General features: G+C 38.9%; 2 protein-coding genes and 1 pseudogene across 2 annotated transcripts; 2 read left to right on the top strand and 1 right to left on the bottom strand.

The window, feature by feature from the left end:
- The first annotated feature begins 26,309 nt into the window (after positions 1–26,309).
- On the top strand, positions 26,310–26,810 carry LOC137952608 (uncharacterized). The gene has a single exon (XM_068799682.1). It carries the CDS (start codon positions 26,310–26,312, stop codon positions 26,808–26,810), a length of 501 nt encoding a protein of 166 aa, XP_068655783.1.
- Positions 26,811–36,918: 10,108 nt separating this feature from the next.
- On the top strand, positions 36,919–37,935 carry LOC137952607 (glyoxylate/succinic semialdehyde reductase 1-like; annotated as a pseudogene).
- Positions 37,936–48,457: 10,522 nt separating this feature from the next.
- Positions 48,458–49,470, bottom strand: LOC137953340 (germin-like protein 8-2). The gene is made up of 2 exons (XM_068800704.1): positions 49,374–49,470; positions 48,458–48,993 (listed from the first exon to the last, which is right to left on the bottom strand). The coding sequence occupies exons 1-2, from the start codon at positions 49,468–49,470 to the stop codon at positions 48,458–48,460; spliced, it is 633 nt and encodes a 210-aa protein (XP_068656805.1).
- Between the last annotated feature and the right edge of the window lie 22,619 nt (positions 49,471–72,089).

Raw genomic sequence — 72,089 nt, 5'->3', positions numbered from 1 at the left:
AAAATAAATGATAACATGAGGTCACCTCTTCTTCAATAATAATGTCCCCAAAGAGACATAATACCTACAACTGAATATAACACGACCATCTTCCAACACATATAACATGAACCAAAATAATAAACCTTGTAGTAGGACCCATGAAATAATCATAATCCGATATAAATATTTTTTCTTAGACGCACAAGCTTCATCTTTTGTGCTCCCCCTTTCTTGAATATTTTGGTCACATAAACTTATACACAACATAAGGAATAAATACCTCTTTCTTGTACTTCTTGTACTTCTCCCCCTTAAGCTAGGAAGTAATGACAGTGATCCCAACTTGAACCAAATATCATAGATGTAGCCATAAGCCCAAATAAAAGATATATATAAATAAGCCCTCAAACATGGGAGAAGTGAGATATTTTCTAATATATCAACTCAAAAAGTGACGCAAAACAATGGGCATAAATTAGGAATTTTCAATATAACAGAATACCAGCATGACCTTTGATTCTTCCAATGCGAATATATCTTTAAATATAGATCAGATTGACATGAAATTTTCTTCATATAAAACTAAACTTAAATACCTTTCATCCACGTATAAAATCTCTTCATAAAATATAATTATCAGAAGATAAATAATTTGATAGGGTTTGGTCTTTGTCATATAGCTTAACTAAGTTTTGTTTCTCCTGTTTTTCCAGAACGACCATTGATTCTTCCAAGATCAATATCTCCTTATAGAAAAATCATACCAAGAATTGGTTGAATAGGTAAGAAAATATACTTACGTATATTTCTTTTGATATATAATTCTCCATATAAAGTCTAGTTCTTGATAGCAAAATATACCTCGGAATCGGAAGCTTTTTGCTGCTGCTCGAACCTTTTTTCCAATCTGACTTTTGCTGCTTCAAATATCGATTTATCTTTATAGATAACTCAGATAAAAAATTGGTTGAATAGGTAAAAGAATAGAATTACAGATATTTATTTTAATATATATTTATCCATATAAAGTCTAGTTCTTGATAGCAAAAAATACCTCAGAATCTGAAGATTGCTGCTGCTACTCGAACCTTTTTTTCAATCTGACCTTCGCTCATTCAAATGTCGATATCTCTCTGTAGATAACTCCGATTGGAACAAATCATTTTTATTTGGAAATTAGACTAAAATATATTTCCATAAATATATGTCTTGCAATATGAAAACTATGTATAGAGGTGAAAATCGCAAAGAAAACTACGGGTGTAGGGACTGAGAAAAAATAACTACGAACCTAGACATAGGGTTTAAGGTTTAGAGAAAATGATCACAGTACCTGGTCTGATACCATGTTGAATTTATGGAAAAGAGAAATACTTCATTGACATCAATAACTTGTTGTAATCAGAGTACATGAACCTCTATTTATAATAGAGGAAGGTAGTAGAGTCCAATTACAATAAAACTACCCTTGTCCCAATTACACCCAAACTCTAACACTTAAGGTAAGTCCTAACATAATTAGGTAACTCAATATTGATAAAAGACAAATATAACTTAAACTAAAACTCTTCTTGGTCTTGACCCTAAGATAAAGATACTTTTGTTAGTCCTTCTTGATCTTCCAACTGATGTGATAAGGATGCCAGCTCTTGGTAATCATTGTGGGTCCAACTTCTTATGGGCTTGGGCCCATCTTGTGGGCCTTCCTTGGTCATGTGGCCCATATTATAATAATCTTACATATGTGGGCCTTCCTTGGTCGTTTGGGCTTGATCTTATCTTCCAACAAGGGAAGAAGGGTTTGTGTCAAATAAGGAGGGTTGGACGAATTTGTGGAAGGAGAGGAGAGGGCTTCAATGCTCTACCTCTTAGCCAATGCCTTTATTTATAGTTTTACAATGACCTTAGGGCTACAACTTGATAAAACAAAAGTCATAAAAGGGACACATATTTACACCTCTATGACATCTTTATGGAAAGTAACATCTTTTACACATATGCCACTCCTTTGACGTGTGGGCTTCTTGTATTGAGCTTGTGGGCTTGTGCCTATCTTCCAACACTCCCCCTCAATCTGGTGGAGAAAAGACATCATAAATACCCAGCTTGCCACATATAAAAGATAGAATTTTAGATGTAACAGGTTTTGTGAAAATATCAGGCACTTGCTCTTGAGATAAAACATGTTTGAGGGAGATTATTCCTGCTTGAAACTTCTCCCGTATAAAGTGACATTCCACCTTAATATGTTTAGTTCTTTCATGGAAGATTGGATTTGAAGTAATATGAATGGCTGCTTGGTTCTCACAATGCAGACCCATGGAACCTCTTTTATAAAATCCTAATTCGGTAAGGAGGGTCCTAATTTATAAGAGTTCACTAACTGTATGGGCCATAGCTCTGTATTCTGCTTCAGCGCTAGATCTTGCAACCACATTTTGCTTCTTACTTTTCCATGTAACCAAGTTCCCTCCAACAAGAGTACAATATCTCGATGTAGATTTCCTATCATCAGGTGATCCAGCCCAATCTGCATCTGAGATGCCTTCTATGTTGAAGTGCCGATGTTTTTTATACAGCAATCCTCTTCCTAGAGCTCCTTTTAGGTATCGTAATAATCTCTCTAAGGCTTGCCAGTGGGTAATATGTGGTTTGTGCATGAATTGACTCACCACACTTACAACATATGATATGTTCGGCCTAGTTACCGTGAGATAGATCAGTTTTCCCACGAGTCTTTGATATTTACCAATATCAATATCTTCTCCATTCGTGGCACACAATTTTTCATTTGTATCTATAAGTGTGTCAACTAGTCGACAACCCTTCATTCCTATTTCTTCAAGGAGATCCAAGATATATTTCTACTGAGACAATATTATCCCATGCTTGGATTGAAGAACTTCTATGCCCAAAAAATATTTAAGCATACCCAGATCTTTAGTCTTGAGTTCATGACATATCATATTCTTCACTTCTTGTATGCTCTGAGCATCATCATCGGTTAAGATAATATCATCAACATATATAGGCAATAATATTTTCCCTTTGACATTATCTTTATAATATACTGAATGATCAACCGAGCATTGATGAAAATCAAACCGTTGAAGTGCTTGACAAAATTTATCAAACCAAGCCCGAGGGGACTGCTTAAGCCCATATAGAGATTTTTTTAACCGGCATATCGATTCCCCCTCAACCACATAACCAGGTGGTTGAACCATATAAATTTCCTCACGTATATCACCATTTAAAAAAATATTTTTGACATCCAATTGATATACGGGCCATGATGAGTTAGCAAAAATAGATAAGATGATACGTACCGAATTCAATATGGCAACAGGAGAGAAGGTCTCCTCATTATTATTCCATAGCACTGGGTATAACCTTTAGCAACGAGTCAAGCTTTAAGACGAGCAACCGATCCATCCGGGTTATGTTTCACCGAACACACCATCTACAACCAACTGGTCTTTTACCTTTCAGGAGTGATGCTAAGGACCAGCTTTGATTTTCATATAAGGCGTGCATTTCTTCATCTATAGCAGCCTTCCATCTTGGATGCTTTAGAGCCTCCTGATACTACTGTGGAATGGAAGTAGAAGAAAGAGAAGCAAGGAACTGAAAACACTCAGAAGACAAGCGATTGTGTGACATAAAATTTGAGATAGGATGTGAAGTAGTACATGAACGACGTTCCTTTCTTAAAGCAATAGGCCTAGCATCAAATTCAGGCCCAAACATAGGAGGAAAAGGACTTACCTCTGGTGGATCCGACAACTCCACAGGTGAAGGTACGGCCGGTGCGTCAAGGGGTGGATTAATATCAACATTGAAAGGCACAAGCGGACACAAAGTGGTAGAAGTAAATGCCCATCCTGGAGGAGTAGAAGGAGGTGTTCTCAAAGAAAGTCACATCCCAAGAAACAAGCATCCTCCAAAGGATAGGATTTTAACAGACATAACCTTTCTGGGTGCGAGAGTACCCCCCAAAAAATGCACCTCATAGACCGAGGATCAAGTTTATTTTTTTGTGGGGAAGTAACATGAACAAAACATGTACATCCAAACACTCTAAGAGGAAGAGAAAATGGATCTTCACCATGAAATAAAATAGAGTAAGGAGTTTTATTATGAAGAACCGATGAAGGTAACCTATTAATAAGAAAGCATGCTATAAGCATAGCATGAGGCCAATAAAAATAGGGTACCTTCATGGAGTAGAGGAGGCCCCGAGCAACTTCAAGAAGGTGACGATTCTTCCTTTCAACAAAACCATTTTGTTGAGGGGTATAGGCACATGATGTTTGATGGATATGCCCATTACCCTCACAAAATGATTTGAATTCATTAGACAAATATTCCTTAGCATTATAAGACCTAAGGATTTGAATTTTCTTCCCAAATTGTATCAATACCATAACATGAAAATTTTTAAACAAAGGAAGAATTTCTAAATGCTCTTTAAATAAATACAGCCAAGTCACTCGAGTAAAATCATCAACAAAAATGACAAAATATTTGGGAAATATTTGAGACACATAAAGGTCCCCATACATTCGAATGTATAAACTCAAAAGGAGCAGCACTTGTAGTTGTACGACGAAGAGAATATGTACTCCTAATGTGTTTACATAATTGACAAACCTCACAACTAAAATTAGAAAGTACTTTTAAAGATGGAAGCAAAGAACAAAGTGAAGAGGTAGATGGATCTTTGGAAAGTGAAGAGGTAGATGGATGGCCAAGCCGGTTGTGCGAAAGTTGGGCCTCGGATGTAGTGGATGATAAGGCAGCTAATGGTTGAAGAGTGAAGTAGTACAAGCCCCCCTTTTCATGGCCACCACCAATCACCTGCTTCGTAGTGAGATCCTGAAATATACAAGAAGATGGTGAGAAGGTGATAGAGCAATTCAACTATTTTTTTAATTGACTAACATAAATAAAATTTAAAGGAAATTGAGGGACAAACAAAACATCTTGAAGAGGAATAGATGAGGAAAAAGAGGAGGAACCTTTGCCAAGGACCTTGGTTTGGGTACCATTAGAAATAGTAATGAATTTTTGAGGAAGACAAGGAGATAATAACTGAAACATGTGTTTGTTACCTGACAGATGTTCGGAGGCCCCGGAGTCGATGATCCAAGAGGAAGAGGATGAAGAGGAAGAAAACATATCTGAGGCAATAGTAGTAGCGGTAGTAGATAATGGAGGAATGGTGGATTCCATTAAGGACTTCATCCTCTTAAATGCAACATATTCTTCAGCAGTGAGAGTCACATTTTTGGAGTGGGAGTCAGCCTTTTCTTCTCGTTTCTCAACATTAACAGAGACTGGGTTAGCCGTGGCCCAATCAGGCTTGCCATGAAGTTTCCAGTATGATTCCACAAGGTGGTTCTGACCACCACAGTAAGTGCAAAGTCAAGGCTCAGTATGGGAATTATTTGGACCCGTTCGACCACCTCTATTATTTGCCCTCTTCATCGTTCTACCCCCTCTCATATTTCTTCCCTGTCCTCGATTTGAGGATGATGTACCTCGATTGCCGGAGAACATAGCCGATGGAACATCAATAGGAGAAGGAGGGGATGGATCAGGTATCCGTAGTAAGGTAGCACTGATGTCATTGAAGGATGGAAGAGCGGAGGAACTTAGAAGCTGGGTCTTTGCAACCTGAAGGTAAGACTTAATATTTGACAAGCAAATAGTTTCTTCCAAGGCTTCTCATTATCATTCTTGAACAACAATGTCTGTGGAGTATAGCTGAGCTATTTTCCATTCTAGGAGAAGGCCCCGAAACTGGGCCAAAAATTCATGAATGTTATCTCTGTGTTTAGTATGCAACATACTTTGTAAGACATCATATACTCTTTGTAATGAGGCAGTACTTGAGTAAAGCTTAGCACAAGTGTCCCAAATATCCTTGGCTGTTTCCAAGTGGACCATATTGTTACCCACATGCTCTTCCATGCTATTGATGAGCTAATTGATAACCATGTTATCATTTTTAACCCACTTGTGGAAGGCTTCATCTTCTTCATCAATCGGAGGAGGGATTTTGATGACACGACTTAGAAGGTCACGAGTAATTGATATGGTTATGGGTTAAGTACCTATGTCTTCTGCTCCTGACAGGCCTGTCTTTTGGGTAGTATTGGCTATGTGCTTAACATTTGGTATCAGAGCTAACGCTACGTCATGGGTTCGATTCCCGTGTTTTGCAAGCGGCATGTAGAGTTGTGTAGCCCTGGGTGGAGGGGGTGACCTAGTGGAAGGGGTGACTTGAGTGTGTTCCCCCACCTTAGGGCCGTCGCTACAGTCGGCCATCGTCAGAAGTGGGCCATCTCCAATGTAGGCCTCCGTGGGTGTCGTCCTCGTGATGGTGGGTGTGATGTTATAGTCCTGGGTTAAGTACCTATGTCTTCCGCTCCTGACCGGCTGGTCTTTTGGGTAGTTTTGGCTAGGTGCTTAACAGTAATGATAACCCTCCGTACCAATTGTGTCTAGCTAAGGTAATTGGAGAGACCTCTTAGTGGAATCGTAGTAATGCGGAGTATGTCACTCTTATTACTGGTGTGTCCACTCTCCATGATGAGGCAAGGCAAATGTGGGAGGTCAAGGGCAGGGGCCTTCTTCAAATAACAATTACTCAATGTAATTTGAAGAACCCGAGGACAAAATTAGTCACCAACAATAGAGGGAAAAGGAGAACAAAATTTCTTCACGAGAGTAAGCACCAAATTATCCACAAATTTGTGATTTTGTCAAGTGAGAATAAGATCCAGCCATCACTCAATTCCTCTTATATTCTTAAAGGAAAAAAACAAAGAGGAGAAGGTAGATACAACCGCTTCGGCCTTAATCCAAACTCCAACAGAAACCGAGAGAAAAAAAAAATTTAGAGACACTCGGAAGGAAATTTATCTTCAACTCATGGGAATACTTCAACGTAAAAAAAAATGCAATTGTTGAATTTCAAGAGAAAAAAAAAGAAAAGGGATAAGTGAGTGCTGGAATTTCGTCAAACATATAATGGGCATCCAACAACATAACACCAATCCCATGAGCAACATCAAGTGGGAGAAGTTACAGCAACATGTGCTAGTTTTCTACCTCAAATAAATTTGATCCAAGATACATAAAGGTAACTGAATCTCAAACATTAATCTTGATAAGACAGAAGTAGCAACTGATCTTGATGAAGCTTGTAATTGATCAACAAGAAGATCAATATTATAACATCATTTTAGTCATAAAAATAAATCTCCACAACATATGAAGATTATCTTGTCTTGATGTGATTCAAAGTTCAAGAAGAAGAAAAAAAACGTAAAGGAGTATGTAAATAAGAACAAAAACAAATGTAAAGAAGAAGAGAATTAACTTACCTCTTCATGGCTGAACTCCTTTTACAAACTTCTTGGACAGATTTCATACCTACTTCATCAAGTGGGATCCTAAACTCCTTGCTCTGATACCATGTAGAATTTAGGATCCCATGAGAAGGACTTTAGATCAACGAGGAAGAAGAAGAAGAAGAGAGAAAGGAGAGGAGAAGAAGAAGAACGTGGAGGTAGAGAGTTTGGATTAAAGGAAGAAGGGTTTATGTCAAATAAGGAGGGTTGGACGAATTTGTGGAAGGAGAGGAGAGGGATTCAATGCTCTACCTCTTAGGCAATGCCTTTATTTATAGTTTTACAATGCCCTTAGGGCTACAACTTGATAAAACAAAAGACATAAAAGGAACACATATTTACACCTCTATGCCATCTTTATGGACAGTTCCATATTTTACATATATGCCACTCCTTTGACGCGTGGACTTCTTGTCTTGAGCTTGTGGGCTTGAGCCCATCTTCCAACAATAAGCTTGGGTTCTCCTCCCATCTACCCAAGCTAGTCTTGGCTGCACTTGAATCTCCAAGCTGCTTACTTAGTCTACTTCAAATTTTAGTACATTATTAGCCTCTTTTGGCTGAAGAATACATGGGTAGCAAGAATGATATTCTCAAGATTACTACCATACCCTTACGAGGGATATCAAATTTCTTGAGCTGGTCCACATCAGTTCGACGGTTCCTTATAACAAGGGACCTACTTGATCACCTCACCAAACTTGGGCCACCCATTGATGAAGAAGATGTTGCTAATGCTAAGTGGTTAAAAAATGTCACTTCGGTAATTAGTTGGCTCATCAATAGCATGGAAGAACCTGTCTCCAACAATGTTGTTCATCTCAACACCGCCAAGCAAATTTGGGAGACATGTGCTAAGTTGTACTCTAGCTCCAACAACTTAAACATGCCATATGATATTCTCCAAATAATGTTCAACACTAAACAAGGAGAAAATATCCATGAATATTTGGCTTATTTTAGAGACCTTCTTCCAGAATGAAAAGCTAGCTCAACCTACCTCCATCGATGTCTCTATCCAAGACAAGCAGATGGAAACCTTAGCCACTGCCATTTACCTTGTAAATATTAAGCCATATCTCGAGGTCGGTAAATCCATAGTGCCTTTGCTATTCCCACCTTTGAGGATGTATGTGCTACATTACTCTGCATTCCAAACTCTTCTTCCCCTTCTCCTACTGAAGTGTCATCCACTATGTACTATAGGCATAGGTGAACATCAACCGACCGCAGCTGAGGTTGTGGAAGAAATTATAGAGGACGACGAAGAGGTGGAAGGAATGGTTTCTTCATAACAGAAAGCAAGGACTGCAGCCATTGTGGGAAATATGGCCACACTATAGATCAGTGTTGGAAAATCCATGGCATGCTAGAATGTGTTTTTGCTAATCAAGCCTCGGTAAGTATTACAATAGAGGACCATTCTACCCCACCAATAGAAAATAAACCTTACCGATGATGAGTATGACTTATTCCATAAAAAGAAAACTTTGATGGTCTCTCCTCTAAGTTCCTCCTCAACTGCTGTTGCCACCAACGGTTCAGGTATGCTCTCTGCCACTTTCTCCTATTCATCCTAGATAATTTACTCAAGGGCCTCCAAGCATCTCATAGGTAACATAAATCTACTCCACTCAGTTTCTCCTTGTCTCTCAAATAAATTTGTTATCATAGCTTATGGCTCCCAAACTAAAGTTCTCTGTAAAGGATCCACCTCTGTTACACCATCAATTCCACTCATAGATATTCTTTTTTTTTCCTACCTTTCCCTTGAATTTTTATTTGTTAGTCAGCTAACACAATACTTCAATTGCTCAATTACCTTCTCACCCACTTCCTGTGTGTTTCAGGGTCTCACAATGAAGCAGGTGATTGGTGGAGGCCGTGAACAAGGGGGGCTCTACTACCTGGATGTGCCTCAAATAAATTCCATCTCAACCAAGGACATTGAGACAAGTCTATGGCACAATCGGTTGGGACATCCATCCACACAATCTCTTCATATTCTTTTTCCTACCTTTATGGATAGGTAAAGTTTAAATTGTGAAGTGTGTCAACCGAGCAAACACAAGAGGACCACATACTCACCTCATTCATAACTTAAAAGTGTTGCTCCTTTTTTGTTGATTCACACAGATGTAAGGGAGCCCTTGAGCATTTCAAGCATTTCCTGAGTCAAGTACTTTATTACCTTTATTGATGAATCAATCGAAAACCCTAGAGCTCGTTGAGGAGAGCTCCAAGCCTGTTTAACCTAAATTTAACCTAAAATCAATGCTTGTCTTTTTCATTACTCTTACCCCTTAAATAGGGTTCACCCTGTTAGGGATTAAGATAAAATATTAAAAAAATACCCCTATAAATAATATTCCAAAAATACCCCTATAATTAAAATATTCCAAAAATACCCATGTGGCCTAAATTGAAATAAAATAATTTAAATTAAAAAAAATAAATATTAATGTTATTGCGTGCATAACATTACGCCCCCTTGGAAGAACAAGCTTGTCCTCAAGCTCGTAAGTAGGGTCTGTATGCCGACGTCTCCTCCTGGGCCCAAGTAGCATCCACGATCGCTATGTCCGCCCTCTGGACGCCCAAAACTAGAGCACTCCCTCTAGTAACTTTTTTTTTACGCTTGACTATAGGGATGCGTGCCAAATGTCGCTACATCTCTCCAAGCAGCATCTCTGCCCTCCCTCAGTCCTGGACTGGTGTGAAACAGCCCCTCACGGCGGCCCCCCATTGGCCAGGTTGCACTGTCTACACTTTGCCAGCCTGGCAGCAACAACATAAAGATCAGCCCCCTGGGATGGAGAAGAATCAGCATCACTAACCCCCTCCATTTGTTGCACTTTGAAACACTCAGAGGCCAGAAACAATCACTGATAACAGGTTCAGCAGAAGCAGTAGATTCAGCATCACCAGAATGATACAGCCTGTGTCCAACACTCAGGGTTAGTGCCTTGATTGCATGCCAATAGCCCTCTGCATCCACAAGAAGCACCTCGGATGGGCTGGCTAGCTGCAGTGTATGCTGGACTGTCACAACAGCCTTGTTGGCTTGGCTGGCTGTTAGAAGAGTATGCTGGATTGCCACAACACTCCACCGGGTTAAGAGAGCCTTCATTGGGTGTAAAGAACTCCATAGAGTGGAACTTCCTCTCTGCCCATAAACACTGCCATACTGCTTGCCTAAATATGGACCGATTAGGTGTGTTGTTTCCCATTGGTGTTCACCGAACTGGACAACATTAATCACTGCAGTATATGTCCCTGAATCACATCAGCTATAGATGCACTCTATGAGTCATTTCCATTTTGGTCTACATATTCCAGGTGTTGCTCATCTGCATCACTTCGACCCGGTGTTATTTTTTTCTGCTGACCCCATTGCTGCAGTGCCACCACAGTAGCAATTTGTAGGCCACTGTCCAAGTCAGGTGTGCATGAAGCTATGTCCCATTCATGGTTCTGTCTTTGTATACAATATGGAACTGCATTATATTTTCCAGGTTGTCATTGCTGCTGGGGTGCCCTTATCTGCACTACAATAACAACAACAACATGAGATAGCCTCTTCGGCTCCAACTCAAAGCTAGAGGTGAAGTCTACATAACTAGACTCCATTGTCACCAGATCAACGGTCTTGAGAACTGATGTGCCTGTTACAATATCACTAATGTCAACCACATCAACAATAGGAAGCTGGGTAGCATCTTCCAGAACTTCCATCCCAAAGATAGACATGTCAAATCCATAGACATTTTCCCATAATGGAACGCTAGGTCCACCTCTCCCAACTCCAGCGGAAAACATAGTTGCCATATCAGGGAGAATGGTCCCTACTTTAGCAGCAAATAAAATCAGTATTCCAGTACCACAACCAACATCCAGAACTGTTGCATGGCTCATGAGAGAAGGATTATTCAGAATAGCTGCCCTGTAAGAATCTGTCACCATCTCGCTGATCATCTCTCTGTGACTTCCAAAAGAACTGTACGCCCCAAAATAATTTTCGCTTACATTCTTGATCTCTGGCAGCAACATTTGCAAAAGAACCCTTCAAACTTTTATCCTTCCTTTCCCATGCAGGAAATCTTCCAAGCTCACCCCCGGGCATGCCATTTCCAGCAATAACATTTTGGGCCTTGTAAGCAGCAATTGGAAATTCATGAACATCTTCATTTACCTTCTTAAATGATCCATGAACATAATCAAGTTCATATCAAACAGCATCAAGAACATTCTCATCCGCCAAGCAAATTCCAGCAAAATCTTTGACGTTGTCCACCTCCCTCAAGAATTCCTCTCTGTCAACTGTTGGGGTACATTCATCTCGGTCATCTTCATCCCCGCCAAAACTATGCAAAAATGCATCCTCCGACATGAATGGTTTCAGATCTAATGTCTTCCCTTCAGGGACAGAGGCACAATCAGTGCCAACAGTGACAGTATGGAAGGACACTTCTGCTGAATTGCCTCCAGATTCTCCAAATTCAAATATTGGGGCTGTGAAGAAAATTACCTCATAGTCTTTCTTGGTGAGCCTCTCAAGGAATGGAGATTTTTCCAACTGTTCCATATACTCCAGTTCATTTTTTTCTTTGTCGTCCAACGTAAGCTGGGCAATGTGGAAGTGCTGTTGGAAGCATCTTCTGCATCATTAAACATATAACTGAATAACTCCATGCAGCCCCTCAAGCCAGGTAGTAAGTTCCTAGCTATAAGGCAACTATTTCTTCCAAAATTCTCAATGCCTTTCATGTATAACTCCTCAATAGGAGACCAACTGTTTTCAGCAACATCTGCTTCTAATTCTCCCTTGCCTGAATAGAAACTTTGCATTGTAATAGGAACTTCAATCCCAATGTTTGGGTGGACTCCTGGTGTAATTTCAGCCATTTTTCCCTCCACAAGATCAGAAGCTGCCTCTGGGCCGTCCACTGTTTTCTGTTTGTTAGTTATTGAAGTAAGAGATGCTTCATTAGTGACCAACACGCTATATTTTATGGCGTTAGGCTTCCCCATATTTTCAGGACTTGTTATATCTTCAATATTTGTAGTTACATCCTTTTCTATGGAAGCCATATTGCCTATTACATCAACCAGAAGTGTTTGGCCAAGGGCCTCAGCTACATAACGGCAAGTCTCCTCCAAAACAACTTCAATTTGAACCCCACATCCAAAAATTTGAAGACTCATAGCCGCACAGATACTGTGCTCATCCACAGAAAAACAAATCCCCTCAAAAATAATTTTCAGCATTCCCCATAAAATTATTTATATGAATCCCGGCAGCCCCAGAAAAATTACATGTCGAAATTCATTCACCCAAAATTTCTCTGCTTCTCGGAATAGAAACTCACCAGGCCAAAATTTTGAATTGGAAGTTCATGGCTGAACAACATACATGGGATCTTGAAAATTAAACAGAAAACCCCTCTGTTTCGCAACAGCAAAATTTTCACGGAACAATTTTGATGCCATTGGGGAGGAATTATGTAAAACATAGATGGATTTGAGAAAAGAGAAGACGAAATTTGGGAAAATTCGTCGCAGGAGTTTACCCCAGATTTTGTGGAAGTTTATTTGCCACTGTGCTACCGAGACCGAGTTTGAACGGAAACTTTGTTGACGGACCCAACGTAGTCTCCTGGTTCTCCGGTGGCGAATCGCAGCCCGTTGGGGCTTCGCCGTTTGGGAGTTTTCCCTGTTGACGGTGAAGAACTAACCTTCTGTCGGCCGTGATAATGGATATTGGGAGGTCGAACCCAAATCAACTTTTATCGATGAGATTGTGTCCGCAAACCCCTAAAATTTCAGATTTCCAGGGTCCTTCTTGGAGATTTTTGAGGTCCCTGTATTCGGATTTTGGGTCGCACCAGTATCCTCCACGACCGATGATGTCTTGGCAGAAACCCTGTCGAATGCCCCAAATCATGGTCCCCGCTGTGCGGCTTTGGCCCTCCCTGAGCTGAAATTTTGAAGGTTTTCGAGACATGGCATTTCTATCCGTCCGGATTTGAGGTTTCCCCCAAATCTTCCGCAGAGCCTTTGGCAGGTAAACGGAACAAAATTTTTGATTTTTTCGGGCAGTGGCTTGTTGCTCCGTACGAAACAACTTCTGTTGCTTTCCCTTCTTGTACATCCTGCTTGAGGATTTCAAGTCGTATGACTTTTTCGGTGGCAATGCGAGCAGAAAATACTTCTCTTGTTGTACGCAATTCTTCGTCAATTGCTCTATATCGTGCACGTCTTTCTTCCCATTGATCACGCAGGGCAATCCCTTTTTCTTGGAACATAGACGGGCTCATTGTGTTCCGCTCTGATACCAATTGTTATGGTCCCGGATCAGACACAAGGATTCATTGTTAAGGTTCCGGTTCGGCCATGGGGAATTGTAGAATAACATGGCAGAATTGTAGGGAGACATGGAGAGGAAGATGAAAATCAATCGAAAACCCTAGAGCTCATTGAGGAGAGCTCCAAGCTTTTTTAACCTAAATTTAACCTAAAATCAATGCTTGTCTTTCTCTCTTACCCCTTAAATAGGGTTCACCCTGTTAGGGTTTAAGATAAAATATTCCAAAAATACCCCTATAATTAAAATATTCCAAAAATACCCATGTGGCCTAAACTGAAATAAAATAATGTAAATTAAATAAAACTAATTAAATATTAATGTTATTATGTGCATAACAACATGGTGGTCCTTTTTCGCTTCCCTTGAAAGTCTTCGGTTGTACATGCTTTATTCATATTAGCTCCCCACAACATAGTAAACTTGATCTAAAATCTGTTAAGTGTATCTTCTTAAGATACTTTCGCATACAGAAGGGTTATATTTGCTACATTCCCACTCTCTAACGGTTACTTGTGTCCAGAGATATAACTTTTTTTTAAGACTCTGCATACTACTTTGACAATACCCCTCTAGGTCTCTCTTTTGTACAAGCCTCTCCTCGACCAGTGGCGCCCCATATTACGGAAGTTGTTCAACCCCCTGAAGAATTGGCTAACACCATACCTGCAGAGTTTCTGGATCCCATCGAGGTAAGTCCATCTTCTCCTATTCCTTTTGGACCGTATTATGATACTTGACCCATCGCCTTAAGAAAAGAACCCAGAACTTACAGTAGGCCCTCTACTTCTCACCTCATATGCAATTTTGTGTCTCCCTCTTCACGTTGTTAATTTCATGCAACTATCTTCTCCATATCTATCCCACAGTTCTATTAGGAGGCTCTGAAACATTTCGAGTGGAAGGGGGCAATGAATGAAGAAATGCAGGCACTCTATGAGAATCAAACATGGGCTCTAGTTCCTCAGCTGTAAGTGGGTCTATACAATTAAACACATTCTAGATGGGTAATTTGCTCGCCTTAAGGCCCACCTAGTTACCAAATGCTATACTCAGTGTTATGGGATCGATTATGAGGAAACATTCTCTATAATGGACAAATGAACTCGATACGTATTTTATTATCTCTTGCTACTAATTATTCCTAGTTTGTCTATCAGCTTGATGTGAAAAATGCTTTCCTCAGTGGGAATATAAAGGAAGAAATTTACATGCAACAACCACCTAGATTTGTGCTTGAGGGGGAGTTGGTATGTCGATTGAAGAAATCCCTTTATGGTCTGAAACAGTCTCCTTGTGCATGGTTTGATAAATTTAGCCAAGCACTTATACGGGTCAGATTTCACAGATATTTCGTAGATCACTTTGTGTTTCTTAAAGACACACCTAAAGGGAAAGTGATTTTGGCCATATATGTTGATGATATTGTCTTAACTGGCACTGATCTAGAGGGCATTCAGAAAACCAAAGAAAAGATATGTGAAGAATTCAAGACAAACGATCTTGGACTACTTAAATACTTTTTGAGTACTGAAGTAATACAGTACAAACATGAGATTATACTATCTCAAAGGAAGTATGTCTTTAATCTATTGGAGGAGACAAGAATGATGGGGTGTAGACCAATAGAAACCCCTATGGATTCAAACACAAAATTATCTATAGGGGTGTAAACCAGTAGAAACCGCTATGGTTTCAAATAAAAAATTATCTGCAGGCACTGGAGAATATGTGGATATAAAAAAATATCAAAGACATGGACAAACCACAATTATCTCTGTGTAACAAGGCTGGATATATCATATGCATTAAGTGTGGTGAGTCAATACATGCACAAACCACAATTTACTCATTGGCAAGCATTAGAAAGAATATTGCGATATTTCAAAGGAGCTCCAGGAAGAGGGCTTCTCTATGAGAACCATGGTCACTTCAACATAGAAGGGTTCTCAGATGCAGATTGAGTCGGATCCCTGGATATTGTAAAATGGAGAAGCAAAAAGCAAAATGTAGTTGCAAGGTCCAGTGCAGAAGCAAAATACAGGGCCATGGCCCACACAGTTAGTGAGCTTCTATGGATCAGACCCCTTCTCACTAAACTGGGATTCTATAAAGAAGCTCCTATGGATCTACATTACGATAATCAGGCGGCGATACATATCACCTCAAATCCGGTCTTCCATGAGAGAACAAAGCACATTGAGGTAGACTGCCATTTTATACAAGAGAAATTTCAAGTCGACATATTATCTCTCAAACAAATCTCCTCACAAGGGCAAGTTGCAGACATTTTCACCAAACCAGTCACTCATAAGATCTTTTCCACCATCTGCCGCAAGCTAGGTATTTATAATGTTTTCTCTCCTCCAAATTGAAGGGGAGTGTTACAAGGAGGGACCAAACCCACCATGACCACACGAGCTGGCATGTGTTGAATTTAGGATTCCATGTAGAGGACTTAGATCAACCAAGAAGAAGAAGAGGAACGAGAAGAGAGGAAGAAGGGATCAACTACAAAAGGGAGATAACTTGGACTAGGAGGAAGGGGAGGTGCACCGATCAAGGGAAGGAGGGAGGCTGGATGAATTTTGGAGAAAGGAGGAGAGAGCGTCAATGCTCTACCTCTTAGCCAATTCCTTTATTTATAACTTTTAAAATTCCCTTAGGGCTACAACTTCATAAAAGAAGAGACATAAAAAGGACAAGTATTTGCACCTTCATGCCATCTTTATGAGAAGCATCCTATATTACATATATTCCATCACTTAGACATGTGGACTTCCTTGCCTTGGACTTGTGGGCTTGAACCTGTCTTCTAACAGCATGATGAGTCATCACACAAGTTTGAATCCTCATCACATGAGTTGGAAGATTTGGCAATCTCCCTTGATTATTGTAATTGATTTATCTTCCCTTGATTGATGTGATTTAGTTAATCATGATTGATGCAATTAGGGATATTAGGGATCCTAATTGATTAAGGATTTTCCCTAAATAAGTAATGAAAATAGTATAAATAGGGGTCTTGGTTGAAGGATTCAAGAAAGCTCTCCTCTTCTCAACTCGTGGAAGAATCTCTTTCTAGCCTAAAGTCTCTTTTCTCTTCTCTCCTCTCTACCAAAGATCTCTCTCTCTCTCTCTCTCTCTCTCTTTCTCTCTCTTTTTGCTTTTTTCTCCTCTCTCCATTCTTTTCTCCCTTTCTCATCTTGCTCAAGGTTTCATGCACGGGATCCTAAATTCAATAGTAGCTTATTTTTTTCTTGATTATCTCTAGCTAGTTCTCGATTGTTTATTGATTGGTTCTACCAAACAACTTCCCGTTGTCAAAATCTTCTAACTATTTTTTTTGTTCGACATCCAAATATTGCGTCAAAGTTGACGACTTCTCATGGTGAGGAAGTCAGAGAGTGTTCCTTCCCTGATTGCCATCCGAAGATGCTCCGTTTATTTTCAGAAGGTCATGCATTGCTCTGGAAAGTTGTTGATGCTTTCTCGAGCTGTGTTGTTGTTCCATGTTGTTCAAAAGTGGGGGAAGAGGACTATGTTGTCGAGGGGAGGGAGACAATGAACAATTAAAATGCCTAAGTTAGGTAAGTGATTTTAGTCCACCGAGTGACCCGAACCGCGTCTGTTTTGTTCCATCGAGTTAACCCAGCTGGGAGGCACCATATTCATTCTATTCGACTCAGGTTAATCCAGTGGGTCGGGCCAACTCGGATTGTGTCAACTCAGTCGGGGTCAACTCGGTCTAGTCAACTTGACTCGGCCCACTTTTTTTTTCCTCGGTTATATGTGTCCAGGCCCCGAGTTGTATACCTATTTAGTCTACCACTAGGCTTTATTGGTTTGATATTTGACTCAGCTCGACTCGGTCCATTTTTCTTTGACTGGATTATTATCTTGGATTATTACTTAGTTCCAACATATTATATGGTGCAACTTCCTTATTTAGTGATGGACTATCTGAAGATTATTTTATGGGTCCTTTTTGAAGTTGTTACTATTGTATCTCTTTGGTTGAGACATTATTATTGAAGGACTTCTTAGTTGTTGACTGTTTTCAGCATTGGTTATTCTGATGAAGAAAAATGCACATGGTGGCCCAAGAATAATATCTTCTGGATGATTACCCATTGCCCCCGTTAATTGGCATTTATTACTCCTACCATTTGAGAGTCGGTGCCCGGTGGAGGGACACCATGATGGAGGATTTTTATTATACTTCTGAGCAATGCTTATAGACTGACTACCTATAGAAGATAGTAGTGTGCCCAACATATAACATGAGTTATTTGACTAGAGTATTGCTATAATGTGGGACCCACCATGGTTCATGAGCTGGTGGGACCCACCATGAGGAAATGGGATGCCAAAAAGAGTCCTCACCGAAGCTAGCACAAGTTAAGAGATAAGAGGCACAAGTTGGAATATATTAGTAGACTTGAAGATCATGGTGGGTCTCACAAAGATACCACGAGCTGGTAATCTTAGCTGGAAGATCATGTGAAACCCACAAAGATAAGACCACGAGCCAGCCTCCTCTCTTATGTCCACGTGATTGAAGAAGAGTTGAGTTCAAGTTATATTAGACCTCTAATAGATTGTGTTATTTTTTCATGATAGACTTATCTTAGAGAGCTAGAGTTGGAATGTAATTAGGAGACTTAAAGGTTAATTATATAAGGACTCTATCAGTTCCTCTACTCTAAATAGAGGTGTTGTAATTCGGAACTAATCAAGTTCTACAATTCTTTCTTTGGTAAATCTCTCTCTTTGCTTGACACACACCTTTCGTCTCTTCTTCTCTTCTCTCTACCCAAGAGCTTTCTTCCCCTTTTCTTCTTCTTCTTTCTCTCTTCTCTTGCTCGGAAAATTGGAAAAAGGGATCCTAAATTAAACATGGTATCAAAGTATTAAATTTAGGATCCCCATGTCAAAAGGAATGCTCTAAGAAGATATGATCAACACCACTCATAGAAGGCTCTTTGTGAAGAAAGATCACAAACCATGAGATAAGTTCTTAATTTTTTCATTACTTCATGTTACTGGTTTTCGAATTTAGAAGATGATTTAAAGATGAGTATGTGAATGTTTTTCATCATATGAGATTGTGGATATGAATGCTTCTCGATCTAGAAGAAGCTATAAAAATAATTTTGTCGGTTTGAAATTTCTGTTAACTAAGACCAGTCCATGATCATGTAGAAGATTGATATTGAGTCTCTTATGAGTGGTATTTATTAAGAAAAATATCAGAATAATGATTTAGCATCAATGCTAAGGTTCTCCATGCACCAAGTTGTTTGAAGAATACTACTTGATATTTTTATTAGAATTTTTTTGGAGAATTATTTTCGTTGAAGAGCCTATTATGGCTAAAAATAATATGAGTAGCAAAGGTGGTATACTCAGAATTACCACAATACCCTTATGAAGGGTATCAAATTTTATGAATTGGTCCACATCGGTTCGGAGGTTTCTTATAACAAAGGACCTACTTGGTCATCTCACCAACCGTGGACGACCTATAGATGAAGAAGACATTTTTTATAACAAATGGTTAAAAAATTATACCATTGTGTTTAGTTGGCTAATAAAAAACATGGAAATTTTGTGGAAAGCACTCATTGTGGGAGATATGGCCACACTATCGATACATGCTATTACAAGGAAGGAAGTTACTGTGGAAAAAATGGTCACTATGGAGAGATATGTTATAATGCCAACGACAACTTAGACTTGACAAAGGCTAATCAAGCCTTAGTAGTTGATACAAAAGAGGATCAGCCCACAAAATCAACTAAAAAGAAAATTTTACTGAAGAAGAATATGAGTTGTTTCAGAAAAATGATGGGTTCTTCTCCAAGTTCCTCATTAAATACCGCTGCCACCACTGCTTCAGGTATGTTATCTGCCTCATCTTCATCTTGGATAATTGACTCAGGAGCCTCCGACCATCTTACAGGTAATAGACATTTATTACATTATGTCTCTTCGTGTCTTTCACATAAGTTTGTTACCATAGCTGATGGTTCTCAAACCATGGTTCAAGGGAAAGGATTAACTTCCATTACACCATCACTTTCGCTCACTGATATTCTATTTGTTCTAAACTTTTCCTTTGAATTTGTTATCTGTTAGTCAGCTAACAAAGTATTTTAATTTATCTATCACCTTCTCATCCACTTCGTGTGTCTTTCAGGATCTTATAACGAAGCAGGTGATTGGTGGAGGCCTTGAACAAGGGGAGGTATACTACCTGGATGTGCCAAAAATAAATACTGTTTCCACCAGTGAAATTGAGACAAGGCTATGGCACAACCGGTTGGGACATCCATCTATAAATTCTCTTCATTATATGTTTCCTACTCTTAAAGTCAAGTTAGAGTTTAATTATAAAGTTTGTCAACTGAGTAAACATCAAAGGAGTACATACTCACCTCGTCTAGAAGTCAAAAGTATTACTCATTTTCATTAACTCATACTGATGTTTGGGGACCCTTGAGCATCTCAAATATTTCTCAAGTCAGGTATTTTACAAAATTTATTGATGACTTCACTCGTACCACTTGGTTATTTCTATTTAAGGAGCGTTCTGAGATACCATTGATTTTTAAGTTTTTTCATGCTATTGTAATCACTCAGTTTGGTCAGAAAATAAAAATACTTCGATTTAAAAATGCCAAAGAATATTTTTCCAAAGACCTTAACTCTTTTTGTCAAGAAAATGGCATTATCCATCAAAAATCATGTGCCTACACTCAACAAAATGGTGTTGCTGAACGGAAAAATCATCATATTCTTGAGGTAGCTAGAGGTTTATTATATGCCGAGAAAGTTCCATACTTTTATTGGCCTCACGCAATCCTTACCACATGCTTTCTTATAAATCATTTACCATCTTCCAATCTTTGTAATAAATCTTCTTACTCTATATTGTTAACAAATGATGATCCGTTTTGATTGCCCCTGAAAGTCATGGTGTCAATGTTTTGTCCATATTTCCTCCCCAAAACACAGTAAACTTGATCCTAAATCTATCAAGTGTATCTTTCTAGGATACTCTCGTACACAAAGGGTTATGTTTGCTATAATCCCACTCTTCAGCGTTACCTTGTATCCAAGGATGTCACATTTTTTTAAGACTCTCCATACTATTTTGACAATTCTCCTCCAGGTTTATCTTCAATACCAGGTTCTCCTCAACTGGTTGTGCCCTGTGCTACAAAAACTTCTTAGCCCCCAGAAACACTGGCTGACACCACACCTGCTGAGTTTACGGATCCCACTGAGGTAAGTCCGTCTTCTCAAGTTGTTTTTGGCCCACAATATGATACTCATCCTATTTACAAAGAAATGAACCCAGATCATGCACCATACCCTCTCCATCTCATCCCATATCAAATTTTGTGTCCCATCATCGTCTATCCCTTGCATGTTGTCAATTTCTCTCTGCTATTTCTTCCATATTTATACCACAATCCTATCAGGAGGCTATCAAACATCCAGGGTCGAAGACAGCAATGGAAGAAAAAATGCAGGCACTTTATGAAAATCAGACATGGGCTCTAGTCGCACTTCCATTAGATAAGAAACCCGTCGGTTGCAAATGGGTGTTTACTGTGAAACACAATCCGGATGGGTCGGTTGAAGACTCGCCTCATGGCTAAAGGCTATACACAATGTTATGGAATTGATTATGAGGAAACCTTCTCTCCAGTGGCAAAAATAAACTCGATACGTGTGTTATTATCTTTGGCAACTAACTATTCCTGGCAGGTATATCAACTTTAAGTGAAAATGCCTTTATGAATGGGGACATCAAAGAAGAAATTTATATGCAACAACCACCTGGGTATGTGGTTGAGGGGGAGTCAGTATGTTGACTAAAAAAATCTCTGTATGGTCTAAAACAGTCCCCTAGTGCATGGTTTGAGAAATTTAGTCAAGCCCTCATACGGGCAAGATTTTATAGATGCTCTGGAGATCATTCAATTTTTATTAAAAATACACCTAGAGGCAAGGTAATTCTGGCAGTATATGTTGATGATATCATTTTAACTGGTAGTGCTTTCGAGGATATCTAGGAAACAAAAGAAAAAATACGTGCTGATTTAAAGAAAAAGGATCTTGGACTACTCAAATATTTTCTAGGCATTGAAGTATTACAATCCAGACATGGGATTGTGTTATCCCAAAGAAAGTATGCCCTTGATCTACTGGAGGAGACAAAAATATTGGGATGCAAACCAACAGACAATCCTATGGACTTAAATACAAAATTATGTACAGGCAGGTACTAGAGAAGATGTAGATATCAGGAACTATCAGAGACTAGTGGGAAGACTTATTTACCTATGGGTAAAAAGGCCAGATATATCATATGCAGTAAGTGTGGTGAGTCAATACATGCACAAACCACAACCTAGTCATTGGTAAGCACTTGATAGGATATTACGATATCTAAAAGGAGCTCATGGAAGATGGCTCCTCTATAAAAATCATGGTCACTTCAACATCAAAGGATTCTCAGATGTAGACTGGGCAGGATCACCAGATGACAGGAAATCTACTTTGGGATTTTGTACAATAGTTGGAGGGAATTTGGTTACATGGAGAAGCAAAAAGAAAAATGTAGTAGCACAGTCTAGTACAAAAGCAGAATACAGAGCCCTGGCACACAATGTTAGTGAACTCCTATGGATAAGATCTTTTCTCATTGAATTGGGATTCTATAAAGAAGCTCTGATGGATCTATATTGTGATAATCACACAGCAATACACATTACATCGAATCCAGTCTTCCATGAAAGAACAAAGCATATTGAAGTGGACTGCCATTTTATAAGAGAAAAGTTCCAAGCAGGTCTTTTATCTCTAAAGCATATATTATCACAAAGTCAAGATGCAGATATTCTCACCAAGCCGGTGACTCACAAGATTATGTCTACCATCTGCAGCAAGCTGGGCATCTACGATGTTTTCTCACCCCCAACTTAAGGGGGAGTGTTACAATGTTGAGCCCACCATGGTTTATGAGTTGTTGGGACCCACCATGAGGAAGTGGGATGCCAAGAAGAGTCCTCACCCAAGCTAGCATGAGTTAAGAGATAAGAGGCACAAGCTAGAATAAGTTAGTAGACTTGAAGATCAAGTGGGACCCACAAAGATACCACGAGCTGGTAATCTTATCAATACGAGTTGGAAGATCATGTGGAACCCATAAAGATAAGACAACAAGCCAACCTCCTCTCTTATGTCCACATGATTGAAGAAGAGTTAGAGTTCAAGTTATATTAGACCTCTAGTAGATTGTGTTATCTTTTCATGATAGACTTATCTTAGAGGGTTAGAGTTGGAATGTAATTAGGAGACTTAAAGGTTAATTGTATAAGGACTCTATCACTTCCTGTATTATAAATAGAGGTGTTGTAATTCAGAATTAATTAAGTTCTACAATTCTTTCTTGAGTAAATCTCTCTCTCTTTGCTTGGCACACACCTTTCTTCTCTTCTTCTCTTCTCTCTACTTGAGAGCTTTCTTCCCCTTTTCTTTTTTCTTCTTTCTTTATTCTCTTGCTCAGAATATTGGAAAAGGGATCCTAAATTCAACAAGTATGGAGCGATGTCTTATAGCTAGGAGTGATTTTACTCTCACTTATATTGTGCTAGATGGGCCTCTTGGAAGAGACCACTAGCTTGAAGGGGAGTGTTGGAAGATATGGTGGACTGCCATTTTATAGGGAAGATCCTATACACTATTTGCAGCATGCTGGGCGTTTACGATGTTCTCTCATTGTTACGGTCCCGGATCTGACACAAGGATTCTTTGGGAGGATCTGAGATCTGCCACGGATTACCGTATGGATAGTAGGGATTGTAGGGAGACATGGAGAACGAAAATGAAAGATCAAGCCAAAGGATAGCTTGAAAACCCTAGATCTCGTTCTGGAGAACTCTAAGCCTCTTTATGTTAGATTTAACCTAATTCTCCCCTGTGGCCTAAAACTGAAATAAATAAAGTAAATTAAAGAAAACACTAAAATAATAATGTTATTGCGTGCATAACATTACACCCCCCTTGGAAGACGAGTTTGTCCTCAAGCTCGGAAGTAGTGTCTGTATGCTGACGTCTCCACCGGTGCCGAAGTAGCATCCGCGATAGCTATGACTCCCCCTCTAGACGCCAATTTTTTTTTTTTTGAGCCGGTCCGAGTTAACCTGGGTTGACTTGGTTCAGGAACCCCGGTCCGGCGTGTGACTTAGCGGACTGCGCCGATTAAATTTTCCTAAGTTAGGAAAATTTAATCGGACCCCTTCTTCCTCCTGCAGCAAATCCCAAATAGGGCGGGAGCAGGTAATTGCAGAAGCGTCGCCGATTGGTCGTCTCCTGGAATGTCGTCCACTGGTCTTCTGCTGGAATGTTGCCGACGGGTCTTCTGCTGAAATGTTGCCGATGGGTCTTCTCCCCTGGAATGTCGTTGACGGTCTTCTGCAGAAATTTCGTCGAAGGTCTTTTGCTGGAATGTCACCGATGGTTCTTCTGTTGGAATGTCGCCGATGGGTCTTCTGCTGAATTACCGCCGATGGTCTTCAACGAAAATGTCGTCGATAGAATCTCCTGCTTCTCCGATGGTGAAGAGCAGCCCGTTGGGGCTTCGCTTCGCCGCTGGGAGAGTTACCGAGACAGAGGGCTCTCGGAATGTCGTCGACGGTTCTGCTGGAATGTCGCCGACGAGTCTTCTACTTAATTGTCGCCGACGGTCTTCTGAGGAAATGTCACCGACGATCTTCTGCTGGAATGTCGCCGATGGTTCTTCTATTGGAATGTCGCCGAACAAGGCGGAATTGTCTCCGACGGAGACTCCTGCTGCTCTGTTAGGATCCTCACGAGCCATGGATCTTCCTCTCTTCTCTTCCTTCCATTGCTTGCTTGGCGTTACGGTATATTGATGGAGTGCTGAAGAAGAATTTCGGAAAAGGAATTGGGGGAAAAACGGGAGAGAGTTTGAAGGAGCTCTCGACCTGTTTAGCTAATTTACTCGAGGTTAAAGTAGACTCAATTGCTAACTTTCATTAACCTAGTTGTCCCCTTAAATAGGGTTGAGGATGCTAAATACAATTCAGACCCTTGGGTCAATGGTTCAAGCCAAATAAATTCTAAACCAAACCAAACCTCGGTTCCCAACTTTAAACGAATGCGGTGATCACAATGACGCACTGGTGGTAGACCCGTAGGGTCATTAAATAAATCCGCAAATGCTGTAAGTAAAGGAGCTAACTGAAAATCACCAGGTTCGAGCTAAATTCATAGCCCATGTCAAATCTGAGGAGGCAAGTAGCTCTAATTCCAGCCGTAGTGCCTCATTCAACCCGGCGGTGAATAAGCTAACATGTTGATCCACTCTTACGATTTTGCTAGCACGGGCTAGCCTCTCCTAAAATAGTTTTTGGTATTCAGCCACACTTTCGGTCTGTCGTAAGAGAACTTAATCTTCAAGAGGAATGTTGTGGGTGGGTGGGCCAAAACGAATGGTGCACAATTCTTTAAAATCCTCCCAATGGATACCTGGATGTTCCATTTCCAGTTGGTGGCCCCACAGTTGCGCTTCATCGAGCATGTGGAAGGCGGCCAACCCAACTCTATTTACAGCATCAGTTCGTTGATGGGAATTTTTTTTTTTGCATTGGTACAACCAAATTAAAGGGTCTTCCGACCCATTAAAGACTGGAAAATCCATTTTAGTGTACCTTGGAATGGTGTCGATGCTCGGCCCCGTGTGCACTGGACGACCCCTATTGGGACTGAATTGTCCCCCTTGGCCATGGTGCTCTGGGCGTCCCCATTTGGAGTGGGTGTCCTTTGAACCAAGTTTGTGATCTCTTCAATTTGTTGAGAGATCGCCTGAGAGACTGACTGAGAGATCCTACTATCCAGCATGGTTGCCAAGCAAACCTCTACTTCGTCCTGCCTGGCTTGCATCTCTTCCCTGAACTTTTCCAACCTCTCTTCCTGGCTTGACGTCTCCCCCATAATTACCTGCTCTGATAGCAATGTGTTATGGTCTCTGACCAAGGACTGAGTAATCCAACGGAAGGAGAGATCTGCGTCCAGCTCAGGTTCAGCACCAGGGTGCTGTTGACGTCTTGGCCTGCCTATGTTTCTGAGTTCTGGGTGAATGACGAGAGAAGAGGAGATAGAAGAGTGCTTGGAAATGGAGTGAAGAGGGGTAAGGGATAACCCGGCTCTGAGGGAGACCGGAACCTACGACTTTGAGGGAGTCCGTAACCTAGGTTTGTCAGAGGAGAACCTTAACCCTGTTCTGTTTCAAATTAGACTTGCCTCATTTTCATTTATGTTCTCCTCTTAAGCTGCTCGCTGAGGACCAATTATTGTTTTACAGAATTGCCATTATGGCTTACATGCTCTAGGAGCTGAAATAAATCAAAACATAAGTTCTAAGTAATTGAGTGCTCTTCTCTGTGTCGCCCCTCAACCGCATCACCTTTGGATGACTCGTTCGGCTATTGAGTCCATAACACATGACCTGGATACTTGGATCCATTAAGCCACATCTAGTCCTTAATCTGAGGCCCTACAAAACTGCAGCAGATATGTGGAACTACCTCCACAAGGCTTATCACCAAACCAGCACGGCATGTCAATTTCAAGTCGAATATGAAATGGCGAATTTCACACAAGGAGGCCATTCCATTGAAGAATATTTCTCGGGCTTCCAAAATCTGTGGGCAAATTACACTGATATTGTTTATGAGAATGTCTCGGTTGCTGCTCTCTCTACAGTACAAGCGATACATAAAACCAGTAAACGGGACCAATTCTTGATGAAGCTACGTCCAGAATTTGAGATTGCTCGATCACATCTGATGAATCGTCATCCAATGCCATCACTGGATGCCTGTTTGAGTGAATTTTTGAGGGAAGAGCAACACCTTGCTACTCAGGCCAGGATGGAACATCGAGTCCAGACTGATATCTCGGCTCAAGTGGCTTATGTAGCACAAGGGAAAAATAAAGGTTAGGACATGAGTTCTGTTTAGTGCTTCCACTGTAAGGCATATGGTCACTGTGCTCGGGAATGCCGAAGAAGACCTGTAACTACTACAAGAAGCCGAGTCATCTCATTGCAGCTTGCCCTACTTACCCTGAAAAACAGAAGAATATAGCTTGTCATGCCTCCATTGGTACTTCTAGTTCTGTAGCATTGTCGACTGTCGTCCCCGTCACTGCACTTCCGGTTTCTCCAGCATCTACAAGTTCGACCACTCTCACTCCTGAAATGGTACAACAGATGATCATATCTGCTTTTTCTACTTTTGGTATCTCAGGTAAGCAGAAAATCTCTACTCAGCCATGGAATTTTGATTATGCTGCCTCTAATCACATGACCAACAATGTAGTGTCTCTTTCTAATGTCAGAAAGTATGATGGCAACCTGCACATCAACACTACTGATGGCAACCTGCATGTCAACACTGCTGATGGTAGTACTCTGCCTATTAGTGTTGTTGGTGGTCTCTCTCCTTCTTTAGCTGATGTCTATGTGTCCCCTGACCTATCGACAAACCTTTTGTCTGTTGGTCAACTGGTTGATAAAAATTGTAATGTTCAGTTTTCTTGCTCTGGGTGTGTTGTATAGGATCAAGCATCGGGGTAGGTGATCACCAAGGGGCCTAAAGTGGGCAGGCTATTTCCACTTAAAGTCTTTCTATCCACATTTATTCCCCGTTCTCATGTACTTTCTTTTGCCAGCAACATTGTTGGCTCTGACACTGAGATATGGCATAGACATCTAGGCCACCCAAACTCAGATGTCCTTTATACATTGTTTAAATGAGTTTATTAGGCAATCAAGACTGCACTTCTCTTGATACTTAATTTGACTATTCATCATGAAAACTTGGCAAAAGTAAAATTCTACCATTTTCTCATCATGCCTCCCACTGCTTTGACCTTATTCATAGTGATGTCTGGCAAATTTCTCTTGTTGTCTCGCATGCACAAAATAAGTACTTTTTCACCTTTATTGATGATTTTAGTCAGTTTACCTGCTACTTCTTACAAGCTAAGTCTGAAGTTTTTGTCATTTTTAAGAGGTTTCTTGCACTCATTGAAACATAGTTCTTTGCTCACATTAAAGTACTACGCTCTGACTCTGGAGGCGAGTACATGCCAGCTGAATTCCAAGAATTTATTCAAAGCAAAGGCATTATCTCTCAACGTTCTTGTCCCTCAACACCACAAAAACAATTTCCGCACCCTTCTCATTGAATCATCCGCTCCTCCTCAGTTTTGGTGTGAAGCTCTCTCTTCCCCCGTTCATTTAATCAACCGCTTGCCCTCACCTACCTTGCATCATGTCTCTCCATTTGTTAAATTATTTGGTTATTCTCCGTCCTACACTGATCTTAGGACGTTCGGTTATGTTTGTTTTGTGCATCTACCTGATCATGAATGACATAAACTTACAGCCCAATCAGTTATGTGAGCATTTCTTGGGTATGTGGTGTCTCAAAAGGGCTATGATCCCTAGGCGTGTCGAGTCCGTGTTTCTTGGAATGTGGTCTTTCTTGAAAATCAATATTTTTTCCCTCTCATGTTACACTGCCTTCTGCATCTCTGTCTAGCCTACCGATCTTTGATGAACCTCACCCTACTACATTGCTGCCCCCTCCCCATCCTGACTTGGCGCTAGCTCCTAATCCTCCCTCTGCTCCTATTCCCATCTCTCTTCGCAGATCCACGCATCATTCTTACCCTCTTGCCATGTATGGTATGCCCTCCTCTGTATCACTTGCAGCTACTTTGTCTTCTATTTAAATTCCTTCTAGCAATAAACAGGCTATGGCACATGAATGTTGGCAAAAGGCAATGCAAACAGAACTACAAGCACTCGAAGAAAATCACACTTGGGACATTGTGACTTGCCCTCCTACTATTTGGCCCCTTGGGAGTAAATGGGTATTCTTTGTCAAGTTGTATTCAGATGGATCGTTGGATAGGTACAAAGCCCGTCTTCTGGTCTTGGGGAACAGGCAGCAATATGGGAATTATTATGAGGAAACATTTGCGCCGGGTACCAAGATGACCATGGTCCATACTATATTAGCCATTGCAGCCTCTCAGTCCTGGCCGCTGCATCAGATGGATGTGAAGAATGCCTTTCTCCATGGTGACCTCCAAGAAGATGTATACATGAAGCTCCCCTCGGGTATGACTACCTCCTCTCCTGATCAGGTTTGCAAGCTTCGTCATTCTCTGTATGGGCTTAAGCAAGCCCCCCGGGTTTGGTTTGAGAAATTTTGTGGCACACTTATTCTCCACGGGTGTACATAGAGTCAGTATCATTCATCTTTACTCTATCATAAGTCTGTCGTGGGTATGGTCATTCTCCTGGTTTATGTGGATGACATCATTATTACTAGCACTGACTCTGGACTGATTACCAACCTGCAACAGGTGTTACATGCCAAATTTCATATGAAGGATCTTGGGCAACTCACTTATTTCTTAGGGCTGGAGGTACATCACAAACCCACTGGTATTTTCTTAAACCAGCATAAGTATATTCAAGATCTTATTACACTCACTGGGTTGGAGGACACATCTTCGGTGGCTACCCTTATGGAGGTCAATGTCAAATATAGAAAAGATGAAGGGACTATCCTTGAAGATCCGACTCTCTATCGCCGTCTGGTAGGGAGTCTTATATATTTAACCACTACTCGTCAGGACATCTCCTATGTACTTCATCAGGTCAGTCAGTTTATATCATCTCCTTAGCACCTTCATCTTGCGGCAGTTCGGCGTATCATCCGCTATCTGAGCGGGTCCTCTGCTCGTGGATTATTCTTTCCTTCAGGCTCCGAGCTTCGACTGGTTGCATACAATAATGCTGATTAGGCAGGGTGCCCCGATACCCGTCACTCTACTACAGGTTGGTGTATGTTTTTAGGGGATGCACTAATTTCTTGGAAATGTAAGAAACAAGACCGGGTGTCCAAGTCATCTACCGAAGCCAAAGTATTGCGCCATGTCTACTGCGTGCTCTGAAGTTATTTGGCTCCACGATGTTCTTGCTAAGCTCCAATTTCCTCAGACCTTCCCTACACCCCTTCATGCGGATAATACGAGTGCTATTTAGATTGTTGCCAATCCTGTTTTCCATGAGCGCAGCAAGCACATTGAGGATGACTGTCACTCTATTCATGACACTTTGGAGCGCCAGGTAATATCTCTTTTGTATATCTCTTCGGATCTTCCAGTGGCTGATGTCTACACCAAAACATTGTCTCAACCATGGCATAATTTTCTGGTTAGCAAATTGTTGTTGGTTAACTCACCAACATCAATTTGAGGGGCTATGTTATGATATCTTGCATTGTAATTTAGATAGAATTTTTTATTATAATTGTTGTATAATTTGGATTGTATAAACAGGGTATTTAGAGTAGGCAATGTATTGGGCCCATGGGCCAGTTTGTAATAACCTCTTAACCTAAGCTTAAATAGCTAATGAAGAGAGAGGAAGGCAAGAGAACATTTTTTGAGACTGTTCATCTTCTCCAGCACCATCCTCTTCACTGAGAGTCCAGAGAGGGTGACGCTCTCCATCTGGATTGTTCCGTCAATCCTGTGAGGTGGTGGTGGTTCTGTCCACCGCCGTAAGAGCAGAGAGCTCTATCTGTGCCGTCAGCCTCTGTCTGATGAACGTCGTCTTCGCTCCCGAGAAACTAGAACGTGAACTCTAGCCGTCGGTACTCTGTGGTCTTGCTTCACCATCAGGAATCCTTCTTGACACATTCTTCTCAATATCTAATAATTCCTGACACAGCAAATCATCAAATCTCGATTGCTTCATAGGTTAGAGAGATCAAACAATTACGGATTTGACATGTAACCTAGCAGTAGATTACAACGAGTAATAAACTAGTAGGCCTCCTAGTGATTAAATGAGACAATCATGAAAGAAAAATACTGAAAAACATCGGATACTCAAACATAAATTGAACGATGAAAACAAATCAGATCTCATAGTTGTATTGATACCGAGTCTTAAGTTTCCTTTGACCAAGTCTGAAAGTTTAGCCACACACGGCCATGAAGAAATCTGAAGAAAAAAACTTGAGAAAAGAGAAAGGAAAATATGGAGAAGATAAAATGAGGTCAGTGGCGCGAACTCCTTTTTCTCCTTTTTATTCCCCTTCTTTCTCCCGGTTTAGGATTTTTCTTTTCTTGCATCCGGTCTGGGTCATAGTGCACATACCGCAATTTCAAGCCCAGTTTCTACCTGGTTGCATCAAGTATTGCTCAAAATTCAGAACATAAAAGTTGTATAAATTTTTCTTGGAATTCAATATAATCTTTAATCATCTCCATATGAGCTCGGATGAGAGAGTTATGCCCATATTACGAAGCAATGTCGAAACTGTCCAGAATCACCCAATTAACTTCATTTTGCACTTAACGATTCCATTTGCATCCTAAATCAAAATATAAGAATAAGTTTATTTAGGCACCAAATAATTATAAAAACCTAAGCATTAAGTGATAAAAATATGACATTTTGCATTCTCATCAAAGACATACACGTAGAACAGTTGGATGTAAAGACATCCTTTCTTCATGGTGATTTGGAGGAAGAAATTTACATGATGCAGCCACAGGGTTTCTGTTATGAACCCAATAACAAGCCGAGTCATGCAGAGACACCGTGGCTGAGTCAATTACTCTAGCTGAGTCAGTTACTGAGTCATTAAGTTTATTTTTCAAGTTAAATGTCGTAGAGGGGCAAATCTATAATTTTCCCTTGAACCTTTTGCTTTTCAAGTTAAATGCCGTGGAGGGGAAAAATTGTAAATTTCTCTTGAACCTTGTAGACATGACCCTATTTAGAGGGGAAATGGAATGGAAAGGGAGGAAGTCTGAATTTAGGTTAAACAGAGGTTTTGAGTTCTCCTAAAAGAGTTCAAGGGTGTGCGTTCTCCTTAACGAACCTAGGGTTTTCAAGCTTCCCTTCGGCTTGATTTTCTTTCTTCTCATCTTCTTCCCTACGAATTATTGTTTTAGATCTGGGACCGTATCAACGTGGTATCAGAGCAAAAACACAATGAGCAATTTGTGGATCGTAGATGAAATATGTGAAGTATTGCGTTCGGAGTTCTCAACAATGCTATGTCAGCCTTCCATTAACATAGAGGAGAGATTGCTGGAATTCGAGAAGCGTTGTAAAAAAATTTCAGAGAGGAAGGTCACCATTCCAGAAGATGAACATTTGCTCCTGTTCATTGACCGACCTCAAAATTCCGAGCAGGGAAATCCAGAGCAAAAGTCCCAAGCCCTTGGAATTCCAAAATCAGACAGGCATTCTGCCAAAAACTTGACGGTAATGGCCGATTTATGTTCGACTCAAAAAATCCCTTCTCACGGCTAGCAGAACGTCTCCCAAAATAGAAGACGGAAAAATTCCAATCTGGTTCTGTCTTGGTGAAACAGTTCGGCCAACCTCAAGGTTCCTCGACACAGCCCTATTCTGTTTCACATGTCATCGACGAGCGGCAGCCCTATTCGAAATTTCAGCCCCGACTTGCTTTTGTTTGCTGTCGAAAAGGTTGAGGCCACGGCTTGCTACTATTTGCTGTTGAAAAAAAGGCAAGGTTGCCTTTGGTGGAAGAAGAAACTTCTGGAACAGTGAGTTCCGAATTGAAATTGCAACACCTCTCACTCTCAATCTCGTTCCCGGCAGAACAACGAGAACCCAAATTAAACGATTGTTGGGAGAAATGGCCGTGGAGGATGCTTTTTATTACAGTTGATGGGAACAAAATCAATTTCTAGGCAGAGACATGACAAAGTATAATTGATGTCGTGCAGTTGTTTGAAGAAATGCCTGAAAGAAAGATGGGTTCTTGGATGAGTATGCATGCAGAGTATGTTCAGCACGGGGAAGAGGGTTTGTGCCCAGTGGAAGGTGATAAACACTATGGGGTTGCTGTTGTTTCAGTCCCCTCAACTTGTGCCCAATGGAAGGTGTACATAAAACTTAATTATTCCAAAATAGATTGTTGAAATGGATATTACTATAAAATATATTTTTGGAGAACACAAGAAGGCTAAGATGATGAAGCATTCTAAAATTGTTGTTGCTATTGCAGTGAAGAAAGATACACAACAACATAAGATGAAAACTGACAGTAAGGATTTGGAAGAAGCTTTAGATGTTGCCAACCAGGATAATGGGGCATTGTTAGTGGATGTATATGCAACGTGTGGGATGACTATAGTCAATTTTGTTTTCAGCACTGCACAATGTTCCAACAGTAATGAAGGTAACTCTGCCTGAAAGCTACATTTTCTGATTCTGACCCTTAGTGGTGATGTGTCTCTTACATAGCCTATGAAATTTAGAACTACATCACATCCAGTGGCATTACATGCCCAGAAGGAAATTTTCTTGCAGTGGGCTGATCTTATACTTAATAAAATGCCTACAAAAGAGGGGGGAGTACTAGATTTTTAAGAGGTTTTGTTAAAATGGGCGGTGATGTTGCTGGGCAAGGATTACAGTCCTGTATAGGATGCTGCTGATTCTTGCAACACAGGGACAACAACATACGTCATTGGGGTTCTTGCTGCATGTGTCATTCTTGGAACTCTTGACAATGACAAATGGGTTCAATTCTACATAACAAGGAACAGGTTGGAATTGCCTGTTAATCTAGGACCTACCTTTCTGAATTTATATGCAAAATGTGAATTGATAGATAAATTCTTAGTGGTAATTGAGCATGTTGGAAGTTGATGGCATATTATAAAAAAAAATATTTTATACATCATTTGCAGCAAGCTGGGAGTTCATGCTGTTCTCTCACCCCCAACTTGAGGGGGAGTGTTTGAAGACAGGGCCCAAGCCCACACGACCAAGGAAGGCTCACATATCCAAGTGTATTAGAAGATGGGTCCAAGCCCATAAGACCAAGGAAGACCTATGCATCTAAGAAATATAGAAGACGGGCTCAAGGGCCATAGATCAAAGAAAAGGCCCATAGGCCCACATACATTGATGGTAGGATGGTAAATAAAGAGTCATCTCATAGAGATGGCATTGATGTAATTAAGTTAAAATTCCAGGGTTAAAACCCTAAACCCTAAGTTTTGGGGTGTTATTGTAATATAGTAGTTTTATGAATCTATAAATAGATTTTTAGGGGGAGATTAGGAATAAAGTCCATAACCCTCTTCCTCCAGTTTTCTCCCAATGGGTCTCTCTCCATTTTTCTCCATAGCTAAATTCATGGAGTCCTGAAAATCAACATGGTATCAAATCTTTGATTTTCAGGACTCCGACTATGGTTTTTCATATCTCATTCTCCGTCGGTTTTTTTTCATAGTTGATGTATATTAGTTTTTTATTTTTATTTTTTTTCTGTTGCTATTCTCTCTGTGACCATGCTCAGTGCTAGTTCCTGAGTGGAGACTACTCATTGGCTTCTGCCGAAGTGCTTTTTTTGGGCTAAAGTTCTGTTTCATAGTCAGCAATATTATTGTCGGTAAGCTCTTTGTTATTCAGCTGGACAACATCCCAGACACCAGGCAGCCAGCTAACACAATCAAGGACTGTTGGCTCGTCATCAGTTGAAAGGTATATGATGTAACAAAATTCTTAGAGGACCACCCTGGAGGAGATGAGGTTCTATTATCTGCTATAGGTAAGGATGGAACCGACGACTTTGAAGATGTTGGGCATAGTACGAGCGCAAGAGCTATGATGGATGAGTATTACTTTGGAGAGATTGATGTTCTAAAAATCGCCCTCGGTAGTGAGATGTCTAGTGGCATATGGGACTTCTGAGCGGAGGCATCTAGCAAAGAGCGGAGGCACTCCTCCTCAGCCAGCGTTTCTACTTCTCGACTCTGCTCCACCATCAACGTTAGTATTTCTAGTTTATGGAGACTAGGTGATTACTCAGTCACTTGATATCCCGCCTCGGTTTCCCTTCAAAGTCAGAAACAAGTTCGGAAGTTGGCGTTTCGGGAGAAGAGATATTGTTGCTGTTTTGGAAGCAGCTCTTGTCTCTGTCAGCTGGTTTATTCCACAAAGTTTCCCGTTGTTGTTCTGCTCTATTCAGAAGTTGGGATCGTCGCCGTGGAGAATAACGAATGAGTTACCTTTTTCCTTTGTGGTTTAAGGAGTTTTTTGTCTGGAAAGTTTCCTCCCGAAGAGCTCTAGTTTTTCGAGCTTTGTTTCCGCCGAGAGTTCGGCTTCGGCATCGGGAGGAAGAACGCATTGTTACCTTATTCAAGTTTCCTAATAAGTTAGGAAACTTGAATTAAATCATTGCCCCGGCCCGCTCTTGTTCTGCCAACCCGGACCGGCTGAGTTCCCAAAGCCGGTTTAGTGCTTGAGCTTTGTTATGATCCAAACCGAGTCAACTCGGACCAACTCAGTCTCGGTCAACCCGAACGGGGTCAACTTGGGTCTGGGTCAACCTGACTCGGGCCACATATTATTTTCCTCGGTATGCATGCCCAAGTTTATACATATTTCAGCACAACTCGGTAATTTTTTCTCTGGCTGGATTATTATTTTTGAAGCATTGACAGATTATTACTTGATCAGCATACTATTTAGAACAAAAATATGTGCATTGGATTATTTCATGGGTCATTTTACAAGGATTATTTTGGGTCGTGTTAAATGGGCCCAAACCCATTTCAGCTACTGCTATTGCATCTCTTTTGATGAGCCATTGTTATTGAAGAAGAGGTAGTCTCATACCATTATTTATTTGTTCCCGTAAAAAATATCAAAATTATTTGTGGTTGGGAGTCCATGACGGAGGAACTTCATCCCCGTCAAAAATATCAAAATTATTTGTGGTTGGGAGTCCATCACGGAGGAGCTTCATCCCCATAAAAAATATTTGTGGTTGGAAGTCCATGACGGAGGAACTTCTTTTTACATTTATGTTATTTTCCCCTATTAATGTCATATATTACTCTACCAGTTGAGAGTCATTGTCCTGTGGAGGGACACGGTGGTGGAGGTGGACACTTCAGAGCAATGCCGATAGACACTACCTACAGAAGACCGAGTGTGCCCTACATCCAGCATGAGTTAAGACTGGAGTATGGAGCAATGTCTTAGCGGCTAGGAGTGATTTACTCTCACTGATATTATACCAATTGGGCCTCATGAACGAGAGCACCAGTGTGAGGGGGAGTGTTGGAAGATGAAGGCATATTATACAAAAAAATATTTTATACATCATTTGCAGCAGTTGTTGGGAGTTCATGTTGTTCTCTCTCCCCCAACTTGAGGGGGAGTATTGGAAGACAGGGCCCAAGCCCACACGACCAAGGAAGGCTCACATATCCAAGTGTATTATAAGATGGGCCCAAGCCCATAAGACCAAGGAAGACCCATGCATCTAAGAGATGTAGAAGATGGGCTCACTGCCCATAGATCAAAGAGAAGGCCCATAGGCCCACATACATTGATGGCAAGATGATAAATAAAGGGTAATCTCATAGAGATGACATTGATGTAATTAAGTTAAAGTTCCACGGTTAAAACCTAAACTCTAAACCCTAAGTTCAGGGGTATCATTGTAATATAGTACTTTCATTAATCTATAAATAGAGCTTCAGGGGGAGGGTTAGGAATAAAGTCCATAACCCTTCTTCCTCCAGTTTTCTCCCAATGGGTCTCTCTCCCTTTTTCTCCATGAGCTATATTCATAGAGTCCTAAAAATCAACAGAGCAGATGCTCCAAATTTTTTTTTGTCTTTGATAGCCTTAGTTCTGGGTTTGGATAGTCATGGATCCTAAGATGAAGCTGCTGGTTTTCCAGCACATGGGTTATGCAAAGTTCCACCTATTGTTGGTATGGGGTGGGGACTGTTTTGGCTCCTGACTCTCAGAGGGCTAGTGAATGCAAGATGGAAACCTTCTATGCTGGTTTTCCAGAAACTGTGCCAATTCGAACTATGAACCAACAAGGTTCTTTTGGACTTCAGGTTGTTACCGCTATTGTTGTAGCTATAAAAGCTGGCTTCTATGACATCCGTAGTGGAGTAGTAGTTTTTTCCCGAGTCCATGGATCACCCTGTGCTAGAGAAACTGCAAAAATGGAGGTCAAATTTCTGGGCTTAGGAATCATGGGGAAGGCAATGTCTATGAATCTCCTGAAAAACAGATTTAAGGTCACGATATGGAACCGGACTCTCTCCAAGTGTGAGGAGCTTGTTGAACAGGGTGCTTCAATTGTTGAAACCCCTGCTGCAGTTATAAAGAAGTGCAAGTATACAATACCTGTGTTATCTAATCCAGTTGCTACTCTCTCGGTTGTTTTTGACAAAGATGGAGTGCTTGAGGAAATTTCCAGTGGAAAAGGCTACATTGACATGTCAACAGTTGATGCAGACACTTCATAAAAAATTAGTGGTGCAATCACAATGAAAGGTGGATATTTTCTAGCAGCTCCTGCTTCAGGTAGTATAAAACCATCTGAAGATGGCCAGCTTGTCATCCTTGCTGCTGGAGAGAAGGCGTTGTATGAAGGAGCAGTTCCTGCTTTCGATGTCATGAGGAAGAAATCTTTCTATTTGGGGGAGGTTGGTAATGGATCTAAAATGGAGCTTGGGGTCAACATGATCATGGGTAGTATCATGAATGCTTTGTCTGAAAAGGGAACACAAATTTCTCTACATCATTGGGTGGTCTTTGCACCAACTTCTCAGCCCAATTCCAGCAACATTTTTGCTGTCAAGTCATACATCCAACATAGTTTTGTTAATATGATAAAATATCATCCACAATGCCAATTGGCTGACAAGACTATTGTGCCCCCTACATTATTTTTAATTTTTTGTAGAGCCATAGCAAAAATGTATGCACAGACAAGTGAAGGACCACTGGATGAACTTGGGCAGCCAGCAGTAATTAGGAATCAGCTCAATCCGGCTACTGAGGTTACTGGGGACATGCTGCATTTTGCCAATGAGGCAACCGTTGGGGCAGAGCACACAAGGGTTGTTCATGTAGAAGCAGAAGTTGATAGAATGAAGCAGGTGGCGAAGTCGGCACACCTCCCTACTTTCAATCTTGAGGACAAGCTTTTTCTCCGGGGGGTGGTAATGTTATGAACCTAATAACAGGCCGAGTCATGCAAAGATGTCGTGGCTGAGTCAGTTACTAAGTCATTAAGTTTGCTTTTCAAGTTAAATGTCGTAGAGGAGCAAATCTGTAATTTTTCCCTTGAACCTTTTGCTTTTCAAGTTAAATGCCATGGAGGGGCAAAATTGTAATTTTCTCTTGAACTTTGTGGACATGACCCTATTTAGAGGGGAAATGGAATGGAAAGTGACTAAGTCTGAATTTAGGTTAAATAGAAGGTTTGAGTTCTCCTAAATGAGCTCGAGGGTGTGCGTTGTCCTTAACGAACCTAGGGTTTTCAAGCTTCCCTTCGGCTTGATTTTCTTTTTTCTCTTCTTCTTCCCTACAAATCACTGAGTTAGATCCAAGACCGTATCAGTTTCAAAGCACACGGAAATGAGAAAATGGTGTGCGAACTTGGAAAGATTTTGTATGGTCTTATACAAGCTCCAAGACAATGGTAAAAGAAGTTTGACACCTTTATGAGTAGTAATGGTTTCTTGAGGTGCTAGGCAGATCATTGTTGTTATGTGAAGAAGCTTGATCACTCCTATGATGACATGTTGATAACAGGTACTTGAAAACAAGAATTAGATAGGTTGAAAAGGGAGTTGTCCAAGAAGTTTTCAATGAAGGATTTGGGTGCTGCAAAACAAATCCTTGGGATGATGATTATTAGGGATACTGATGTCTTGAAACTCTCACAAGAAGAATATGTGAAGAAGGTGCTGAGTAAATTCAACATGAATGATGCAAAACCAGTGAGTACTCCTTTGGCTAGTCACTTTAGGTTAAGGAGCAGTCACCTTCTACAAAGTAGGAGCGAGCCTACATGGCCAATATGCCTTATGCTTCTGCAATTGGTAGTCTCATATATGCCATGGTGTGCACAAAACTAGACATAGCTCATGTAGTGGGAGTTATGAGCAAATATATGAGTAATCCAAGTAAACAACATTGGGAAGTAGTGAAGTGGATTCTTAGCTATTTGAGAGGCACTGCAGACTCAGCCTTATGTTTCAAAAAGTCAGACTTGGGATTACAGGGTTATGTAGATGCTAACATGACTAGAGACATTGATGGCAGGAAGAGTACCACTGGATATATGTACACATTGGGTGGTACAACCATTAGCTGGGTCTCTAAGTTGTAAAAGATAGTTTCTCTTTCCACTACTAAGGTAGAATATGTCATCGTGACCTAAGCCAGCAAAGAGATGGTATGGTTGTAGTCTTTCTGGGAAGAATTATGTCTCAAGCATGGGAAGAATGTGTTATATTGTCACAGTTAGAGTGCTATTCATTTAGAAAAGAACCTTGTTTATCATGTCAGAATAAAGCACATACATGTGCATTATCACTTCATTAGATCGGCTCTTGAAGATGGAGTATTAGCACTTGAGAAGATTCAAAGGAGTCAGAATCCGACTTATATGTTGACAAAGACTGTTAAGATTGAGAAACTAAAGTTGTGCGAAACTTCAATTGGACTTCTTTATGAGGATTGAGAAGTTTTTGTCGTTGTAGATGAGATATTGATGATGGATTAATCTCCAAGTGGGAGATTGTTAAGTTGTGGAGCCTAATTAATGCCTTACACAAAGTCGGTACGTGAATCAACCTTCATTGTAAGGTCGTCATGGGGGTTAGAAGTGGGTGGGGAGCCCCCCTCCCAAGGGTGTGGGGCAGAGCCCCCACCTAATCCATGATATATTGACTGTTATTTCATTAAGTTTAGTTTTGGGATTTCACAATTGTAATCCAGTTGCCCTAATTTTCTCTTTATAATTTGGGGGTGCCACTATTAGGGTTTGATCATTCATCCTACGAGCATCAGTTGTGGCCGAGAGAGGTTAAAGAAAAAACAACACTTGTAAGTGTGTGCGATTTCTCTTGTAAATATTTCATCTTCATAATGGATGACTGCAGCGGTGGAAGACAGGACGTAACCTAAGGTGAACCTGTATAAATCTTGTTGTGTTTTTTTGTACTTTCTTTTTTCCTTTCTTCCACGATTATTATTATTGCTCTCGTTTATTTGGAATTAGGGCATCTATTTGCTAACTCATAAGTCTCTATTTATAACAGAGGAAACTAGTAAAATCCAATAAAAACTAAACTACCTTTATCCCAATTACACCCAAAGTTAAATTATAAAAGGTAAAGTCCTAAAACAATAAAACAATTGAACATATATAGATGACTAATATAACTAAAACGCCTTTAATTGAGTCTCTTCTGTGAGACCTCCTTTCATAAGATTCTTCTTAGAATCCACCATATTAATTATGGTTTTGTGAGATTTCTTACAGTGAGAGTCATGTAAGACTCTTCCATACCGACTGTTCAACTCTCCCTTTCAAATTGGAGTTTATCACTTCAACTTGCAATGAAAATGATTCTTGGTCTTCAATCTTCATTGGCTAAAACTTTTCATAGATATTATACATTCATCATTTGTTATCCTTCTTTCTTGAATATTTTGGTCACATACAAATTATAGCAAAATGTGGTACAAAATACCTTTTTCTTGTACTTCTCTTTTACTTCTCCACTTCAAATTGGGGTTAAAAAGAACATAGAGACCAAACTTGGACAAAACACAATGTAGGAGAAGAAAATTACTCTTAGTTGTATGGCAAAGGTTCATACACCAATCAAAATGGTCATAGTTTAAAACACACTCCGCTCAATTTTAAAGTGTTATGGTATTGGGTTAAGTACCTATGTCTTCTGCTCCTAACAGGCCGGTCTTTTGGGTAGTATTGGCAAGGTGCTTAACATTTGGTATCAGAGTTAACTCCCTCATCGCGTGTTCGAATCCCGGAGGGGGCGACTGTGAAGGGAGCAACCTATGCGGAGGGGGCGACCTTGACGGAGTAGGCCACCGCACGTGTGGAGGGGGCGACCTTGGTGGAGTGGGCCATCGCTAGAGTGGGCCATCGCAAGTGGGCCGCTGTGGACGTTGGCCCGCGAAGGAGGGGTGTGATGTTATGGTCCTGGGTTAAGTACCTATGTCTTCCGCTCCTAACAGGCCAGTCTTTTGGGTAGTATTGGCTAGGTGCTTAACAAATAGACTACTCACTTTTTAAGGGTGGCTCAAACACAAAGCATCTCTTGGGTGAAGAATAGAAGACTTGACTCAACCTGGATGTTGGGCACACTCCAATACTTTTTAGAAGGGGTGGCATCAAACTAAGCCGTTGTGCCAGCTGCTCAAGCTCTGCTATGTTTTGGCTCGATTCGATTAGGTTTATCTCAATCTTGAACCTAATTCGAGATTGAGTTCGGGCTCATTTAAGTTAATGAGTCTAGCTCGAGCGAACCATGGTTCCATTCAGAAGCTCGCGAGCTAGGTCATTAACTTAATGAGGACCTGAGCTAGTAGTGACAGAGCGATGCTTAATGCTTCATTCTTCGGATTAGTCAGGATTTGGCAATGCAACAATGAGTTCACAAGCGGAAATGGGGATTTGGGGCTCAGGAAGATTGGAATAAAATCAACTACTAGTGAGAAAAATCAAAGTGCAATATACTCTTTTAGGTAAGTTTTGGTTTTTTATTCGATTTTGTCTTCTTATTCTTCATTGTTCCTTTCTAATTTCTTCCTCTCTGATCTTCTTCCTCATCGACGTAAGTTGTGGAACAGAGGTAATTTCTTTTATTCTTTATCTTCTGGTTATATTTTTTTCTGTCACCGATGGAACAATGATTTTTTTGTATCTGCTTTGGATATTCTATATTCCATTTTTTATCTCGCATAAAAATCTATGGATGGATGCCTCATGTTGTGTTAGGAGCTTCTTCCTACTCATTTCTTAGAGGTAATGGCAATTACCATTCTGTTGCTTTTTATGTTTTTCAACTCTAATACTTGAAGCTCCCATCCATAGTTGATACTCTCTGGAGTGGCTCAGATATCCATAACTTATATTGTTGAATAGCAAACCCTCCATTAGATTATTTTTAATAATCATAGTGAATTTTCTAATGGAACTTGTTATTCACTAGTGAATTTTCACAATACTTGATGCAAAGAATTTGCTGGACTATAGAAAGACGTGAAAATTCACAGTACTTGTGCCCTATGCTCTGTTATGAATTTTCACAGTACTTGTTCCTTGTGCCCTATTATTAATTTTCACAATACTGGTATGAATTTTCATAGTACTTGTGCCCTGTTATTCATTAGTGAATTTTCACAGTGATTGAAAATATAGACTATAGAAAATTCATTGTGATCAATGAAAATTATTGAATGAAAATCCCTTCCCTTAGATTATCTATATATCCATTTAGAGAGAGTTGAAAGCTCGTTCTTTTAGTTTCGACCCCATTTTTGAAATTTTGATTTTTTTTCTTTCATGGAGCTGATGAAGCCAAAATTTTGTCATTGTTTATTGACTTGCTTCTAAATATCCAGGAAACGTGATGGATTTTTTGTTTTGGTGGTGGTATTTTAGCCTAGGAGATATCGGGGCAGAGGCGATAGAAGGTGAAAGTTTTAGTTTGCTTGAATTTGATGGTTGAAACTTTGAAGCTGAATTACCACTCTCTTGAAGGTACTGACTAACTTTTTAAAAGGATTCTCATTTTAGCGACCAGGAATCAAGATTTAGTATAGTGGGCACAGAGGAATTTAAACTAGGAAGAATAACTAGCAATTTCAATACTAATCGATATTTTTTGTTTGTATCCATTTCAATTGGGGCTTAAACCCATTTTGCATGGAACTACTAATGTTGTTTGGATTTATATTTTTTGTTTGGATTGATATTTTTCTTTATGTTTTTAATTTGTAATATTTATTGGAGAAGTAAGAATGTCAACAACTCCTGCTCAATTGACATCAATAATTAACACTAATTCTTGTGTGACCATAGATAATGACTCAACTCCACCAGAGTCATATCCCTCTAGAAGTACTAATATAACAGAAGTGAGCCTAGATGAAGGTACCCTAAATGAGGAAGAAGGTGACTCTATCCATAGTTCAAAAAGAAAGAAAAAGGTCTCATGTGTGGTCGTAATTCAAAGAAGAATGACTTATAGACGGTATAAAAAAGGCTCAATGTATTCATTGTAAACCCAATTTGAGTATTATTAGTAGTAGAGTAACCACACATATGAGTCGACATTTGAAACGTTGTCTTAGTAGAAAAGTGGCAAAGAGAAAACAAAAAACCGTAAACTTTCAACCAGTGGGGTCTAATGTTGATTATAGTCCATTTGGTTTTCCTTTAGAATGAGAGTACTTATTTCTCATTGGATTCTTATGCATGAACATCCATTCATGATAGTAGAAGAGGAGGGATTTAATTTTGTAATGAAAATGGCAAAATGTGAATTATGAAAAATATCACGTAAGACCATTAAGAATGAGTGTATGGAGTTGTACGAGTCAGAGAAAAAGAAATTGAAAATTTTATTAAAAGAGATTAACAAGATTAGTCTTACCTCGAATCTTTGGAAGTCCCAAAATCAAAATATTGAATACATTGTAATTACTGGACATTTTATTGATAGTAATTGGAAGCTACAAAAATGAGTGTTGAGTTTTGTGCATATTCCTCCTCCTCCTCGTGGTGTTGACATAGTAGATGTTATTTACAAGTGTTTGAAGGATTGGGAAATAAAAAATAAAGTATTTAATGTCTCAGTTGATAATGCTGCATATAATGATATTTGTCTTAGAGTTTTGAAAGATATTTTTCAAGAAATAGGAAATTGGTTTGTGGTGGGAAGTTATTTCATGTACGTTGTTGTGCTCATATTTTGAACTTATTAGTCTAAGATGGTCTTGCTCAAATTAAGGATATCATTGAGAATGTGCGTGAGAGTATCAAATTCATAATCTGACTGAGGCTAGATTTCTCACCTTTTCTTAAATAGTTCAGCAACTACAACTAGGTGAAAAAAAGTTTGGCTATTGACTGTCCAACTCATTGGAACTCCACTTATGACATGTTGTCTCCAGTATTAAAATTCAAAATGCATTTCCTAGATTTCAAGATAGAGAACCAACTTATGATTGTTTGCCAAGTCTTGATGAATGGGAAAAGGTTGAAATGGTGTGTGAGATTCTAGAAGTTTTTAATGTAGTCACTAATATAATTTTTGGGAGTGACTACCCTACTTCTAATTTGTACCTTAGTGAGGTATATAGGGTAAACGAAGTCCTGAATTTTCATTCTACAAATGAAAATGTTTTCATTAGGACAATTGTTAGTAGAATGAAAGAAAATTTTGAGAAGTATTGTGGTGAATGCAATTTGTTGATTGTTGTTGCTTCAGTTTTGGATCCAAGTGTCAAATTAAGATCGATCAAAATGTGTTTTCCAAATATATATTCCAAGGAGGAAGCTACAATGAATATAAATTTGGTTTAACGGACCTTATGTGAGATTTATGATGAATATGTATCCATATATAATGCGGAGAGTAGTAATGAAGGGATTGCTTCAAGTACTAGCTCTACGGGTATTTCCAGAAGTTGTAGGTCGCATTCTTCATCAAGTTCAGGTTGGTCAAAGTTAATGACTTATGTGAAACAAGTGGAAGTAATGAATTCAACAAGGTCAGATTTATGGTGGAAAGTGAATAATTTGAAATTTTGGGTATTATCTAAGATGGCAGCAGACATCCTTATAATTTTCATATCCATAGTAGATTCAGAGTCTTCCTTTAGTGCTAGTGGTAGAGTAATAGACCCATATCGTTCTCCCTTGGCATCAAATACATTTCAAGCTTTGATTTGTGGTCGTGATTGGGTTCAGGCTCTTCACAGTGTCAAGAAAATTCAAAAGTTGGGATACTTTTGAATAATTATTTTTATGATATTTTTTTAGTAAAATTTCTAATTTTATTTGTTAATTTATGTTTGATGATTACTGCCTGAGAAGAAGATTGTGGAGATAATGCTACCGATTACTTGATTTTTCATCTTTTTCTCATCTTGGTAATTTTAATGTTTTTTACTAAATAAAGTAATTAGTAGTGGAAGAGAATTTTTTTATCAGACAATAATAAGTTATGTTTTGTGGTTTTTGTCATAGGTGGAAATTTTTTTCATGTGAATGGAGACTTCGTATATTATTTTCTAGCATAAAGAGAAAGAGCCAGAGTTTATAAATTTATATTGGATGTATAGTTTTTATTTGGGTGATTGTAATTTGATATTTATATTTCAATGATGTTTTTGTGTTTGATTATTAAATAAAGTTTATGCATAATATTATGCAGTGTTTATGATCAATTTTATGTAGAGTATATAGACAATTTTATGCAGGGTTAATGTACACAGGTTATGCCCAATTTTATGTAGAGGTCACGCCAAATTTTATGTAAAATGTACCCATAATTTTGTATATAGTTTATTTGACACGTATTTTATGCAAAATTTTAAATGTGGGTTGGAGCTCAAAGTTGGCTCGAGCTCGAGCTCAAACACGGTTAAATTATTGGGCTTGAGTTCAATTACAATTTTACACTCGAGGCTAGGCTCGGCTGAAGCTCGAGTTCAAAATATTTAAATCAAACCCAACTTGAACATAAGCAGATTTTGGCACGACTTGACTCGATGTCACCCCTTCCTTTTAGGTAGTGGGTCTAGGCATTGCTTTGAAGTGACAAAAATACAAGATAAACCAAAGAAATACTCGAGGAAAATAACTTTAATTGGAAGGAGGTGGCTACACAACACTCATACTTCCAAAGTAACCTCTTTTTTTCTAAAAAAAAAAAAAACTAGGGGAGAATATAATGGTATAACTTAATAAATTTGACCAGGTATGAATTTTTTGGGGTGACCAAAATTTTTTGAAGTTAACTATGTGGAAGGTACACAACCAAATAACAAAAACACTAAACTTGAAAACAACATCGAAGCAAGATATTGCATACCTTGAATGAGCACATCATGGAGTGATTAAGTCTAACCAAACCTCTCTGATTATAAGAAAAAATTGATTAAAAACTAGGATTCTAGGGGAAAAGGAAACTCAATTCACGCCAATGCATGGAGAGATAACAGGAGAGAAAATAGAAAAAAATGAGAGCTTTTCGATAGAACTGACCTTTGATACATCTAATATCGATATCTCCAAAAGTATATATTAGAATCACAAACAGTTTATTTTTAAAGAAACTAGACTAAAAGAGATTTAAATTGATACATAATTTTACATAAAAATATTTTTCCTTGAATATTTAATAATCTCTTGATTTTCTTTGTTATGTAGATTGACCCTTATTGACTCTAATGCAAAAACCTCCTTAAATACTAATCAAATTGACAAGAAATTTTCTCCTTGTGAAACTACACTTTGATACCTTTCATCCAAATCTGATATTTCTTCATAAAATATACTTATTTTGATATAAATAATCTAGTAGATTTTGGGCTCTTTAATCTGACTGAACTAAGTACTCTTTCTTCTTTGGCTAGCATGACTATTGATTTTTCTAAGAACAATATCTCCCTCTAGAAAAATCAGATTGAGAATTGGTTATGTAGGAAAGAAAATAGTCTTACAGATATTTTTTTATATGTATAATTATCCATATAAAGTCTCGTTCTTGATGGTATAAAATGCTTCAAAAGTTGAAGCTTTTTGTTGCTGCTTGAACCTCTCTTGCTGTCTGACCTTTGCTGCTTCAAATATAGATTTCTCTTTGTAGAAAAAATACTATTGCCAAAATTATTTTTGAGTTGGAAAGTAGACTCTAATATATTTTTTTAAATATATAATTTTAAATATTTAAATTTTAGTATGAAGGTATGAATGCCAAGAAAATAACGGATAGTGGGATAAGAAATGAGGAAAAAAGATAATATGAACCTAAAGAACTGGAGATGATAGATCAGAAAAGAATCACATTATCTCTGTGTGTTGACCGGTCAACTCATAGAACTTACTTTGATACCATGTTGAATTTTTGAAAAGATAAATACTTCACTAATTTGTTGTAATTTGAGTACATGAGCCTCTATTTATAATAGAGGAAACTAGTAGAATTCAATTGCAATTAAACTATCTCTATCCCAATTACACCCAAAGTTAAATACTAAAAGATACGTCATAAAAAAATTGAACAATTGAACATATATAGAAGACTAACATAATTAAAACACCTCTAATTGAGACTCTTATGTGGGACCTCCTTCTATGGATCTCTTATTAAATTCCACCATATTCATTTTGGTTGTGTGAGGTTTCTTACTGTGAGAATCATGTAAAACTCTTCCGTACATGCTCTTGCTACATATTAGAGCCTGTTTAACGAAGAGGGAAAGGAAGCTGGACTCAAGTCCAGCAAAGGTTGGCTACACTTACGGGTGGCAAATTTTGACCCAACCAATTAACACTATTTGAACCTGGCCCATTTATTTGACTCCAATTGGACCTATTTATTTGATCTAAACCCAACCTATGTTACAAATTAATCACTCATATACAAGTTTTTTCACATGATCCAATTAATAAAGGGTCGGGCTCAGGTTTGACACTAGAACCTAGCAGGTCCTAGTTTTATTAATCAAAAGAGCAAAAATTGGACCTATTGGTCTGATTTAATATATTTAAACTAAACCAAACGCAGCATGCTTTAGTTTTTAGTAAAAAAAATTATCAATAATATTATTTAATAAAATGCATATCCATCAATTTAATAAGTGGGTTAAACTTGAGTGAGACATGAACCAAAATGGGCTAAGTACGGTTATTCAATTTACACCTGTTTACTAAACAGGCTAAAATTTGAGTCAACCCGTGTCACAACAAGTTTAAGTTGTCCCAACCCAAACACAACCTATTGCCATCCCTAGTTGCACCCAATATTTTCTTCTTAATTTTTTTCTTCTTTACAAGAATGTCATTTACTTCATTAATTTTGTAATAATGGTATTATCTAGTGTTTATTATTAAGATTTGATGAAATAATAAAAATATAAATACAAAAATAATATGAATGCAAAAGAAATGTAGATTAAGAAGAAATTAATTTTTAAGTCATTTACTTCAATTTTGATAGTAAAAATAAAAAAAATAGGTACATCTGAGTTTATAGACTTTGATCCATACTCTTTTTTCCTTTAAGGAATCTATCTCCTACTACCTGAGATTCACATTGTAGTCTACATTTTTCAGAATAATTAATTATTTAAATTAAACTTCATTTAATTTATTTTTAGTAGTTTTCTGTCTTTTTTAAAAGATGCAAATTTGGAGAATATAATGAAATTTCAAAATAAAGGAGTACTGTAATTGGAATTATGGTATTTTCCCTGCATAAATGAATATATTTGATTGTATAAAATATTGGTAGATGGTATGTAGATTGGATCTTCCCAATCTGGATTGGCCAATAAAACTGGGTCTTGTCATAGAATACTTTTATGTTAGAAAAATGAAATAAAAGGACTCATCACTTCAACTTGATAGAAGAAAAAGCTTACAGAAACACCCGCAAATATTTTATCCTTAACAGGGCAAACTGTGATACATCATTTTATTTAAAACTTAGACTGAATGAGGTCAGTTATCTTCTTGTCTACATGGAAAGCTCTGTCAAGCACAGCAGCAGAAATGGGAGGATTGGAACCGAAAATAGCATTGGCAATGGTGACCGAACCAGGGCTTTGGCTGCTTAAAGCTGCAAAGGCAGCTGCAGGAGTGTTGCCCACGTTGAACTGGAAATGGATGAGACCAACTGGGAAAACAAACGCATCTCCCTTGTGAAGTACCTTGCTTATGAGGCGATTCTCAGGGTTGGAGGTGACAAACCCAACAAACAGTGTGCCCTCCAAGACTATCATGATCTCAGAGGCTCGAGGGTGAAGGTGGGGAGGGTTTTGGCCATGAGGCGCATAGTCTATCCGAACCACAGAGAGGCCTAGTGAGTTGAGCCCGGGAATCTGCTTGACACTGACTGGAGTCACTGCAGAGCCTATTGGGTTTGATGGAGCTTTCGGTTGGTCAAGTCCAGTCAGGAAGAAGTCATCTGCTGTGGCAAGTTGGGGGTCCTTGCAAACAAACCCATTGACATGAACTGCAAGAAACACAACACGATTTTCTCAGCTTTTTTTAATACCTAATATCCCTATGTGTTGCACTATTATGCTGTTTCAACAAATTTCAGCCTCCTTCTCAACTAGCATTTAACAAATTTTTAGTTACAGATACCAAGAGGGTTAATCTAATACGAAAAACCATTTGGTGCGAAACATGTTAAACACTATCTCAGCCATCCAATCATGATCAACGACTATCTCAGCCGTCCGATCAACGGCTATCTCAGTCATCCAATCATGATCGAATAGCTGAGATAGCTGCTTCTCATATTTTACACCAAATGGTTTTTCGTATTGGACTTGCCGTACAGATACCAATACGACAAGCCTTAAGTGAAGTGGGTAGAGGCAGAGTTACCTGTGTTGTTGAGATCGGCAACGCAGAAGTCATGCATAGGACTTGGATCAGATGCAAAGGCATGTGAAGCTAAGGTGAGGAGGAAAAAGGCAAGCATGGAGTTAACCCTTCCCATTCTTTCTAGCTAAGCAACAAAAGAAGAGAAACAATTAGAGGTGGACATCGAAGGAATAAGAAACCTTCACAAAATAGAATCAAAAGCAGGAATAAAGAGAAAACTTACCTGGTCAATCGTCCTAGCTTTGCAAGCAGACAAAAGGATGAAGAGATGAGGATAAGAGTCTCTCCCACAACGAGTTGAAATTTTATTAAACAAATTGTTGTGGGGAGTCTTATCACACAAATCTGAAGGAGAGGGACGCTCTAAAGAACCATGTATATAGATATCTGAATTGTAGAACACATTCCCCTGGTGAAATACTAATGGACAGAGGGTGAGGGAGAAGGGATTAGAACCACACATTCTATAAGTTGAACAAAACTTGGTCAAACTTTTGTCCTACGCCAATATCTTAGAGTAGAACTCTTCTTACCCTCCCAAAATCTTGAAATTTCACCTATAAATAAACAATTTGGACTACTTCTTGTCTTGGATCAAAGTTCAAGGAAAATAACTAGCCAAAATTAGATTTTTTTTAAACTAACAATTGTTGGTCATCTGAAAATATGGCTTTCCGCTCAGATTAAGGAAAGAAATAGTATTCCTATTATACTAATTGAGAAAAAGAGTATTTAAATTATCAGAAATATAATAAAAAAGGAGAAGGCATGGAAATGCTAATATCATGCAAGATTAAGGTAAACTATGAGTTAAGTAGCTAGTAAAGGTATAGTTTAATATTTAGCTTACTTCAACATGGCACCAGGAGACATTCTAGTACTTATTTGACCACCAACCAATTGGATAGAATTTATAAAGGATGTTCTGCCACCTATTACAATTGCCTGAAGTTTATTTTAATACTTATTTTAACATTAGTAAACGTAATCATGATAAAATATTAATAGATTTGTAAAATAGCATAAAGCATAGTTAGACATGTAAAAATATTAATTATTTGTGTTTCTAAGTTTAATTAAATATTCTTTACATTAAGTCATCCCTTGTATAGAGTTTTTTCTTCTTTTACTTCTATATGGAGGAATTAAACATTAAAAAGCTTTTACTTCCTTTATTTGAGTGGTTGAGTAATTACATTCAAACCTTTAGGCTGTGTTTGGAACACAGAAAGCAGAGATAAAAGAAAAGGACGAGAAGACAAAGAGAAATAGAAAAGAATAGAAAAGCGGTTTCTTTTCTCTTGTTTGGATGCCCATGGAAAATGAGAGAAAAAATGGAAGAGAAATTTAGTTTATCTTGTTTGGATACAAGTGGAAAATGAAAAAGAAAAGAAAATTAGTAATATTTAAAAAAAATTATGATTAAAATTTTCTCTCAAGTTTCTTTTTGTTTTCTTTTCTCCCCAAATTCCATCATTTGTGATAGAAAACTTATTAACTAAGAGAGAAATAGATTTTCTATCTTATTTTCTTTTCTCTCAATGATTATTTGCTACCAAACAATAGAAAATAACTTTCTCTCCACTTTTCTTATCATTTCTTTTCTTTTATTTTATTTTCTATTGGTTCCAAACAGGCCCTTACCATATCAAATATGTTTAGTAAATGGTAAGGAAATAAATAAGTATTTTTTTGTTGTTTACACTTTTTAATAGACATATAGAACTATATACCAAATAATAATTGAGTAAAATTGTGATGCACCAAGAAAGAAGCACAGTTTTGGAGTGTGTCGACAAGTTAGTATTGAGCAACTATCACATGTTAGAAACAGTGCAAAATAGGGGTGGCACTGAGCTTATTAGACTTGGTTTGTCTTTGGCTTGACTTGGGTTATAAGATCTAGTATTAGATTGAGCACGTTTCAATCTATAAATACTAACACAATGGGAAATTTTTATTAATTATTTGAATAAAAAAGAACAAAACAATTTATATTAACATTAGACTATTTAACTAAAATGGTACTCTAGGGTTATTATAATATATTAGCTTATTATGTCTAATGATATGGCAAACAACATTTCAATAGTTTTTTTTTCATGATAAGATTCATAATAAAGTACTAGTCATAAACAAAAGACTACATTTAGTTATTATTAATAATACAATGATAAGGATAAATCAACCATTCGGTGTTCATCATGTCCTCTTGCAATTTCTCGATGCAACATTTGATCGATCATACCGGTGCCTTGCTTGTTGTATTGAGCTTTCTTGGTTAGTCGAGCGAAAGTGGTAAGTTGTTCAGTATGATTTTTAGCATGAACTGCTCACTTCAAATTTTGCTAAGTCATTTGATTAGTCATTTTCTCATCAAAATGATATGGTGCAAAAACAATTTTGGGGGCCTTTTGAGCTGCTAGATATTCTTAGTGAACTTGATTAGAAATTTAAGTGGGGGATCTTGAGTTCAATAGTATCTCCCTTTTTATGATGATAAACATCCAAAAGCATATAAAAATATAAGCATATAGAGTGCATAACCATGAATGGCATTTTAACTATTTAAAAAAAAAATCTCAATGAGTGTTATATATAACTATTTATCTTGACTCCCCCAATGTCCAATCTGAATTTTGTTTGCCCCTTTAATTTTTTCATTTGATAATTCCATTTAGATACCTCTCCCCTTTTCTATTCATTTTTATATGGTTAATCCAAATTTTCTCCCCATCTCAACATCATCAAAATTTATAACGGGTACATTGGGTATGCTCATCCTATCATTATGCAATGCTACCTCTCTAGATAATGCATTTAACTCTCCCTTTCTATGTCATGTACATTCTAATGTGTACAAAAACCCACTCTTTTTCTTTACACCTTTTTGAATGTAAGAACCCATGACAAGGTCTGTGACCAAGGTAGTCAAAGAGGAGAGGAAGAACAGGAGGAGAAGAAAGGAGAAGAGAGAAAGAAGAGAGAACTTGCCCAGAGAGATGGAGAGAGAGAGCTTGGGAGTGGAGACAATTCTAAGGAAAAAGTTGAGAGAGAGGAGGGACACTTAATGATCTACCACATGCATTGACTCTATTTATAGTTGTAGAAGGAGGTTTATAATGACTACAATGCCCTTAGGGCCACAAGCTTTGTCAATGAAAAGACATAAATATGCGTACATAATCTTCTTTAATTATACCCTTGTGTTATCTTCATGAGAAGACCTTTAAATTACCTCTTTTGCCACCTCCTTGACATGGAGGAGGTATTTACTTTTATGCCACTTCGAGATGTCTTCCAACATATCCCCTGTTTCATCATTCATGCAACTAAGCATAAGTTATTTTTTTTCATACAAATACTAGGGCATACAAGCATCCATCAAACTATTTGGCAAACACTATCATGTAATGTAGTGTCATGGTTCTTTTCATGAACAATCTTGAGACCAATCATTATGTTTCACTTGACAAACATTTGAGCCATCTTCCACTTAAGGCATATGCTCTAAGCTCATGTGGACACACTTAATTCTAGTGGGTGACTCCTTAGTCATCCCAAGATTTTTTTTTTTTTTTGAAGCATTCAACACATGCAACATATTACTTACACAGACACTTATAAAAGTCAAACAATAGACAAGTCTATTAGTGCACATTTAGATAAGATGTAGAATTCTTTGTTAAATTTTAGATAAGATGTTCATATGCAATGAAATGCATCTCATAAAGAGATCTAGCCTCATAGATTTTAATAGTGAGGCATTTAACAAAACGAGCCTATGACAATCTCCACAAGCAAAATCTCGGATTTTCTCCTCCTTTTGGGTGATGTAGCTTCTTCTTCCTTGTTGCTTCCTTGATCAAACATTGTGGACAGTGTAACAAACATATACCAATAAGTCTTTTTTTTAATCTTCTCTCTACTTTCTACAATCCCAATAATTCTTTCATCCATGAGCTCATATACCTTAGTATCCATTTCTCATATTTCATCTGTTACTTTAGATTGGTCCTCCTTCCTTTTATCACCTTCTTAAGCTATCGTTGCGTCGTTTTCTCCAAAGAAGTTTGAAACCATGGAGGTTGTCACAAATTCATATATCTTAAATTCTTTTAAACATGTCAATTTTCATAATATTGGCCCATGTAGCATTTCAAGAGGGAGGGTAAATTGAGATACAAAATAAAAATTTAAGCGCGTATAGTGTAACTAAAATTATTAGATAAGATGGAAGGCACATGTACACAACCGCAAAGAGGCAAAAAAAATATTATTGATGTTTCCCTAGTGGTAATCACCAGAAAAGAACCATTGCTTGAGTAAATTTGACTAATATACTCTTGTAGAAAAATTACAAAGAGATCCTATCTCTCTTTGAGTCAAGTGTGATCCCCAATTACTCTACCCCAATCTCTCTCATAAAGACTTAATACAACTAGATCCTAGCTCAAATGGGCAATTCCCTTTCTAGAATTTAGCCTCTAAAATGCTCATTCTTCTAGCTTTTAAGAGACTAGAGAACCTCTAACATAGAAGGTAAAAATAAAAGATAAAAATTAAACTTAAAAGTTTCTTTTGGAGGGATATCCCTCCTAGTGAAATCCATGCTTCCAAATATTTAAAAATATAGAATATATCTATGGAGCTTGATGTAACTATAAATACCAAGAATGTTAAGATAACTTGGAAGATTTAGGCAAATTTCGAGTTTTTGTCTTAAATGAGTGCTCCTTAAGAGTTTGAGATCTTATATATGAGTTTTCTAGCCAAAATAGCCGTTATGTGACATTTTAAAAAAGCTACAGAAAGGGTTGATCAATTGAGCCTTAACAACAATAATTTTAGCCTTATGGTATGTCATGCTTGATGGGTTGATCAATCAATGTAGGTTAGTTGATCACGCATTACATGGGCTGATCAATTAAGCTTTATACATTGTCTTGGTAGGATTCTATTTGATTGATCATGCATTACAATTTGTTGTTGGCCCATGTGGCTTCTCAAGAAGGGGCTGAATTGAGGGTTAAAAATTAAATTTTTACTGAAGGCGTGGAAATAGAAAATATGCAAGCATGCAATTCAAATTTAAAACACTCACACACCAAAAAGATAACACAATATTTTTTTTTATCGATGTTCCACTATTTGGTATTAACCGCTCAAGAACCCTTACTTAGAAAATTCAACACTTTTAGTTCTAAGTGCTGGAATTTACATCAAAGAGATTCTAGGCTTCTTTAAGCCGCGTGTACCTCAAATACACGCTTTTACAATCAATCACCCCAAGATATTGACTAGATTCTAGCTCTAGTTAGGTCATTTCTATCTAGATTATAATAGGTTCTAAATGAACCTTTTACAAGAGAAAAATACAAAGAAAGGATAAAACAACATACACCCTTTTACACTTGGAGACTATCTTGTCCTTGAGAAATCCAAGCCCAAATTTTTTACCATAATGTAAATCTAGGAGTTTGTTTAATGCAGATGCAAAGGAGAGAAATGGAGAAAAGTGTGTGGGAATTTCAAGAAAGTATGCTTACTCTTTCTCTCAAGAACTTTGAGAATATTTTCAAGGATTTGAGAATAGAGGCTTAAGAATATGCTAATTGTTGAGTTTTAGGACTCCATGAATTTAGGTTATGGAAAAAAAAAAGGGAGAGAAACTCATTAGGAGAAAACTGGAGGAAGAAGGGTTATGGACTTGATTCATCCTAACCCTTCCCCTAAAGCTCTATTTATAGATTTATAAAACTACTGTATTACAATAATACCCCTAAACTTAGGCTTTAGAGTTTAGGGTTTTAAGCCTGGAACTTTAACTTAATTACATCAATGTTATCTCTATGAGATTACTCTTTATTTACCATCCGCCATCATTGTATGTGGGCCTACGGGCCTTCTCTTTGATCTGCGAGCCTTGAGCCTGTCTTCTATATCTCTTGGATACATGGGTCTTCCTTGGTCTTATGGGCCCATCTTCGTACACACTTGGATATGTGGGCCTACCTTGGTCGTGTGGGCTTGGGCCCTATCTTTCAACACTCCCTCTCAAGCTGGGGGTGAGAGAAAATCATGAACTCCCAGCTTGCTGCAAATGATATATAAAATCATTTTTTGTATAAAATGACACATCTTCCAATTTGCCTTCATCTTCCAACACTCCCCCTCATGCTAGTTCTCTCTTTAATGAGCTAGCTGGCATAATATCAGTGAGAGTAAATCACTCCTAGCCGCTAAGACACTACTCCATACTTCAGTCTTAACTCATGCTGGATGTAGGGCACACTCCATCTTCTGTAGGTAGTCTATCTATCGGCATTGCTCTTAAGTGTCCACCTCCACCACCGTGTCCCTCCACAGGACAATGACTCCCAAGTGGTAGAGTAATATATGATATTAATGATGGGAAGTATTCCTTCGTCATGGGGTTCCAACCAAAAATATTTTTTATATTTTTGATGGGGATAAAAGTCCTTCGTCATGGACTTTCAACCACAAATATTTATGATATTTTTTACAGGGATGAAATTCCTCCGTCATGGACTCCCAACCACAAATAATTTTGATATTTTTGATGGGGATGAAGTTCCTCCGTCATGGACTCCCAACCACAAATATTTTTTATATTTTTTACAGGGATGAAGTTCCTCCGTCATGGACACCCTACCCCAAATAATTTCGATATTTTTGACAGGGAAGAAGTTCCTCCATCAAGGACTCCCAACCACAAATAATTTTGATACTTTTGGACAGGGATGAAGTTCCTCCATTGATGAGAATGAAAAATGTCATATTTTTATCCCTAAATGCTTAGACTTTTATAATTATTTGGTGCCTAAATATACTCATTATTCTTATATTTTGATTTAGGATGCAAATCGAAGCGTTAAGTGCAAAACGAAGTTAATTGAGCGATTCTGGACAGTTTTAACATTGCTTCGTAATATGGGCATAACTCTCTCATCGGACCTTTGATGGACATGATTTAAGATGATATGGAATTCCCAAGAAAACTTTCTAGAACCTTTATGTTTTGAATTTTGAGGAATACGTGCTGAATATAGGTCGAAACTTGGATTGAAGTCGCGACACGTGCACTATGACCCAGACCGGATGCACGAAAAGAAAAACCCTAAACCAGGAGAAAGAAGGGGAATAAAAAGGAGAAATGGAGTTCGGTGCCCATGACCTCATTTTCTCTTCTGCAGCTTTTTCTCTATCTTTTCTCTAGTTTTTTCCTTCAGATTTCTTCATGGCCCTGCGTGGCTAAACTTTCAGACTTGGTCAAAGGAAATTGAAGCCTCAGTATCAATACAACTGTGAGATCTTATTTGTTTTCATTGTTCAATATATGTTTTGAGTATCCAATGTGCTTTTATAATTTTCTTTCATGATTGTCTCGTTTAGGAGGCCTACTAGTTTATTACTCGTTGCAATCTACTGCTAGGTTAGATGTCAAGTCTGTAATTGTTCGATCTCTCTAACCTGTGAAGCAATCGAGATTTGATGATTTGTTGCGTCAGAAATTATTAGATCTTGAGAAGAACACTGGACTAAATTAAATGCAGCCGTTTGTGCTTGTGTTATTTAGCTTCATCGATCTCTCTAATTCTTAAGGTTGCTGCTAGAATAAACCTATAGCTCTTGTCTTGGGTTGTTTAGTAGTTAGGGTTAATTAGATCGCTTGTTTTCTAATTAACTATGAAAGGAGAGATAGGAAGATAGTTCCAACGGTGAATATTCAAGTGCGAATTGATATATGCTTGAATCGATGATCACTTGTGAAATTCCGATGGTGGATTTTGACTTAGACCAAAGTTTGTTCTTTTGATTTATTTCGATTCTTTTAATTTGAATTGTTTCTAAGTTGTTTTTTCTTAAAAGTGTTTTCGTTATACTCAACCCCCCACCCCCCATCCTTGTTCACAGAGCATAAAAGTAGACTAATCACTCTTCGTGGGATCGATCCTTACTCGCACTACTACATATATTTTTAGGAGTATAGGTTTATTTTTGGTTTCCTGTGACAACTCACCAAATGGCGCTGTTGCCGAGGAGTGATTATGTTATGCACGCAATAACATTATTATTTTAATTATTTTTCTTTAATTTGATTTATTTTATTTCAGTTAAAGAATTAATAGGCCACATGGTTATTTTTGGAATATTTTATTTATAGGGGTATTTTTGTAATATTTTATCTTAAACCTTGTAAGGGTGAACCCTATTTAAGGGGTAAGAGTAATGAGAAAGGCAAGCATTTATTTAGAGTAAACGAGGGTTTTGAGTTCTCCTCAACGAGCTCAGGGGTGTGCGTTCTCCTCAAAGAACCAGAGGTTTTCAAGTTTTCCTTTGGCTTGATTTTCATCTTTTTATTCTTCTTCACTACGAATCCTTGTGTCAGATCCGAGACCATAATAATTGGTATCAAATCAAGGTTACAAGGTGGAGAACAACATTAATTAATTGAGGGAAGTGGTGCTCAGAGGTCAACATGCACAAGCAGTGACTAACAGAAAAATTGCTCAAATCATGCACAATTTGAACAATTGCCAATTCTGCAGAAACTCAACAGACTCGAAAGAGAAATACAAATGGCAGCGATGCATGCAGGGGCCATAGAGAGAAAGGACGTTGTGCAAAAGTCCCGCATAGGGACCCTGCTCATGGCAAGTAACAAACCTTTCTCATGGGACGAAAAACGTCTCTCAGAATAGGAGATGCAAAAATTTCCACAGTCATCCCGGGCATGGAAATCAAACGGCGGGGACTCAAAAATTCTGAAATGAGAAGGGTATTCAGCACACCCTTCATCAAAAAATCCTGAATTGGGTTCGACATCAAACCCCTTCTCACTAGATGCCATACGTCTCCCCGAACAGAAGACACATAAAATCCGAGAGCTCTTTGTCTCGAAAAAACTCCCCACAACAAAACCCCAAAGGGCTACTATTCGCCGCTGGAAAAAGAGGAGGCTCCGTTGACGCTGTCGAAAGAAAATCCGATGGGCTTTGGTTTCCGTACTCCCACTCTCCCTCTCAACTTCACTCTCGGTTTTGGCAACACAGCGAAAAACGAACTTCCAAAAAATGTGGGGTAAACTCCTATGACGAATTTCTCCAAATTTTGTCTTACCTTTTTTCAAATCCCTTTATGTTTTACAAAATTCCTCTCCAATTGCATTGAAATTGTTTCGTGAAGCAGAGAAACAAAGACAATTTTATGGAATCCCGAATTTTGAGTCTAAAACGCAAGAGGGGAATTTTTTGAGAATTTAGGGAATGCTAAAAATTTTTTTTGGAGGCATTTGTTTTTCTGTTGATGCACAAAGTACCTGTGCTTATGTTCGTATTCAAATTGAAAATATGGGGCTTTATTTTTTGGGTTCCATATTTGCTGATCGGGCACTGTTTGTGGAAATGTTTCAATTCAGTGGGAGTTCTGAATATGAGAAGGCAGCTAACGTGGGAAAAAACGGGAGATAAAATTGTTTTGGGAGTGCTGGGAATGGTCTTGTGGTTGAATGATATCAAATTTTATGGAACAAATTATATTTTTGGGCGTGAACAACGCAACAATGTGGCTATTTCTGGTCATTTTTCCAGCAGTATCAATCCATTTCAAAATATTGTGTTAAATTTTTTTGATGATGTGTATGCTGCTTGGCCACTGTTTCTCAAAATTCGTCCATCAGGTGAGAGTTCTGCTACAATGTCCTTGCATTACTATGGCTAGCCTCTACATCAGCAAAATATGGTATAGGATTATGTGAGGACAGGAACTTATTATGATGTAGTGATTATTGTTGTCCAGCTCCGTGAACACAAGTTGGAAAAAAGAAAACTGATAGGTTCGTATTTAGGCCAGTAGCATGGCAATGTTTATTGGCAGAGAGGAAGTTCCACTCCATTGAGTTCTTTAAACCCAGAAAAGGCTCTCTTAACCCAGTTGAGTGATTTTTTTCACACCAAAGAGTCACTTATGGATGTGGAGAGGAGACAGGAGGAAGATGCTGGATTTGCAGCACTTGGATTCTTCCACAAATGTTTTTGTACTACTGTTGTGGCATTGCAAAAACCAGTGCTGCAAACAGTGCCACTGCAGAAATCAGTGCTGAAATTTAAAATTGTTGTTGCTGTTGCAGTGAAGAAAGGTGCAAAACAGCAGAAAATGCAAACTGTGAGTAAAGACTTTCTTTCTTCGGTGCCAAATCTGGGTGCTGCCGGTGGCGTACTAGATGCTGCCAACCTGGATAATGGGGCAATATTGATGGCGGTATATGCACACTGTGGGAGGAATATAGTCAAATGTTTTTCTGCACTGACCGTTGTTACAGTAGTATGGAAGGTCACTCTATTCTGGCAGATTTGAAGGTCAATCTGCCCATAGTTCAGATGCCCAATCTCTTGCAGTGGGCTCATCCTATAAGTGTTGACATGCCTACAATAGAGGGGGAGTTCTGGAATTATATAATCAGAAGTTATGTTAAAAAGGGGACTGTTATACTTGCTGGAAATTATTGGGTGGTCGAAGTCAGAAAGAATAGGGAGACTATTGGGTTCTTCCACCAAATATTGTCTACGATGCCAGTGCAGAACACAGTGCTGCCAGACAGCCAAGGTTATAGTGTTGTTGTGACAGTCCAGCACACATTGCTGCTAGACACCCAAGGACACAGTGCTGATGTCACAATGCAGTACCCATTGCTGCTAGACAGCCAAGGACACAGGCTGCTGTTGTAGTACAAAAAAATATTGTTGCTAGCCAGCCAACAACTAGTGCTGAATGTAGAAGTTAGGATCCCATGAGAATGACTCTAGGTTAACGTGAAAGAAGAAGGAGAGAAGAGAGAGAAGAGGGAGAAGAGGGAGAAAGGAGAAGGACGTTTGAGAGGAGAGTTTGGATTAAGGGAAGGAGAGAATGTGTCAGGAGAGAAGAGAGGGTAGTTGGATGTTTTTCCAAATAGAGGAGAAGGATTGAATGTCTTACCTCTTAGCTAATGCTCTTATTTATAGTGTTACAAAGCCCTTAGGATTACAACTCAGTAGATTAAAAGACATACTAAGACAATGTATTTACATCTCCATGCCATCCTTATGGAACATACCATAAATAACCACTTTGCCACTCCTTTGACATGTGGGCTTCTAGCCTGGAGCTTGTGGGCATGAGCCCATCTTCTAACACTCCCCCTCAAGCTGGTTGAGAAAATACATCACAAATACCCAGCTTGCCACCTATATAAGATAGAACTTTGGACATTACCGGTTTGGTAAGGATATCAGCTAATTGCTCTGAGATGAAACATATTTAAGATAAATTATTCCTGCTTGAAACTTTTCTCGTATAAAATGACAATCCACTTCAATATGTTTAATTCTTTCATGGAAAACTGGATTTGACATAATGTGAATAGCTGCTTGATTATCACAATGTAGGCCCATAGAACCTCCTTTATAAAATCCCAGGTCTTTATCCATTAAAGTTCACTTACAGTGTGGGCCATAACTCGGTATTCTGATTCAGCACTAGATCTTGCAACCACATTTTGCTTTTTGCTTTTCCATGTGACCAAGTTTCCCCCAACAAGGGTACAATACCCAGATGTAGATTTTCTATCATCAGGTGATCCAACCCAATTAGCATCTGAGAAGCCTTCTATATTGAAGTGACTATGTTGTTTATATAGCAATCCTCTTCCTGGAGCACCTTTTAAGTATCGTAGAATTCTCTCCAACGCTTGCCAGTGAGTAATTTTTGGTTTGTGCATGAATCGGATTAAAATACCAAAATCCAACTTAAATTACAATCCTACCCTAACTAACTAATTTAATCAATATCTGGAAAACCAATATTCGTTAAACCTTAATTATCAAATCAAATTTAATAAACATTCAAAACCTAAGTTCAAACTATAGGAAAATTAAATTACAAAATGACGGATTACTCCCCTTCTCCTTCCTCCCGCTCGAGCAGCAAAGGCTGGTTCTCACGGGTGCTGTAATTTCCAAAAATTGATGGCTTCGGGTTGCAAGAGCGAGTGGTCGAAGGTAGAGACGACGCCGGCGAAGAAGGATAGAAACCCACGGATGGAGGTGGTGCGGCGGACGACGGAATGGAGCCAAAATCCTCTGACCGGCTCTCTCGAGTCTCGGTCGGAGTCAAAATAGCTTCGGAAATGGGTAATCGATACCGGAGGATGGTCGGAATGCAGAATCGGCACCGAAGGAGCCCCCTCGGGTCACCTCTCGGCCTGGCGAGTAGAGAATGGCAGTGTCAAACTTGCCGCGACAGAGACTCTCTCGAGCTCTCCTCGGGTCTGTTCTTGGTTGCCGGATGGTGGTGGATGACGGTGACGAATGACGTTCGGAGGGAGCCCTCTCGGGTCTCCCCTCCTTCGGTTGGCAGCCCTTTTCCCCTTTCCGTCGACGGTCCCCTGTTTTTCCCCATCGAGCCCCTTTTCAATTCGATTTTGCCCTAAAAAAATCACTTCCCACTAATGGTATTTCTATAAATATCTTCTTCTCCACACAAAATTCTCCTGAAATTCCATAATTAAATCCATAAAAATTATTTCAGGAAGAAATAAACCCTAGAAGCAAAGAAATATAATTCAGGAAATAAAAATATGCAATATAACTAGTGATTAATGCCAAATTCAATAAATGCACGTTTCATGTGAAAACAAATAAATAACCACCTATAACACAATTATAAGGGTTATTTAATTATAATTAACCTAGTTCTCATGTCAGAATTTGACATTTATCACACCCCCAAACCTAAGTCTTTGCTAGTCCCTAGCAAAACAACAACAAAACCAAAATTAAACCTAGGAAAACAAAATGCCACTTTCGTAGGGAACACGATTGCATTTAGCGCATGCAACAAGCCGTTAAACCCCTACTTTACAGTAGTGGACGAGTTGTGTCTCGTGAGGGTTTGCATGGAATTTACCCACAAAATTCATCTAAATCAACAATATAAAAAAAAACTGAAGAAAATCTACTCCTCATTAGCATATGACTAACACTTAGTATCGTAAAATATCTGAAAATCATTTGAAACCCTACTCAATTTGAAAACCTGTGTAAAATATAGCAACATTATCAATCCAAATACACTCATTATTACTCCACCAGAACCAATGTGACCCATAAGCAATTACTTCAACAGAACAAAGAGGCAACAAATAACAATAAAATCCTGGTCACATCAGAGTTAAGAGAAAATAGTAGAGTAAGCCTGTTGTCTGACAATCTCACAAAAGAAGTATACCAATTTCAATCTTGACCTGCAACTTCTTTGAACTTACAATTCATCATCAAAGTTAAGGAAACTCATTGCTTCCAGATTTAAACCCATTTTACGCTATTACCAGCGCATTTTTGCTATTACCAGCGTAATTTTTGTTTCACTGAATACTTTTGGTATTGCCACCATTTTGTATTCGTCTTCACTGCACATGCACTTATTTTAAAGTAACCGATTGTTCCAGTGCATGTCCTTGGGTTTGCCCAGGCTGTTTCTGAGGTTATCTATCTTTTGCAAGCAAAAACATTTCCATTTGCATTCATACATTTCAACAAGGAATTTCACTGAGATATAAAAAGGAATGAGTTCAAACAGGCATTCAAGACTATTTAGACTAACATAGATCAACACTAGATTTACATGTTCTCTTTTGCAACAAAGTTCCAAGTCTAATGCAATAGTAAGTTATCCCACTGAATTCTCATGGATCACAACAAATGATATCAGATTTCTAATAGGCATCATATTCTACACAGTTTTACGAAAAATTTTGAAACACATTTGAGCAACTTATTTTAACTCTACTAAAGTTAACCACATACTAAGAGGAGTAATTTGAAAACCACGGACAAAAATCAAAAGAAAATCATTGCTAAGACATAAAAGAGCCGTTTCCACCCCCCCCCCCCCAAACCAAAACCTTACATTGTCCTCAATGGGGAAAAATTAAAACACCAGAATGACTACAAAAAAATAAAAACTGTAATGTACAAAGGGATAGAAATGTGGGGATTGCCCACAATGTGCTAAGTTTATAGTCGTAAGCAAGACTCTGACACAGTCAAGATGAAAGGACAGGTTCCTCCAAGAAAATCACCATCAGCTCCTTCAGTGTGGGGACATTCTCAAGATACGGTTTGAGTAGCTGACCGTTAACGTCGAAGACCGACTCGTTGACCACCTGGATCTCAGCGTCACTAGAAACAAATGCAATCGTGAGTTATAAAGTAAAACATTTTGCCAACAGTAAAAGATTTGCGAAAAATATATTTATCATGTAAAAATTTTTTTCGGTCCTTATACAGTTTCGTATTCTCATAAGCATCATGACGTATCTCCTCCGACTCATTCAATTGCAATTTCCTCTCCTCACCCGCTTGAGCCAAATCAAAATTCAAAGCCTTAATGGCCCAATAAGCTCTATGCTCAAACTCAACAGGTAGATGACATGCTTTGCCAAACACTAGGCAAAATGGAGACATCCCAATAGGAGTAATAAACATTTTTTTTTTTAATCCTGACCTAGGCGAAATGGAGACATCCCAATAGGAGTCATAAGCATGTTTTTTTTTAATCCTAACCTAAGACCATGGAGAACAAAGAAATACACTTAATACGTGCCTCGCCGGCAGCGGCACCAAAAACTTGATGTGAAATTTAATTACATCGGCTTTTATACCTCGCAAGCGTATGAATCATTCATGTAATCTAGCGGGAAGCGAGGGTCATATCCACTGGGAGGACTAACTTTTGTGTATTCTTCAGTCAACTAGCCTAACCAAATATGATGAATTAATCTGAACTAAACACTAATTATATCCTAAATTATCAAGCAATAATCTAATTAACTACTTGCACAACAGGAAACGTCAACTCTGGATTTTACCGTGATTCGTGCCTCTCTCGAGCGCCACGTAACCACGAATCCGGATTCTCAATCCTTGCGTCTAGCCCCTCTCGGGCGCCTAGAGTTAATGACAGAGATCGAATTACAATAAAATGCAGAGAATCAATTTCCTATTGTGATGATGCTAAAATTATCAACTCTGGATTTTATTGTGATTCGTGCCTCTCTCGAGCGCCACGTAACCACGAATCCGGATTCTCAATCCTTGCGTCTAGCCCCTCTCGGGCACCCAGAGTTAATGACAGAGATCACACCACAATAGAATGCAAAGAATCAATTTCCTATTGTGATGATGCTAAAATTATCAACTCTGGATTTTACCGTGATTCGTGCCTCTCGAGTGTCATGTAACCACAGATCCGATTTCTCAATCCTTGCGTCTAGCCCCTCTCGGGTGCATAGAGTGAAAGACAGAAATCGGATTAAAATACCAAAATCCAACCTAAATTACAATCCTACCCTAACTAACTAATTTAATCAAATATCTGGAAAACCAATATTCGTTAAACCTTAATTATCAAATCAAATTTAATAAACATTCAAAACCTAAGTTCAAACTATAGGAAAATTAAATTAAAAAATGACGGATTACTCCCCTTCTCCTTCCTCCCGCTCGAGCAACAAAGGCTGGTTCTCACGGGTGCTGCAATTTCCAGAAATTGATGGCTTCGGGTTGCAAGAGCGAGTGGCCGGAGGAAGAGACAACGCCCGCGAAGAAGGATAGAAACCCAAGGATGGAAGTGGTGCGGCGGACGACAGAATGGAGCCGAAATCCTCTGACCGGCTCTCTCGAGTCTCGGTCGGAGTCGAAATAGCTTCGGAAATGGTCAAAAATGGGTAATCGACACCAGAGGATGGTCGGAATGCAGAATCGACACCGGAGGAGCCCTCTCAGGTCACCTCTCGGGCTAGCGAGCAGAGAATGGCAGCGTCAAACTCGTCGTGACGAAGACTCTCTCGAGCTCTCCTCGGGTCTGTTCTCGGTTGCCGGATGGTGGTGGATGACGGTGACGAACGGTGTTCGGAGGGAGCCCTCTCGGGTCTCCCCTCCTTCGGTCGCCGGCCCTTTTCCCCTTTCCGTCGAAGGTCCCCTGTTTTTCCCCCTTGAGCCCCTTTTCAATTCGATTTTGCCCTAAAAAAATCACATCCCACTAATGGCATTTCTGTAAATATCTTCTTCTCCACACAAAATTCTCCTAAAATTCCATAATTAAATCCATAAAAATTATTTCAGGAAGAAATAAATCCTAGAAGCAAAGAATATAATTCAGGAAAGAAAAATATGCAATATAAGTAGTGATTAATGCCAAATTCAATAAATACACGTTTCATGTGAAAATCGATAAATAACCACCTATAACACAATTATAAGGGTTATTTAATTATAATTAACCTAGTTCTCATGTCAGAATCTGGCATTTATCAGTTATCGTGAGATAGATCAATTTTCCCACAAGTCTTTGATATTTTTCAGTGCAACATCTTCTCCAGTAGTGGCACATAATTTTTCATTCGCGTCCATAGGTGTATCAACTGGTCTACAACCCTTCATTCTTGTTTCTTCAAGAAGATCCAAGACGTATTTTCTTTGAGACAATAATATTCCATGATTTGACTGAAGGACTTCTATACCTAGAAAATATTTGAGCTTACCCAAATATTTAGTCTTGAACTCTTTACATATCATATGCTTTACTACTTATATACTATGAGCATCATTTCCAGTCAAGATAATATCATCAACGTATACGGCCAATAATATCCTCCCTTTGATAGTATATTTAACATATACTGAGTGATCAACCGAGCTCCTATGAAAGCCAAATCATAGAAGTGCTTGACTGAATTTATCAAACCAAGTCCGAGAGGATTGTTTAAGCCCACATAAAAATTTCTTTAATTAGCATACGGACTCCCCCTCAACCACATATCCTGGTGGTTGGACCATATAAATTTCTTCGCTTATATCACCATTTAAAAATGCATTTTTTACATCGAGCTAAAATACTGGCCAAGATGAGTTAGTAGCAATAGAAAGGATGATACATACCGACTTCATTTTTGCAACTGGAGAGAAAGTCTCTTCATAATCTATCCCATAGCACTGAGTATAACCATTTGCAACCAGGCGTGCTTTAAGGCGAGCAACTGACCCATCTGGGTTGTGTTTCACTGAAAAAACCCATCTGCAACCAACTGATCTTTTCCCTTTTGGGAGCGATGCCAATGTCCATGTTTGATTTTCATATAATGCATGTATTTCTTCATCCATAGCCACCTTCCATCCTGGATACTTCAAGGCCTCCTGATAGGATTATGGTATGGAAACATACGAAAGAGAAGCAAGAAACTGAACACACTGAGAAGATAAGAGATGAGAAGACATAAAATTGGCAATTGGATGAGATGTAGTACAAGAACGGGTTGCCTTTCGTAATGCAATAGGCCGAGTATCAAATTCAAGCCCAAACATAGGAGGAGGAGAAAGACTTACCTCGGGTGGATCAGACAACTCCACAGGTGAGGGGACGACCGGTGCTTCAAGGGGTTGAGTAATATCTTCATAAAACGCACAAGCAGACATGGAGTGGTAGGAGTAAATTTAAACCCTGGAGGAGCCTCATGTGAGGAGTAGAAGGAAGTGTCTTCAAAGAAAGTCACATCCTGAGATACCATCAACCTTCGAAGTGTAGGATTATAAAAAATATATCCTTTCTCAGTTCGAGAATATCCCAAAAAATACACCTCAGAGACCGAGGATCAAGTTTACTTTTATGTGTTGAAGTATCATGAACAAAACATGTGCAACCAAATACTTTAAGAGGAAGAAAAAATGGATCTTCACCATGAAACAAAACAGAATACGCAGTTTGATTTCTAAGTACTGATGAAGGTAACCTATTGATGAGAAAGCATGTTGTAAGAATACCATGAGGCCAATAAAAGTAGGCTACCTTCATGGAGTAGAGGAGGCCCCGAGCAACCTCAAGGAGGTGACGATTCTTTCTTTCAGCAACACCATTTTGTTGAGGGGTATAGGCACATGATGTTTGACGAAGAAGCCCATTACTCTCACAAAACGATTTAAACTCGTTAGACAAATATTCCTTAGCATTATCAGATCTAAGGATTTGATTTTTTTTTCTAAATTGCGTTAGAACCATTGCATGAAAGTTTTTAAAAATAGAAAGAATTTCTTATCATTCTTTAAACAAAAACAACCAAGTCACTCGGGTAAAATCATCCACAAAAGTAACAAAATATTGAACCTGAGAAATGTTAGAGACCTTTAAAGGGCCCCATACATTAGAATGTATTAATTCAAATGGAGCGGTACTAGTAGTTGTAAGATGAGGAGAATATGTACTCCTAACATGCTTACTTAATTGACATGCCTGACAATTAAAATTAGACAAAGATTTAATAGATGGAACTAAAGAACGAAGTGACGAGATAGATCGATGACCAAGCCGGTTGTGCCACATTTGAGCCTCGGATGTAGTGGATGAAATAGCAGCTACTATGGAAGAGTAAAATAATATAAACTCCCTTTTTCATGGCCACCACCAATCACCTGTTTCGTAGTTAGATTCTGAAATATACACGAAGATGGTGAGAAGGTGACAGAACAATTCAATTGTTTGGTTAATTGACTAACGGAGAGCAAATTTAACGGAAATAGAGGAACAAATAACACATCTTTGAGAGGAATAGACGTGGTAAGAGAGGAGGAACCCTTGCCAAGCACCTTTGTTTGGGAACCATTAGCAACAATGACCAATTTATGAGGAAGTCATGGAGACAATGAATGAAGCATGTGTTTGTTACCTGACAAGTGTTCGGAAGCCCCGGAGTCAATGATCCAAGAGGAAGACGTTGAAGCGGAAGAAAGCATACTTGAGGCAATGGCAGTGGCAGCGGTAGGGCTTGGTGGAGTAGAGGACTGATCCAATAAGGATTTCATCTTCTAAATTACAGCATAGTCTTCCGAAGAGAGTCACATTCCCGGAATGAGAATCAGTCTTGTCCTCTTTTTTCTCAACATTAACTGAGGCTGGATTGGCTGTCACCCAATCAGGCTTACCATGGAGTTTCAAGCATGAATCCATATGGTGGGTCTGGCCACCATAATAAGTGCACAATCAAGGCTTAGTGCGGGAATGGGTCGGACCCGTTCGACCACCTCTATTGCAGCCTCCTCTTGTATTTCTGCCACGTCCTCCAAATGGGGATGATGTACCCCGATTACTAGAGAACATAGCTGATGGAGCATCAATCGGAGAAGGAGGAGATGGATCAGGAATCTGTGACAACGTTGCACTGTTGTCATAAAAAAGAGGGAAGGGCAGAGGAACTAAGAAGTTGAGTCTTAGCCACCTCTAGATACGACTTAATATTGGTAAGGCAAATAGCCGTTGCCAAAGCCTCGCGCTGTTTTTCTTGGATAACAATGTCGGTAGAGTATGGTTGAGCAATTTTCCATTCTTGGAGAAGGCCACGAAACCGGGCCGGAAACTCATGAATATTATCTCCTTGTTTGGTAGCCAACATACTTTGGAAAACATCATATACTCTTTGCAAGGAGGCGATACTAGAATAGAGCTTAACACATGTGTCCCAAATATCCTTCAAAGTTTCCAAGTGGACCACATTGTTAGCAACATGCTCTTCCATGCTATTAATAAGCCGACTGATAACCATGTTATCATTTTTGACCCATTTATGGTAGACTTCATATTCTTCATCAATCGGAGGAGTGATTTTGATAACATGATTGAGAAGGTCATGAGTAATAAGAACCCTCTGTACCGATTGTGACCAGCTGAGGTAATTGGAAATACCTCTTAGTGGAATTGTAGTAATTCGGAGTATGTCACTCTTATTACTCATATTTCCACTCTCCATATTGACGCAAATCAACTAGTAAGGTCAATTGTCAAAGGGGCTCAAATAAAAATTACACAACGTAATTTGAAGCACCTGTAGACCAATTTAGCCACCAAAACTAAGTAGAGAATATTTTCAAGAGAATAAGCACCAAATCATGGAAAAATTGGTGTTTTTGTCAAGTGATAACAAGAACCAGCCACTACCCAACTTCTCTTATATTTATCAAAAAAATATAGAGAAGATAATAGATTCAACTCTTATCCTTAATCCAAAATCAACCACAAAACCGAGAGCAACTTTAGACAAGGCCTTTCTTGGCAAACAGAGAGCAATTTCTTGGCAAAAGAAAGTCCAACTCATGGGAATACTTCAACAAAACAAAAGATTCAATTGCTGAAGTTCAAACACAACCAATAATAGGGATAAGTGAGTGCTGGAATTTCATCAAACATATAACGGGCATCCAACAACATGACACACTCTCATGAGTAACATTAGATTATAGAATTGACAACAACATGTGCTGAAATCCCATATCAACAATGTGTGATTCCCATTACATAAAGGTAACCGAATCCAAATAACAAACCGAAAAAAGCAATCGTTGATCAATCATGTAATTGTGCTACATGATGATCAAGACTACAATATCCTTTTAGTCATACACGATAGATCTTCACAATGTTTATGAAGATTATCTTACCTTGACATGAATCAAAAATTCAAAAAGATAAGAAAAAAAATTGAAACCGTAAAGAGAGAATATGCAAAAACAAACAAAATTTTACCTATCTCTTCATGGAAGAACTCCTTCTTCTATACACAACTTCTTGAATGGATGACATAACTATTTGAATAGGATCCTAACCTCCAAGCTCTGATACCATGTAGAAGTTAGGACCCCATGAGAATGACTCTAGGTTAACGTGGAAGAAGAAGGAGAGAAGAGAGAGAAGAGAGAGAAGAGGGAGAAAGGAGAAGGACGTTTGAGAGGAGAGTTTGGATTAAGGGAAGGAGAGAATGCGTCAAGAGAGAAGAGAGGGTGGCTGGACGTTTTTCCAAATAGAGGAGAAGGATTGAATGCCTTGTCTCTTAGATAATGCTCTTATTTATAGTGTTACAAAGCCCTTAGGGTTATAACTCAATATATTAAAAGACATACTAAGACAATGTATTTACATCTCCATGCCATCCTTATGGAACATACCATAAATAACCACTTTGCCACTCCTTTGACCTGTGGGCTTCTAGCCTTGAGCTTGTGGGCTTGAGCCCATCTTCCAACACTAAAAATTGTGGCAGTGCAACAACAATTACTTCTAGACAGCCAGCAACAAGTGCTGAAAACGGTGGCAGTGCAACAAAACTTGCTGCTAGACAGCTAGAAACCACCACTGAAAACAGTGATTTTTATGATTTGCAGTTGGGTTTTTTTGGAAATGGTGGAGAATATACTGTGGAGAATGATTTTTCATACTGTGGATATAACACAAATCAATTCCTGGACAGTCTCATAGACAGCACTGCTATTGGGCTCTACACAAAAGTTTTCAGAGGCTTATTAATTGTCATCAACAAAGGGAGCTAATGTTCATTTCCTTGGGGCAGTTGGGACAGTTGAAGCAATCGTTATTGTCCTTTTGACAACAATAACGATGCCATACATGGCAAGGACTGCCAACTTTCACGCTGCTGCTACAGAAATTTCCCAGAGCGCACTACTTGCTCTTTGTGACTCCTTTCAACAGATTTTGTGCAATGTTGCTGCTGCCAACACAGGCATCCACCATATTGGCCTACGGCTACAACAAAGACTTCAATAGCGAAAGTATGTTGCTATTTGTGCGAACTTCATCAGTAAGGGATCCATAGATAAAGCTGTTGGTTTTGTTACACAGGGGTTATGCACAACTTCACTAGAACTGTTTGGTTTAATGGTGTTATGGTCTTGGGTTAAGTACTTGGATTTCTGCTACCTATCAGGCCGGTCTTATGGGTAGTATTGGCTAGGTACCTAACATTTGGTATCAAAGCGGGTGCCTACGTCGAGAGTTCAAATCTCGGCATGAGCAAACTTAGCGGAGGGGGTGACCTAGCGGAGGGGGCGACCTAGAGGCTAGATTAAAATTACTAGTAGGGTCACAAAAGGTGGGTCGGGCCAGTGTTGCTAGAGTGGGCCGCCGTGGACTTCGGATCGTGAAGGTGAGATGTGATGTTATGGTCCTGGGTTAAGTACTTGGCTTTCTGCTACCTATCAAGCCAGTCTTTTGGGTAGTATTGGCTAGGTACCTAACAAATGGAAACTCATGCCATTGGACTAGATGAAGTCACTTACATACATCGGCTTAGTGCTTACACTCATGGCACTTTAGTCAAGAATGATGACCACTTTGCTGAACATGGACTGGGTCCAAAGACTGATGTTACTGGGGACATGCTGCATTTTGCCAATGATGCAACCGTTGGGGCAGATCACACAAGGGTTGTTCATATCAAAGTAGAAGTTGCCAGTTTGGAGCAGGTGATAGTTCAACTTGTTTTTCTGGTGTTTATTCGTATTGGGGTATGCTATAACAAGTGATACTGGCAGTGTTGACAAAAAAAAAAAAATTGATTCTCTAGTTGGATGCTCCAGTTTTGTAGTCCAAAGGGTTGACACAGATACCGTGGATGCTACATGAGAACAGGTGGAGACATCGGCACAGTCAAGCAGACCCTACCTTCGAGCTTGAGGACAAGCTCTTTCTCCCTGGGGGCTATAATGTTATGAACACAAAAATATTATTATTTTAATTTTTATTCTTTAATTTACTTTATTTTATTTTAGTTAAATAATTAATAGCCCACAGGGGCATTTTTGGAATATTTTATTTATA

The sequence above is a fragment of the Aristolochia californica genome, unplaced genomic scaffold (genome assembly GCF_029961685.1).
Source record: "Aristolochia californica isolate CCGP_79_NKW_82.1479 unplaced genomic scaffold, dmAriCali1.0.hap1 SCAF_16, whole genome shotgun sequence".
Classification (NCBI taxonomy): Eukaryota; Viridiplantae; Streptophyta; class Magnoliopsida; order Piperales; family Aristolochiaceae; genus Aristolochia; species Aristolochia californica.
Note: the sequence above shows the minus strand (reverse complement) of the source record. Positions and strands in the feature narration are given on the sequence as shown.

Coding starts and splice junctions, on each gene's coding strand:
- LOC137953340 (XM_068800704.1), bottom strand. CDS start 49,470: ATGCTTGCCTTTTTCCTCCTCACCTTAGCTTCACATGCCTTTGCATCT. Junction 48,994..49,373: donor TGCCGATCTCAACAACACAG/GTAACTCTGCCT, acceptor TGTTTCTTGCAG/TTCATGTCAATGGGTTTGTT.
- LOC137952608 (XM_068799682.1), top strand. CDS start 26,310: ATGACCTGGATACTTGGATCCATTAAGCCACATCTAGTCCTTAATCTG.